General features: G+C 34.2%; 3 protein-coding genes across 3 annotated transcripts; 1 reads left to right on the plus strand and 2 right to left on the minus strand.

Moving 5' to 3' along the window:
• Nucleotides 1-8,660: 8,660 nt before the first annotated feature.
• LOC108917520 (chondroitin sulfate synthase 1) lies at nucleotides 8,661-44,814 on the minus strand. Its single transcript, XM_018724195.2, has 6 exons — nucleotides 44,256-44,814; nucleotides 41,983-42,465; nucleotides 41,296-41,614; nucleotides 14,926-15,066; nucleotides 9,264-9,444; nucleotides 8,661-8,671 (listed from the first exon to the last, which is right to left on the minus strand). Exons 2-6 carry the CDS (start codon nucleotides 42,399-42,401, stop codon nucleotides 8,661-8,663), a joined length of 1,071 nt encoding a protein of 356 aa, XP_018579711.1. The 5' UTR covers nucleotides 42,402-42,465; nucleotides 44,256-44,814.
• Nucleotides 44,815-45,790: 976 nt separating this feature from the next.
• On the plus strand, nucleotides 45,791-47,583 carry LOC108914120 (39S ribosomal protein L1, mitochondrial). The gene is made up of 6 exons (XM_018719876.1): nucleotides 45,791-46,006; nucleotides 46,062-46,254; nucleotides 46,306-46,519; nucleotides 46,568-46,969; nucleotides 47,216-47,313; nucleotides 47,365-47,583. Exons 1-6 carry the CDS (start codon nucleotides 45,988-45,990, stop codon nucleotides 47,498-47,500), a joined length of 1,062 nt encoding a protein of 353 aa, XP_018575392.1. The 5' UTR covers nucleotides 45,791-45,987; the 3' UTR covers nucleotides 47,501-47,583.
• A 1,872-nt stretch (nucleotides 47,584-49,455) lies between these two features.
• On the minus strand, nucleotides 49,456-54,419 carry LOC108914039 (aryl hydrocarbon receptor protein 1). Its single transcript, XM_018719768.1, has 8 exons — nucleotides 54,346-54,419; nucleotides 53,982-54,071; nucleotides 53,553-53,762; nucleotides 53,252-53,439; nucleotides 53,010-53,116; nucleotides 52,798-52,939; nucleotides 52,296-52,545; nucleotides 49,456-52,048 (listed from the first exon to the last, which is right to left on the minus strand). Exons 1-8 carry the CDS (start codon nucleotides 54,355-54,357, stop codon nucleotides 50,930-50,932), a joined length of 2,118 nt encoding a protein of 705 aa, XP_018575284.1. The 5' UTR covers nucleotides 54,358-54,419; the 3' UTR covers nucleotides 49,456-50,929.
• Nucleotides 54,420-72,089: the final 17,670 nt, after the last annotated feature.

The following is a 72,089-nucleotide window of genomic DNA, read 5'->3' on the forward strand; positions in this document are numbered from 1 at the left end:
AACAAATATTTTAAAAAATAAGTAGGCCTGGAAAGCTCATCAAGCTTTCCATCGAAAAAAAACACGCTCGCTCGGACGTAACAGTGACTCTAGGCTCCAGATTTATTATTTATTTAAATGAATCCGTTCCAGTGAATTATGATTGTGATGCGACATTAAAAAAGGCTTTATCATCGGGTGGTCTATATTTAGGATTGTTGGTGTGGGTGGCAACAATAAATATTCTATTTTTTTTCGTAAGACGTCAACGTGGTTGTTAATTACTGTTGTTAATTGTTTATTATTTGCGTCTACATGCTAATCTTGAACTGTGCTTTTTATTTCAAGGCGCAAAGAATTTACAGTTTGAAAAATAGGTCTTGGTCGAAATTTATAAAAGTTTTGTTTGTACTGCATTTTTATCATAAAATTTATCATCCATAGTTACATATTTATTATGTATTCCGAAGGCAAGGAGTAAATTTAAACAAGTAATATAATGTAATAAATTTGTTGGCAACAGCATTCATTTTTCTAAAAACTATCCTAGGAATTGGTGGGTGATTCTAAAATATAAAATATAATAAATGTATAGTTAATGAAAAAATAACACATTTAGTGGCTCTATTTCTACATCAAATAATAATCTATTGGGCTTTCAAATATTAATAAAAACATATTTTTTATGAAATGTTTGTATATTTTATATTTATTATAAATATAAACCTGTAAATATATTATTTTTTCAAATACACCTGAAACTTTTTGGTTGAAATAACACTACTATCATTGATTATTTGAATGATTGAAAACAGCTGAAAGTTATTTTCTACAAGATAATTAGTTATATGTAAGAAGCTTGACTGCCGTTACTTCAGCATGAAATAGAGACTTGTCCTACGGAAAAAATGTAAACAACTATTATTGTCAAACATTTAGTAAATTCCAAGACAACTGTTTTCCAGTTTAAATAAATAAAACAAAATGTATCGATTTTGTAGTACGAAGATGTTGTGCTTAAATTTAGCTCGAATTTTAGTAATTTTGAATCTCTTAAAACAGAAACTTAACATTTAACACCCTGTAGAATTAATAGATTGTATTTGAAGTCGCTTTTATAGCCGCCTACCTAGATGTTGGTGGTAGAAGAGTATAAATGGCATCATCAAACGAGAATTTTAGGAAAATGTTTGACTTGATCCAATCGAAATAAAATATGGGTAAGTTTAGTTATATGGCCTTTTTTCATTCCAAGGATCTGAAGAAAATAACGATCTTAGGATGTCAAAATATAAAAATTAAGGGTAAACAATTTAAAACACCCTATATATTGTTCTAAAACTATTTATTTGCAATTGTGAATTGAAAGCGATCCTTGATTGACTGCTGAATTATTGTATGCAGTTATTTTGCTACACTCTAGTAGTGCCCTGTGGAAAATAACCGCAGCATTTTGTAGGCACAAAATAAAAGTTAATGCGGTTACTTTTTCGTGTAAGTTGATGATATCGAGACAGATTTCAAGGCTAATTGATTCAGACAAGACCCTGAAGATTCCCACAACTTGTGGAATATAAATTAAGCTGTAATATTTATTTTATAAAAATTGACACACCAACTGATGATTAAACAAACCACAAAAATTTTATCTCATTATTTATTCTATTAATAATAAAAAATGAACGTGTTGCCTCATCCAGACATGATTTGTGTCATCTGTTATCGTATTTCTGAATAAAAAAAAGCTGTGGTTCAAGAGTAATTTTTGATAAAAATATTTCTGTTTGCATGACGACAATAAATAAATACTAAAAAAATGTAGCGCAAAGACTTGATTTTCGAGATACAGGGTGTTCGAAGATATTAGCGCTTATATTTTGGAAAGTAATACACAATATTCTGTTTTTATGGATAAGGGCAAAACGCATCGTGATTAATTAACATTTACAAAATTATTTCCAGCCTTCGGAAAGCATCATCGCATTTAATTGACAAACTTGGCGTGCACGCAAATTTAATTCTTACTAATACTCGGATCTGTCACCATCTTTTTATAGTACAAGTCCGTTTATTGTTACTTTCAATGTAAATATTATCGTAATTTTTCTACCTACTCTGTCTCTTACACCCACTCTTTACCCAACTGACATTTAATTATTGCTCAACCGTTTAGCTGAATGAAATAACCCACTAAAATATATACATTTACTGTACGTGCTGAAAATACGGTGGTGAAAATATTAATGGACCAGTGTGTAAGTAACTTATGGAACTATGTTTGATATAAGTCGTGATATATACAGAATTACGAAATAAGGATGTATCTCCGATCTAAGTCCCATTATTTACTGAATATTGCCAGAGGACAATGAGCTTAAGTTTGTATTAGGCAATAATTTTTCCACGTATACTTATTTGTTGAATTTCTCCTTGGCATTTGGAAAAAAGTACTTCAAAATTGCTGTGTATTGTTTTTTTTTTCACTACGGGAAATTTTTGTCTCAAAAGTGAAAAAGATACTTTTCAAATGTTTATAAGCCAAGCTTATAAACTTGGACTGGGAGTGATAACGAAAATTCCCTAAAATTTGGCGTCACCAATGTTAATGATTTGTTTATAATGGACAATGACAATCTTAGTTAGCCTATGCTCGAGATAATACGACCACTGGTCGGTTGAAATATTCAGTGTACCTAAATCAATTTTATTTGAACCACATCAAACTTATTTTTAATAATTTTTTCTTGTATTCTGACTCGTAACATTTGCAATGATCTAATAATATATGTACATATATATTTATTTTTAGCGGTTTAATATTAACTCAGCTAATCATAATTTTAGTTTTCACATTTACCAGGAACAAGGAAAGGAAATATACACACATAATATTTATTTATAAACTTTCATTTTATCTAACGATATTATATATTTATATTTACATTTCACAGAATTATGTTCAAACATTTTATTTCTTTATTGGTGCTATTTGTAATAAATTTTTATTTATACATTTCCTATGTAAAATAGAGATTTAACTTTATTAAATTAAACTTCTTTCAGTGTAAAAACAGAAGCATAGATCATTTATGTATGACTAACTATTGTGCTGGCTTTACTATTACAATTATAAATGTGGATATTAGTCAGAAATACTAGTATTTCCTATTAGAGCGTAGATGCTAATAAATGATTCATCATCAATTAGACAAATTGAATATTTTCGGTTCTAGATTTCCTACTACCGTTAAAAGTATTAAAACGATATACTGCAAAAAAAAAACAAGATTAATGAAAGATCAAAATGAGTTTGAAAATCATATCGAATTTAGATTCACACTTTAAATATACTTGTTTTATTTCAAATAGGGCATAAAGATGGTCTGAATTGATGGAAAAAAAAATTAATTGTGCCAGACTGCAGAAGAATTTTTTTTAGGCAAGTAATTTTCCAAATATTAATAATATTATTTTTTAAATATCTTGCATTTTCAACTCTAAAATAGTTAGAAAAAGATTTGTATCGGTGTAAGTATACAACCCGGTGGATTATAGTCTTTCCGATATCATTTGAAGAACCAAGAGGTTGGCAGTATGTACCAAGATCGGTCGCTGACGCAGCAATTGAGCATTGACATATTTGAAAAACTTGTTTCCATATTTATTTAGCCATACCCATATACAGGTCTGGTCAAACTATACGTGGTAGAAATGTATACGCCCAGTTGAAGAATGCGCGCGCGCGCGCAAACGGCATATAACATAGCCCGACTGGGCGACTGGGCAATAAATCTCAGTTGTTGACAACTGGTTGACAAATTGCCTAGCAGTGCAGTGCAGCAATGCGGAATTTGGTGTGATTCAGGTAATTTTAATTGATTAGAAGGTACCTACCTTCTATTAATCATTCATATTACAATTATTGCTAAAGGGAGAAATAATATTGATATTTTGTTTACTAATATTATTACAACATGGCATTTTTGGAGACCTTTTGAAACGGAACAAAACGAAATTTACCGTCAATATAATAAAATTGTTTGAGGATATAAATAATTAAAATATGTTGTTGGCCAGATGAACATATAATAGAAATTTTCTACACATTATATACAAACTATTATAATTTTTTACCTTTAGCAGAAAACTTTTTATGCCTATGGAACTTCGAAAGACTATACTATAAGTAATTAAATATTAGCCAGAAATAACGATTCCCTTAGCTCTTATTTTCGCTATGAACGTTAAATAATCACCGTTAACGATTGGCATGAAATAATATTCAGAGGGATTAATTATACACATCGTAAATTTAGCTCTAGATCAGCAGTCAATTAGCATATGCGAAAATTCGCACGTAATTGTGCGTGAATGTTCTTGTATTTAAAAATAAATTCGTTTTTATCGATTGCGCTTGAAAATAAAAGCGAACATATCGAGCAAAACGTGGGAGAGCCAGTGAGGCTTATATCGAGAGGAGGGTGGACCGTTTTGGCCATGCTTGAATTGGGGTCTCAGAAATTATGAGAGATGGAAAAAATTACAACATTTGCGGAAGCGAAAAATCAGCAACATTTCTTTTAGACAATATTTTTATCACAACGTTGAATATGAACGATTACAAACAATACAGAATATATCTCACATACTTAAAATACAAAATTTGTAGGTATCTAATTTCAATTCAAAAATTTTAAAAGAATGCATTCAAACTCAAATTCCTCTAAATGTTCAAAATTACTTTCTAGTTAATAAATAAATATGCGTTCGGTTGAAACAATTGAGAAGGATATGATGCGTCTGAGATAGCTGGGGTCTTCATCATATTTTAAAATAAATTCTCTGTGTATTTTCGATTAATCTTGATACGCGAATTTATGTATCTTTCGACTATAAAAATAAATATCTAGTAAACTGGGTGCTATTAGATGCAGTGGCAAGCGTATAATTAAATTTACGATATATTTTCGCACGGAACAGCTGCTATCGTAGGCTTCTATAAATAATCGCGCGGGAAATGAAACAATACATGTCTAATATGCGAAAACTATCAGTTCTTCTTTCAAATAACAGTAATTTAATTGCTGAAATAACTTCGATCCAACCAACCCTGCGCCCAGCGGCCGAAAGTCTAACGATATACTACCGATTCCTTAGACATTTTCATATTTAAAATTATACAAAATTTTCTCATACGTTGGAAACTTTACAAAGTTGATCAAAATCTACATCAAAATAATTGGAACATCTAGAACAAGACTGTGGTACAAGCACAAGAAATGTGTCCAGGCAACTGCAAGTTTCTCACAGTCTTGTGTGGAATGTATCTCATTAAAATCTTTTATACCCTTTTCACCATCAACCCGTGCAAGAATTGAATGATCCTGATTTACCTAACCGCGTGGATTTTTGTCAATGGTACATTAATATTTCGAGGCATGACTTAAATTTCCTAATGAATATACTTTTCACCGATGAAGCAAATTTTCCTAGAGTAGGTGCATTAAACCTTCATGGTTGGAAGAAAATACTCATGAAATATTTGTTTCAAGATGTTAACATAATTTCAGCTTAAACGTTTGTATGGGAATTGTAGGAAATACTCTAGTAGGTCCTTTTATTCTTCCACGCAGGCTTGGAGCGGTCGATTTGAACGAAAATCTTCCAACATTACTTGAGGATCGCTACACGTCAGGTGATATGGTATATGTTAAATTTAAGTTACCCGAATCGCTGGATTGGTCGTGGTCGTGATACCCCTGCTTGTTGGCCTGCACGTTCACCTGACCTAACGCCTATGGATTTCTTTTTGTGGGGACACATAAAAAGTATTGTTTATGCCACTCCTGTTGCCTCTTTAGAAGAACAACGCTTACGAATATTTCAGGCAGCAAATGACCTTCGCAATAACCAAGAACTGTTTGTGCGAGTGCGTTATAACTTCAACGGACGTATTAGGTTATGCTTGCAGCAAAATGGAAATTATTTCGAGAATATTCTTTAAATTTAATTTTGCATTTGTTGTTTTTCGTTTGTATTAAACTTTATTTCAGATAAATAACTTTATCTAATACATATCCCATAGTCATAAGTTATCAAACATTTTTCATTAATTAATAGCAAATTATTCTTAATTTTATTATTAAATTACCAGCTTATTGACAGGAAGTGTCAATTTATTAATATGATAAATAATAATTTATTTGTTATGACATCGGCCTACTTTATTTTTACAAATTTTCGCAATTACCTACCCCTTTAGTGAAGGATGACGCATCTAATTTTTTTACTAGAAAACTATCGGCTTTATCGAAAAATTACAAGAGGTAAAAAAGTTGCGCAATAAATCAGTCTTACCAATAAATATTTTTAAATAAACAATTTGCATCATATAAAAAATTTCTAATAAAATATTACAATGGGATTGACTGTTTCACCCTTTGTAAAATACGTCAATGATCGAACAAATATTGAAAAGTTGTCTCTTTATTAGTAGGATGGTCATACCAAGTTTCGTGTCTCTAGCATTCCCCATGTTAAAGAAAAAAATTAAAACGTGAATTTCAATTCCCTCTTTTAAGAGGGTATATCGCCTCAGGGGTGCAACTTTCATATAAGGTATTTTTACTTCAATCCTCTCATTGTTGGCTCTACATTCACTGGTGCCATTTTTGCTACTTCATTTGAAAACACCCTGTATACTAATGTGTTACAAAGAAAAATTATCTCGAAAAATAGAACCTTATTAAAATTTGCTATTATTTAATGACATTCCCTCGTATAAACGACAAACTAAAGTGACTGTTGCACTTCAGTCTCTTGATATACTCATACCACTATAAATATGACGAATTTTTTTATTAGAAAACCGCCACTCTTTCTATTTGTTAGGGCACGTTTTAAGTCACGTGACTTTTTACATTTGCGAACAGCCTGTAACTTTTTTATTTCTCGACTTAGAAGGGTGCGGTTTGGTTTTCAACGGTTAAAAAGATATGGAAGGGATTTGTTAGGGCGATTTGTTAGGGCACGTTTTAAGTCACGTGACTTTTTACATTTGCGAACAGCCTGTGTTTGTTGGAATCCTCGGACGAAATTCTAGAGGGACGCCAGAGTTAGTTTTTCGATATTTTCAACGGTTAAAAAGATATGGAAGGGATTTGTTAGGGCAGTAACTTTTTTATTTCTCGACTTAGAAGGGTGCGGTTTGGTTTGTTGGAATATTTGTTAAGGCACGTTTTAAGTCACCTGACTTTTTACATTTGCGAACAGCCTGTAACTTTTTTATTTCTCGACTTCTGACTTTTTACATTTGCGAACAGCCTGTAACTTTTTTATTTCTTGACTTGACTTAGAAGGGTGCGGTTTGGTTTGTTTTGGTTTGTTGGAATCCTCGGACGAAATTCTAGAGGGACGCCGGTTTGGTTTGTTGGAATCCTCGGACGAAATTCTAGAGGGACGCCAGAGTTTTAGGGCACGTTTTAAGTCACCTGACTTTTTACATTTGCGAACAGCCTGTTTGCGAACAGCCTGTAACTTTTTTATTTCTCGACTTAGAAGGGTGCGGTTTGGTTTTTCGATATGGAAGGGATTTGTTAGGGCACGTTTTAAGTCACGTGACTTTTTACATTTGCGAACAGCCCGTGACTTTTTACATTTGCGAACAGCCTGTAACTTTTTTATTTCTCGACTTAGAAGGGTGCGGTTTGGTTTGTTGGAATCCTCGGACGAAATTATTCTAGAGGGACGCCAGAGTTAGTTTTTCGAAATTCTAGAGGGACGCCAGAGTTAGTTTTTCGATATTTTCAAAGAAGGGTGCGGTTTGGTTTGTTGGAATCCTCGGACGAAATTCTAGAGGGACGCCAGAGTTAGTACTTAGAAGGGTGCGGTTTGGTTTGTTGGAATCCTCGGACGAAAATCTAGAGGGACGCCAGGTTTGTTGGAATCCTCGGACGAAATTCTAGAGGGACGCCAGAGTTAGTTTTTCGAAATTTTCAACGGTTAAAAAGATAAGGAGGGGATTTGTTAAGGCACGTTTTAAGTCACCTGACTAAGTCACGTGACTTTTTACATTTGCGAACAGCCTGTAACTTTTTTATTTCTCGACTTAGAAGGGTGGGATTTGTTAGGGCACGTTTTAAGTCACGTGACTTTTTACATTAGCGAACAGCCTGTAACTTTTTTATTTCTCGTTGTTAGGGCACGTTTTAAGTCACGTGACTTTTTACATTTGCGAACAGCCTGTAACTTTTTTATTTCTCGATTTAGAAGGGTGCGGTTTGGTTTGTTGGAATCCTCGGACGAAATTCTAGAGAGTTAGTTTTTTGATATTTTCAACGGTTAAAAAGATAGGGAGGGGATTTGTTAGGGCACGTTGGATTTGTTAGGGCACGTTTTAAGTCACGTGACTTTTTACATTTGCGAACAGCCTGTAACTTTTTTATTTCTCGACTTAGAAGGGTGCGGGACGCCAGAGTTAGTTTTTCGATATTTTCAACGGTTAAAAAGATATGGAAGGGAAGGGATTTGTTAGGGCACGTTTTAAGTCACGTGACTTTTTACATTTGCGAACAGCCTGTAACTTTTTTATTTCTCGACTTAGGGCACGTTTTAAGTCACGTGACTTTTTACATTTGCGAACAGCCTGTAACTTTTTTATTTCTTGACTTAGAAGGGTGCGGTTAGGATTTATCTAAGACATATAGATTGTTAAAGGAATAAAATCGCAATCTTTACAACTTCTTAATCAAATAAAAAAAATGTTGCCTATTTCCTGTACGGAAAATGTATTGTGCCGTTCGTTCCCCATACTGTTCCGGTATGTTCAACCTAATCACGCACACTTACCCTGTTTCAGTTTCCAGCTCGAGTCGTGTCAGTGCGTGTCATAAGCGTAGAAATTAGAAAGTCGGTTTTAGCGTCCGATTTTAAAACTGGGGTGTTCGTAAACCACCGAAATTACCGTTGAAAAGTGTAAAAAAGCGAAATTCGGGACAGAAAAACATTGAAATTGCAACGACGTTAAATATGCAGTCCGTAGGAAGATCTACGCATTTGATTTCAATTAAATTGATTGATTAAAGGTACAATCTCTTGGACGCACAGATGGCGATGTATTCGAAATAATGAAGCGATTGCCGTCGATAATGAGCCTTACCATGCCCGATAAATAGAAAAACCGCGAATTTGCCATACAAAGACACCTACCTGGACAAAAGTCATATAAAACACGCAAATTCAACTGGAAAGGTTGATATATATTGTTGCGAAAAACATACACTTACCCAAGACATTGGTGTCACCAAGATAGCCATCGGCTCCACGGTGTATAGGAAACAGCGGCAGGCCTTTCACGAGTTCGGCGAAATCTAGTCTACTGACACGGTATCCCAGTTCCTGCATAGACAGAGCGATGTCTCGGTGCAGCAGGATGCTCTCCTGCTGGTCGTTCTGAATTTTCAAACCCTGAAAAATTGTCACCTTGAGAAAGCAAGCTCGGGGAGTCAAGCGTAACGATTACTATGTTGATAGGTACTTAAAAAGTAGTGAGATATCCTGCATTTATATGAATCCACCCGAGACCCGAGTATAAAATTGAAGAAAGTATACAAAACTTTTTAACTGCAAAATATTTAAAAATACACCAGAAAGGTCAAAGCTTGTTTTCAAACCTGTAACCAATCATGTGTTATTGATTCTGTAAACAATATTTCTGTTAAGTGACAGCGGTCGCGAGCAAATTATCTTCCAATAAGTCTATCTTCAGCCGCCTAATTGCACTTTACGTTTACAACCTAACAAATGTGTCAAGATGCAAAGATCAAGGACTGTCACTGTTGGTCCGGCTCGTGCCTAAACGTAGTAAACACCACGGAAATGTTTATAAAACATTCTCATCCGGCACGTCCAATTAACACTTATCGAAAATAGAAAGCACATCCTCGAATCCGTTAGTGATTCCTAAAAATTGGAAAAATATACAGAGACGACCCAGTTTGCACGGCCCTGAGATATTTTCGCAGTTTTACTGTAGACACGTGCGCTTTTTTTTGCAAAGTATGTATCGGTCGATTAAGCGTTATGTACTTTCTAGTATACCACATATTCCAGAATAGCTTTTCCCGGCATTTTATTTTTAATGTCCTAAATCAGTAGGACACTTAATGACCGCAGTGTTTATGACGTTTTTTTGCACGATCAAATATTGATTATAGTTATTTTTATATCTAAAACTGGAAATGGTACTATTTCGTTCGAGAATGGAAGTTACTTTGCCAAGCTTAGCGTGGAAAAATATCCATTCGAGAACGCAAACTAATTTTGGACAACTTTTTAGGTCATTCTAATAATTGGTGTTTGTGGAGCTTTGAGAAGAGATGAACTACCAAAGATAATATAGCAAACAAAGATTCAATTACTATTATAAGAATTTCCGATAATACCACCATTAAACCACATGGTACTGTAGCGGAGATATACATATAAGATTCTATACAAAATAGAATTTCAATCGCAAATAAATTGTTACCATCTTCAGAAGAACCAACGGAACTTGCCAAAAGCACGACGCGTGCAGTAAACTTAAACAATTACAGTAGCAGCCTCATTGAACACCCAGAATTAAAAGCTGCAATAACTGACAGCACTGGATCTGGCATAAATTTAACTCGCTTCAATATCGGCACTTTCAATTTACATGTAGTGCAAAATAAATTGCAATCGTCCTGTTTATAATAACTGCTACTTAATAGAAATATTTCATGAACATTACATTTTGTTAATTTTTTTGAATGAATATTTATAGTAATTGAACAGTTATTACATTTAGTATTAATAAACACTCACTTTGTTAACTGAAAATTCAACGAAAACGTCGACTTTTGATAACAGGGGTCAAAAAAACACCGCTAAACTTTCAATTCAAATTTACAACTCAAAAAAAAAAACAGTATGGACGAACTTGAAATAGAAACGTCTCCTGAGAATATCCAGAATATCAGAGCGGTGCTTGATAAATTTTCATTGACTCCTGTTTATTTAAACCTGTCGATGATTCAAAAGTGAAAGCAGCGCGCCCAACCAAGTTTATCGCAAACCGGGGAATCATTCAATGACCGAAATAGTTAGACGTGTAGGCGCTGTTCGCTGATTGAAATTGTTCAGATACAATAAAATTCGTCCGATTTTAATATTTACGTGTTCAATCGACACCGCGCTAGGATCGAGTGGGCTTTAAAAAATAATAAATCGGTTCCGTCGTACTAAATACGTCTAGGGGAGATTAACCTGGCGAGAATTTAAGGTTTAACGGCCCAGAATGCGATTTATCCCGTAAACAATAGAACACGTTTTGTAACAAGTTTTATGTGGATTACATAATTCTGAATAAAATTGGACACTTACAAGGCTATAATTCAAGTGTTATTACGTATCGCGGACTTAAAACTCGATAACTTTCTACGAATATTTCAAATATTTCGTTAAACAAACAATTAAATGATTACTATGTAACAAAAAAAAAACGCGAGCAACGGTACGCTAGCATAAACTTCACATTTATACTCGAGATGTGAATAAAAAGATACCTTTGATTATTTTACTTTTGTTTTATATTTCAAACAGTAGTACAACAAAATTCCTAAGATTTTTTGTGTCTCTTAGAAAAATAAATGAATTGCTACATAATTTCCCACAACGTAATGTAAATATTATTTGTACGACATGAATTACAAACGTACGTGGCACTTTTAACCTTTTTTTTATTTATTACTATTACTGTTACATAGGCTGTTTGTATTAGCCCATCTACCACCCATATCACTTATCAGGTGTCAACTGTCATGTAAACAATGATCAAGCACGTGCTTATGCGAAACTATTGGTCCAAAGGGGTTGAAAGTCAATCTCCGACAGACACGCTTTCATATCGTATAATAGTTTTCATTCGTGCATATCATTCGCGGCTCAGTATTGTTGGTTTTATGTTGTTTTGAATTAATTTAAGATTCGCTCGATGAATTAGCTGAATAAGAAACAACAACTGTATCTTGTTTAGAATTCTACTCAAAGTCTATAGTATGGGCCTGCTGTAAGGATACAAAAAATTTAAATAAAATTTGGGACTCGTGGTGTTAAATGGGATGAGGTGAGCTCCATTTTCAATAGAAAGTATTATCTTTGAGATTTGAAGAAACGACTAATGACGTCATCATTATATTTTTTCCAGAAACATACACAAATTTTTTTTTCTGTTAAAAAGCTCTCTTTTTTCTAATAAACTTTTATTAGATAAATTTTTCTATTGTACTTCTCGTTTCAAAGTTATAAGCAATATCGTTCTAAAGAGTCTCAAAAGAAATGCCACCTAAAAATTACATTAGCTGTGGAAGGATCAAGTAGTCGTTGGAAAATAATTGAATGTTCGATTTGTATCCTTTATTTAAAATCCGTAAATCATGTGAACTGGTAAAACAACGAGAATTATGTTAATTTAGTTCTAAAGAAATGAAATGACACTCGCGCCCATCTCTCGTCCAAGTCGAAGAAAACGTTGGATGCAATTTTGAAGGTTCTGTGATAGAAATTACATTATTACTCACTGTTTGTGTTTTTAATCTCTATTTTAGTTATGTTACAAAAGTTTTGCAACTATAACTAATTTTTTAAATATAAAGTTTGCTTTATTATTTTTGTTTATGTTCCTTTATTATTCCGTACAAATGCTTTTATCTCAAGTATTACTAATTATATTAATCAAGTAAAGAAAATTTTATGTAACCCTAAATATTACTGGGTAATGATTACAATGTTTTTATAAACCATTAAATATATTAAAAGGATTTATCAACTGTATTTTTTAATACAATAAATATATCACAGCTTCCTAGTCTTTTTTTAATTAATCTAGTTTTTTAAAAACATTACAAAAAATCATCTGTTGTGGATAATTTATTGTTGATAACAATCTACATGGGATTTAGGAAAAATGTATATGTTTGAAACCTATTTCGTTTTTATCAAGTCTTTCAAATGTATTCCCTCCTTGCTGTCAGCTGATTGCGACGTTGCCACATTAATCCTCAAGTCGGACAGAAATGCAATTATTGGTTTCTGTTTCTAATTAATACAGCTGTACTATGTTCAAAACTTACAATAGTTTTACATCAAAATTAAGATAATACTGTGTTGTATCTATGGAAAAGTTTTGTTTCACAATTTCCACATTTTTTTCTCAGTTATGGGCAAAAAAAGAGCTGCACCGTCCATCACCATATAAACCTATATCAAAATGAACAACTTTGAACAACAATATCTTAAAATCTAGATTAAAAAAAAAATTCAAAAAAATATGACGCACAGAGGGAGCACTGGGTAATACACTATATACATTTCAAGTACATCTGTTCATTTGAGTAAACCCAATATACCTCCTTAATAAGCTTATATTAATTTTTTTATGAATATTTGTTTGTCAATTCTAAATCAGATAAACCTCCTTAAAAGAGATAATTAATGCAGCAAACTAAGTACAGTGCTTTTAAAAAATAGTATCAAAACTTGAAGTAATTTTAAAAAATTAAAGTAGAAGATATATTTCGATATATTTTTTAAATAGAAAAGGCAATAAAGAAATTATACCGCGAAGTCAATGATCATTTACAATTTGGGTTTTTTCCTGCATTTTACGCACCTGGTAAACTAAGCCCAATTAAATATAAAGAGCTACACCCAATATTCTCCGTATCTAAATCTGCTGGAAATCCCGTCGTATGTTGCCCAAATGCGATTATTCCAAGCATTCCAAATAGTACACTTTATTAATGAAACTAATCGTAGGGGAAACGCGACTAAAATTAGAAGTGATAGTTCGCGATTCCAGGGATTCGCGGGACAGAGAGAAATTTAATACACAGAACAGATGTTACTACAGATACGGATATGATAATGAATGTAAAAAAAGCCAGTCTGTAAACGTGAATTTATTTTTAGTACGGTACATACAACTCGCGAGATTTCCGAGAATATACAGGTTTGTGTATCATTTGTCAGGAGTTGCTTTGTGGAAAGTGAAAATGGACGTGACGGGGTATTTTTAAACTATTCGCACGCGCTTTCTTCATGCTTGCGAAACCCTTTTGAGATGGAAAGTTGGTCAAAAATGGACGAGATAATCCATAATAATAATAAGACCGAGATTACGTCAACAATTTGGTTTGCCGGCTGGTGGTTAATGATCGGTGTAATTTTTTACATTTCATTTAATCATTCTGCGATCGGATTATCTCCAGCAGTTTGTTACTATTCGCTGTAAACGAATCACTGCGGCCGATGACGTTAAATTGACATTTGTGCATTTGGTATTATACTTATCGAATTACTCGTATGTAACAGAAACAAAATGTTAAGGTTTCGGAACGCGATGCCTTCATTGTAATGGCTTTCAAGCAGATAGATGTTACAACCAACCAGTCGGCAAGAATACCCCTCCTATGATTCCTAATAAGATTACACAGTTTTTGAAACTAGAACGTCCTGAAACATATACAGGTCATTGATTCCGAAGAACATCGGCAACGTTACTGGCTAATACCGGAGTTAATGTATTAGCAATCAAGAGACATGGTGGGTGGAAATCAGCCACAATTGCAGAAAATTATGTTGTTGACAGTTCAAGTAACAAAAATAGTGGGAGCGGATAAAAGTATTTTTCGTAAGTGTAATACTAAATTGATAGTACCAGCAAAGCAATGTTGGTTAGCAGTTTGGCGTCTCGAAACTTGTCAAAAGGGGACTTAGATTTTGAATATTTCGAATTTTCATTAAATACTCGTCCCCTTTCGATTAACACACATCCCAGTAACTGTAACGACGCGAAGGTATGTCCCCTCATCGGTACAGATACCTCGCCGTCACTCAGAGTGTCATCGGAAATAAAAACTCACCAACCTTGACATATCTGTGCAGCCGATACATGTACTGCGGCTGCTTCACCGGGTGCATGGTGATGGCACGGTGGACTTCCTTCTGCTTCAGGTCCCCCGTGAAGGCGTTCTCCCCGCTCTGGTTGTGGTAGAGGATGACTTGCATCTGTATTGAATAAACGGCATTATTATTTAATAGAATCGGTCCAAGGATCCGTCTGCTACAATAACAATAAATCTAAAGTTAACCCAGTGGTACTAATAGGCTACGAATTGGTTGATTGGATAATCGACCTGTGCCCTGACAGACCAATTTATCGACTTACGAGTCGACTATAGTAAAAAAAAGGCTTTCCTTAAGGTAAATATTTAGTCACGGGCTTTTCGCTGAAACGGAATTTTGATAAAAACGAATGGAACTTTTTGGCAAACCATTACTGACAAACCGACTTTCGTCCGTACAAAGAACGTGCCGAAAAAGGTTCTGATCAACAGTTTCTACATTTACTACAATTTGAGCTATAAAATTAAGTCTGTTTTCAATGTGACGCTCAGGCAAATACCCCAAATTGTGAATTTTGTAGTCATAATATCCATTGGTCTTTAAAATTCGTTGAACGGCTGATTTATCCAAATTCAATTCCCGGCTAGACTGCTGTATAGAATTTCGTGGATTTTGTTCGAAATACTGCAACAGTCTAGCTGTATTAACATTGTTTCTTACTCTTCTGTCAATTATTTGATTTTTCCGAACCGAAAAAGCATCTTCATTTCGTCGCAAGGTCGCCTACAATCTTGTAAAAGTTCTATGATCAGGAATAAGGCGCTTTGGATACCTTTCTCGAAATAACTCTACAGCTCTTCTTGAATTTTTTTGTGACTCGAGGTAAATTACCAACATATCAACTTTTTCTGAATGAGAAAACAATTTGTAAGCACAAAAGTTATATGGTTGACGTTCGTATGGAGTAATGACAAAAATGTTGTGACATTTATGCACTTTAAACAACGAACATTCAATTATTTTCCAACAACTACTTGATCCTTCCACCGCTGTGATTTTTAGGTCGCATTTCTTTTGAGACTATTTATAGTCCAGGCGATATCTGTTTCGGTTTGGGTAAAACGCAAAGGATCGGAGATTTTTGCTTTAACGGCTTCTAAATAACATCAGAAATGATAATTTTTCTATGCAAATAAAAAAAAACGTGGGCTTACTTGTTATTGCAAAAAAGTATAAAAAAATAGCAAAAAAATTCATTTTTTTCTTGGATTTCTCGTCGACAACTTAGCAACTATTCGTTTTAGGCAAAAATGGAAGAGGGAACAAAGTTTTGTAATTAAATTTTGATCAAGATGGAATTAGTTGCAATTCGAAAAAATAATTATTGTTATTTCAAAAATCGGAAAAATCATTTAAAAAATTGTACACTTGTATAATACCTAGGATCTTCATACTTTTCCCAATTAAACTTCTTAGTGCATAGAATCATCACACCAAATTTCATCTAATTCAGTTCGATAGTTTTTACATAATACCTAATTGTTTAAATTTTTGCATTTTTGAACTCAGATCGGAGTAGCTGTGTGTTTGCTCCCCCCCCAACCACTGATACCTCATTGATTTCACGCGGTCTTGAATATCTTTGAGTGACATTTTAAATGGGACGCCCGTGATTGCAAATTTTGAAAATTTATATCTGGAAAGTACTCAGAATGACAAACCTATTAGTTCAAAAAACAGCCCTTATACCCTTATAGTTTTGCTGTAAATAAGGGTTAACTTTAACGGGCTATAACTCCGAAAATAATGAGTGGATCATCAGGTTATTTTTTAAAATACTCGTCTTTCCGAGTACTTTCAAACCATATTTTAAAATAAAAAAAAATTGAAAAAACATTAAATTATTGCATTTGTTTATAAGCGTGAAAATTGCGAAAATGTTTAAACAATCACCACGGCTCACCTAATCGTCCGATTTGAATTTTTCAAAAACCATTTTAAAGCTTGAGAGCTCTTCTTTTTGTGGTGAAATTTTCAAGTATTCAAAGGCTTTAGATTTTTAGAAATTTGATTTTGAAAATTTTTTAATTTAAAAAAAAATTAACAATTAGGTATTATGTAAAAACTATCGAACCGAATTGGATGAAATTTGGTGTGATGATTCTATGCACTAAGAAGTTTAATTGGGAAAAGTATGAAGATCCTAGGTATTATTCAAGTGTCTGAAAAAAATTGACAAATAAACTAGCATTTTTTGCAATTTTTTAAATGATTTTTCCGATTTTTGCAATAACTATAATTATTTTTTCGAATTGAAAGTAACTCCATCTTGATCAAAATTTAATTACAAAACTTTTTTTCCTCTTCCATTTTTGTGTAAAATGAATAGTTGCTAAGTTGTCGACGAGAAATCCAAGAAAATAATGAATTTTTTTGCTATTTTTTTATACTTTTTTGCAATAACAATTAAGCCCATGTTTTTTTTTATTTGCATAGAAATATTATCATTTCTGATGTTATTTAGAAGCAGTTAAAGCAAAAATCTCCGATCATATGCGTTTTACCCAACCGAAACAGATACCGCCTGGACTACTAGTATTTTTGTTCCAACCAAAACCTCTAGGTTAGTAATAACCATAGCAATTTTTTTGCGCTGCTTATTTTTGGCTACTGTACCTCGTCACATGTTTTTTCTCCTTGCAAAATTTTATAAACGCACGATTATATCACTATTAACATTTTGGCTAGCCCTGTACCATGCAGAACTGGTCATACACTTGTAAACATTATTAAAACCTTTACGTCCTGTTCAATAAATTCATATAATGAAAGCGACGACCTCGCTTTGAATTCATTACCGTTTGTAAAGTGGAAATGTTGTTTGTCAATGTAGTAGTTAATACTACGAGGCGAAATTGAAGATAATCGTGAGAAAAAGTCCACTACTATAATGACCTTCCATGTTGATAACGACACTTGAATTAGGATGTTTAGTATTACATGAATTGCTGAGGTAATCGCTGTACAGGGTCCAGTTCAAGCGAACGCGGCTCGATCTCTGCCCTGAAGCCTTAGAAATAGAAAATTAAGACTAGCCTACTAGAATAGAAAAAAATACTTATATATTTTAAGGTTAGGTGCTCCGTTTTCACCAAACTTTGTTCCTATTTTATACTTCGCATTTCATACATTAAAAAATTCATTTGTCTTTCAAAGCGGACACCCTGTAGATTTCCCATCGACCGAGAGGTACGTCAGTGGGTCTATTTTTGGCAAGTTGTACAAGATGATCTGTGCAAGCGATTCTAAATTCAGGTGTAAAAAATTCCATAAAAAAATTACAAGGTTGAAAAATGTGCGTCACATTTCTCGAACGATTGGAGTGCTGTTTTACAAGCTATCCAATTTATCAATTTGGATAGTTCCCGGCAGATGATTCTCGATAGGAGATAAGCTCTGTTTATTTGCTTAGCCAGCATAATGGGTGTTAAAAAGTTAGGAAGCGTTACAGTTTTTCGTAGCTAAAAAACTGAGACTGTCCAGATGCATTCGAGAGATAATTTGAAATATATACTTGGAATCAGTATTGTCGCTCAAATTTTGAAGGTAACTTTAGCAATTTTATTGTATTGGGAACAGTTACGGCCAACAAAAGAACGCAATTCTACAAATAACGATACATAAAAAGCTATGGATAAATGACAGAGACAAATTGCCTTTCCAGCAGCCTATTCTACTAGTTTTTGTGTATCCAGCGCTTGGGTGGTTTTTCAACGGTTCAACAGAGTGCAACACATTTTTTTACAGTTCAGTAAACTAATGGCTATGTTCACTGAACTACAACACATCTTTAGTATAGTTCCAGTTCAAAATTCCAGTTTCACTGCACTCGAAATGATGCTAACGTAGTTGTCGATATTTGCACTTAAAAAGTAACAAGTTTTATGGAAAATTTACTCCTTTTTTTAGTTCACCACAATAAGGACGACTTCTATTTCGTGCATGGTAAAAATAGCGTGGTTTCTAACCGCAAATAAGTGTTGCATATAATCGATATGGCGAAAAAAAATAATTACACCTATTATTTATACCTTCTTTCTAGCCCAAATTTGCAGACGTATTATTTTTTTTTATTGAGTTTTTTTCGAAAAAGTTGATAATTGTGATGAAAGATGATGTTAGAGATGCCAAAGTGCCATGCAAAGTGGACCACTTAAGCCTTAAGTATGTACAATCATATGGTGGTAAACACAGTAATAAATATTAAAAGTGACTCAAATGGGTTTTACCAATTATAAAGAGCAAAACAAAAAATTGAGACGACAAATGAGATCATAAGAGTTTTTTGAAGGTATAATCAAGTACTGTTTACTATTATTAATCGCCATTGACGGCACTCTGAGGGATTTTACACAGGATGTTTTTCGGAAGAGAAACATTTCAAGAAACCTTTGTTGTTTAAACTATTGTTTTTTCGAGATATTTCGAAGTAAATAAGATAACGGAAATGTAATAACATTTTACCACAAAGTTGTTGTAGATGGAATTATAAAAACATGTTTATTAAAGTGCATATCTAAGTCGTTACACACAAAAATGGGTAAATCTGTATGATAGGACGTTAAAAAGACCAACAAAACAAACAACTACATTGAGACTTAATATACATATTACAACCGGTTTGCCAGTTTTGTTTAATTGTTCAACATTTAGTATGTATATCGGTAGATCGTAGAATCGCGAGCTAAAAAAATAAGTTCGCGTCGAGATTTATTTTCGTAATTTTATCGGTAATGAGCAATGCTGAGTTTATTTGATTTTCTAGTTTTATGGACCAGCGCAAAATGCTGCATAAATCAGAATTAGTTCTTGATGCTTTGAAAAAAATTCGTATACCGGCTCATTCGAGAACGTCATATGATAATTTAGCTGATCGCCTTGAAGAAATAAACGTACAAATTACAATTAATTAACGTTACTTTGGTGACGATTCTGCGTTTGCACTTAAAATTCCATTTGCTTTATGAATTATTATAAGACAATGACTGTTGTAGTTTAACAGCGACTACGAAATAAAGGAAATAAATCACTGATAATATTCGATATTTGAGGCGAAAGGTTAAATTTCTATTTACAGACGTTTTTAAATGGAAACACAACCCAATTTTGTCGATAAACAGTTTGAAATTTCTGTTGTGAAATAGTATTTCAAAACGCGGGTATAAATTAAGTACAAGATTTATTGATTAAATCGTTCCAATTGAATTAAATTAACGCACTGACCTTATCTCGATCACGGTGAAGACACGTAATTAGACTTTGCTATAGGACACGAAAGTTGATAATATCACCGTTGACCAAGGATATACGTACAATACGTTGACGTAATGTTAAATAAATAAATTATTTGGATACGTCTGGAATCTTTGTTTAACGTAGCTATTTGTACGGATTAATACACCGCCCCTTCTCCCACACAAGTCGTGGTTAGAATTAAAAACTTAACAGTAAAAAAATCCCTGCATAAAACAAGTACAAGTAATTGGTAAAATAAAATAATGCGTCATTCTTTGGGCGAAGCAACTAAAAATTAAAGAATGGAACGTTATTCTGTACAGGGTGGTTTCAATTCTCCGAGAGATAGGGCCAATTGATTATTTTTTTAACATATTATTTTTTTATAGGTATTGTATTTTTACTTTAAAATTTTTCTTGTTTTTTTGTTACTTCAAGGTTCATTAATTTCATTTACAAGCAAGCCACTTAAAAAAATAATAATAAATACCTATCTATCGTGTGTCTAAGTTAGAATAATAAGAAATTGAGATATTTCTTTAAAGACTATATACGAGGCATATTCACAAAGTAAGAGTACTCAATTTTTTAAAAATCGAAAAGACTTATGAAAAATTTATATGTTCAGAAAGGTACATCAAAGCTATTTTGCAACCTCAATGCATTTTGTGACAAGGATGAGCTTTCTGATACCTTCCTCAAAAATACCGGGCTTCGGAATAGCGGCATTCATTTCAACACGCCACTACAACAACAGTTCTCAATTAACCGAGACAAATGAGCTCGCGTTCTGCTCTCAACACCTTGACTTTGAATGCTGTGTGCCAACTTTGTCGGAAACAAAAATCACAGGGCATTAGAATCTCAGTACTTTGTGGATATGCCTCGTAATTTAACAATTACAATGTTTTTCAACTGGCAATATTTAGATCGAGATTTTTTACGTATCTCTTGGGAAAATGAGAGAAACCACCCTGAAAATATCATCGTTACTCGAAATAAAATCACTTAAGGACTAAATGATATGAATATATTTACACTAGCGAGAGGTGTGGTTTTAGATAATGATCTACTATTTAATAACAACCAATGACAGTGGAATAATATTTTTGAACGAGATACATAACATAAATCTTAACAAATTCTAAAGAATTTAATTTTCTTTCGAAGTATAATTAGATTAATTATTTTAAAATACAAACCAGACCGAGATAGAGATCTAATAATGGATTTCTATTGACTAACGTCAATCAAAATTAGATTAGATTTGTATCTCAACAATTTCAACTAGATTACGTTCAAGATATACGGGGTGATACAACTTTAAATGAACGAACTTCTAGCGTTGACAGAACTTTTACGATAATGTCAAGATCGATGTTTAAGAAAAGGAAAAGGAAAAAGAGAAACATGACAAATTAACATTAACCTTTAAAGTTTTTTCATTTAAATTTGAACCACTCTGTATATCAAAGTGCCACCTTAATAACACTGTTTTCCTAAAATAACCTCCTCCTGTCATTGAGCACCTATTAATTACCCACATGTTAACACAATCCGACAGAATGTATTAAAAAAATACAGAGGAAAAAATTGTTTAGATAAAAACACGTTCAGGGCTTCCTTTTCTCAGACTAGAAGTAAATTAGTTTCGCGCGTTATAAACCTTGTATATTTGCAGTAGTAAGATTAAAAGACCTATTTTTTTGGCACAGCCAAGAGAATGCTAATTTAACGGCAATTTCCGTCCAGTTCCTAAATTTCTTAAAACCGAATATCAAACGTCAATATGCAAACTCTCCAATGAAGAACAGGCAATCATAGCGACCAGACAAATCGTCTTAGCCAGAAATAATTGACGTCTGGTCTTGTTAACAACTTAACATAATTATATCCAACGAAGTTCAACTCCCATAGCATGCAACTGTCGTTGAAATAAATGGCCTGCTCTCTTTTGAGGAGAAACAGGCCCAGAAACAGACCGGCCGAAAAGAACCATTAATGGGTGGTAATAAAAAGCGTCTTGCAGCACTTCTACCACTTGCAACTGGTTTTAATTGTTGTGAAGTCACCGAAATGCGCGACTGTGTCATCGAGTAAAGCATTAACGTCTTTCTCATTACACACCAGATACGCAAAACATTGTGGAAATTACTATGCAGGACATTGCATAGTTAACAGTACATAACCGCAAAAAAAAACAAACGTTTGAAATAGTACTAAAGCCCGATTCATGAATTTAACGCCAGTTTACGAAAATAAAAAAAAATGGTGTGAATATAATCTGTTGAGCATACTCTAAATTTACACGACCGTGCTTGCATATACATAGGTTTCTTAGCATTCATTAAAGTCGGTTTAACGACGTATGCGGAATACTAAGAGGCCTTATGCTTTCTTCTCGTTGCTCTCCCACTGCTTTCAAGTGCCAGTCAAGTGAATCGTGTGAAAAATCAGATTACCTGGGTACATGAGTCCTGTTGGTAGGGATCAAAGACTTAGAAATATAGGGTGGTTTTGTGAAGATTCATTACAAGTACGGAGAGTGTGTAGCTGAGATTGTGCGCAAATTACGTGTTTTTTTTCAAATTTGGTACACTTAATGTAGGGAAGAAATTACAACGGTTTTATTTGCGGTTCTCTAAAAATTAAAAAGTCTAAAGATCGTCTTGCGAAAGAGGTCTTTTGTTGTAAATCGATTAGATTGACCGTTTACGGAAAAAAAGCGAATTTAAAATCAGTTAATATTTACCAATTTGAACATCAGGCAAAAGAATGTAAAACAAAATGTTTTATAGGATTGTAACTATTACAAAAATATTGATTAAAACAATAAACACGCACACATAATCAATCAAGCTTTTTTTTAATCTTCGATAACATTTTTTAATTAACAGATTGCTATACCTCAAAAATTTGTAAGCGTCAAATCCTCAGCACCTTTTTTTTATAGCCGAAAGTTCGTTAACTTTTTAAGCAACAATTTGCGTTTTTCTATGCCTAAAATTAATTAATCTGGCACCGCATGATCTGCATATAAATTATTTTGATGTACGATGTAGTTATTTGGACATACATCTTCATAAAACCACTTAATCTAACGAACCGGATGACTTACGCGTTAATCACAGTTTTTTTCAGTTTATGACAAATTCCTTACAGTCTACAACGTTATTTTAACGTTTTTATAAGGAAAAATAGGAAATAGCCTAGTAATACCAAACATGATGCCAAACTTTGGGAATATTCAAGGCGATCTGGGCAAAAAAGTAAAACAAAAGGGTCCTAATTAGATTTAAAAAATAAACAAGTATCGCATCGCACACATCTGTTAAACGTGGCTGCAACCCGAAAAAAGAGGCAAGCACAATAAAACTACGGAAACAGTAGCTTCTTTGAAAAAACATTTAATCATATTCATGTGTTATTTTTTTTCTGTAGAGGATGACGCTAACGACGGTGACGTGAGGATGGGTTATCTCAATCGTTGGATAATTAAAAAAGAATGTCAGAATATTTTACATCCAATTCAAATTTTATCTGGATTTATAAAAGGAGAGTGGTGTTTTAAAATAAACATTTCGTGATATCGTTTGTTTACTTCCAAAATTTAGTATGGCGAGGACATATACGCAGCGAAGTGTTTATAATAAACATAAACTATGCATTAAGAAGTTCTGAAAGAAATTGTAACAGTTAAAACGATAGAAAATTAGTCGAAATAAAATATAGGTTTCTCTCAAAAATTGCCAACCTTTCGAATTGTTAATTTTTCTAAAATTAGTACTGAGGGCTTCGAACCCATAAAAAAACTGACGCAACAGAAAATGGAGCCATTCTAAGATCTTAATCGAGTTTTCGAAAAACGTTAAACTATTCCCACGTCGTGAGAAGGCAATCTCGCTGCATTATTAAAAAGAAATTGGTTACATCTACCAGGTACCGTTATTCGATGGATTACAATCGGTGCATTCGTTACACTATATAGGAGTCGGGACGGTATCATGACTCGAAAGATCTACGCAGGAATCTGTTCTACAAGGTGGATATACAAAGTGGTACATATTGAATGCTACTGACGATACATTAACGTTTGTTTGATTTTCAAGAACAATTTGCTAAACTGAACAAAGTTACAAATACTGTAATGAAGAATAAACATTAGAGTGACATTCGTATAACGAATAAAACCAGGAACAAAATAAATAACTAATAACTTTCGTCCGTCCAAAGAACGTGCCGAAAAAGGTTCTGGTCAACAGTTTCTACATTTACTACAATTTGAGCTATAAAATTAAGTCTGTTTTCAATGTGACGCTCAGGCAAATACACCAAATTGTGAATTTTGTAGTCATGATACCCATTGGTCTTTAAAATTCGTTGAACGGCTGAGTATCTTCAATTCTTTTTTGCGAGAATGAACAACTATTCACAGTTCCATATTTAACGTCGACGGAACAAAATAACTGTTAAAAGGCATCTCGCAGACTTTACACGGGATACCAATCGAAGGAGAAAAAAAAACAATATGCAAATTAGCCAATAAAGTGGCTACAGCGTCCTAAATCGTTTTCCAATTTGTTCCCGAGGTGGATGTACGCAACCGAAAGCTCTAAAGGGAAATGCAATCGTCGTCGTTTAATTTGCAGTTACTCGTTTTTATTACGTCTTAAGGATTTTATTGCCCGACAAGGAGGTCACTTGCATTCGTAACACTCGAGCCGAGCCGCTAAACCTCGTGATTTAATAGTTTCGTAGCGGATAACGAAACGTGAAACGGGTCTAGACCGTTTTTTACGGCTCGGTCTGGGTTGCCAAGTGAAAGACAATCGCTCCGCTTTGGAGGTCTAGGGTCTCTAACGCTTCAAGATATACCAGATGGACGTTGCTGACGAGCGCCCAGTTGTTCTGCTGTGCGATTTTTTGTATATTTTTGGAAAGTCACATGATAGTACTCACCATTACAGTCCATCTAACAAGTATTGACTTAAGAAAGGACGGTATTCCGATATTTGCCATTTTAAAATTTTGATATTTCCTTTTATTTTAGATTATTCTCAAAGAAGGAACATCATATTTGCGGCAAAAGGGCTGAGTTTTTGACAGGTTCAGTAACGAAATTTTAACGATTTTGCTGTCAGTATGAATTCTTGCAAACCAAACTTACAAAATATCCCACTACTTGGATGTAAGAGGGGGCAAGCTAATTTTTGCTGGAATACCTTCAGTACAACTCACATAACAAAAGTGTAGAGCCCTAGATCTGGGCGAGGTCCGGAACATTTTCAAAATTGCAAATTTGCTTAAAAAATTTAAAAAAATACATATTTTATCTGATTTTTTTACTTATATCTTGGAACCTATGCATTTTGGAAGAATATTGAAGAGGAAAAAAGTTTTAGAATTGAATTTTGCACAATATACTATAAGTTAAAACTGTTTAAATTTATTACCGATGTTGCAAAATAGTAATAATTAATGTAAAAGAGGCAAAATTATTAAATTAAGTCCAGTTTGTTGTCAATAGTGGGAAATTAGAGGGCAAATTTCAAAGAAAAACACCAAATTTTCTCAATTGTCGACGTTTCGTCACTTATCGTGACATCCTCAGGACACTATAAAATTTAATAATTTCAAAATTACATCACAATTTATAAATAACAAACTTAACATTAAAATATTAAAAAAGTGTGTCTAAAACATTACAATAAAATGAATACAGCAATATCTATATAAACATGAAAAAAAAAAATTACAAATACAGACACACTAACATTTTTTATATGTCACAAATTTAAAAACAAAAGTATTAAAATTACATTGTTTTTAAATTTGTGAGATATAAAAATTGTTAGTGTGTCTGTATTTGTATTTTTTTTTTTTTCATGTTTATATAGATATTGCTGTATTCATTTTATTGTAATGTTTTAGATACACTTTTTTAATATTTTAACGTTAAGTTTGTTATTTATAAATTGTGATGTAATTTTGAAATTATTAAATTTTATAGTGTCCTGAGGATGTCACGATAAGTAACGAAACGTCGACAATTGAGAAAATTTGGTGTTTTTCTTTGAAATTTGGCCTCTAATTTCCCACTATTGACAACAAACTGAATAAAAATAAGGCTACCAATATCATTAGTTATTAAATTAAGTATTTTGGGTATTTTTTTAAAAATATTTTAATTACTCCGAGGGCATTCTAATTCTAGTAAAAAAAACTTTATTAGAGTATAATAAAACAACACACCAAATTTCATTAAAATCGGTTATATAGTTTTCGCAAAAAAAAATTGTTGAAAAAAATTGTGAAAAAATTCAAGCGGTTTTTGAAAAATTACAATCGGTTAATTAGGACGGTCACCGTAAATTTTTAAACTTAACTCTTTTTTTTTAATTTTTAAACAATTAGATTACATTTATCAATTTGCAATTTAGTTTTTTCAAAAATTATAATTTTAAAATACTCGGAAAGACGCTTCTTTTTTTTTTAAAAAAAAAGTTAAATTCCGTTTATTGGTTCTCGAGATATAAGCGATAGGTTTATCGGCATTTACCGTTAATTTATAAACAATTTAGCAATAACCTTTGATCCAGTGGCCTCCCAAAATGGGAAGGTACGAAAAAAATTGCATATCTCGGCTTCTAATGGATCAATTTCGATGTATTTTTTATTCCGATGTCTCGCGAGCCAAGGAATTCGAATATCGTAATGCCAACTGTCTAATTTCTGCATATTTTGTTATAAACAAAATATATTATTTATGCATTAAATATACTGTATATTTTACCCTATGCTATTGCATTTTTTCAATGAAAAAAATTGTTTACGTATATATTTCAACACTCTGAATATGAATATATTTAGTTATAATTATTACAATTATTTAAATATTTTTTCTTTAAACAAATTAATTTTTTTATTTGGAAATTAATTTTTTTGTTAAATACAGATAAAATTAAGAAAAAATAGTACTTTGAAATTATAATTTTTGAAAACAACTAAGTTGCAAATTGATAAAGGTAAGCTAATTCTTTAAAAATAAAAAAGTGTTAATTTTAAAAATTGACTGTGGCTGTCCTAATCAACCGATTTAAAATTTTCAAAGACCATTCGAAAGGTTAAGCGGTCTTTTCTATGTGAAAAAATTTTCAAGTGTCTAGATGCTTTATTTGAGGCTGTACAACATTTTGAAAATTCTAAAATTTTTTTCAAAAAATGATTTTGTAAAAACTATCCAATCGATTTTAATGAAATTTGGGGTGTTGTTTTATTATATTAGAAGTTTTTTTTACCAAAATTAGAATGCCCTCGAAGCAATTAAAATATTTTTAAAAAATTATCAAAGAAACTTTTTTTTCATCAGTTATTGCTGTTTTGCAACATCGGTAATAACTTTTAAACATATTTAACCTACAGTATATTGTGCAAAATTCAATTCTAAAACTTTTTTGCTCTTCAATATTCTTCCAAACTGCATAGGTTCCAAGATATATGTAAAAAACTGAGACAAAATAGGTATTTATGTAATTTTGAAAATGTTCCGGACCTCACCCAGATCTAGGGATCTACACTTTTATTATGTAAGTTACACTGAAGGTAATCCAGAAAAAAATTGCTTGCCCCCTCTCCATCCACCTCAAAACAGATCCGCCCTTGTCTATAAACTTATTTAACATCCTTTACATTAACTGCGTGTTAGTTTGCTAGCGATATTGTCCCATAATTTGCTAAAACTGTGGTCTTAACTCTAGCTATCTTTTCAAAGTCACTTTACCACATATCCGGATGTTATCAAAAACATTTCGGTACGAGATTAAAAAAAGAACACATTCGTCAAACGACAACAAAGTAATTTATGTATTCTGTCCTGTCCGATATCTGATAATTTTAATAAGTCGCTGTCTAAAAACCATCTCTCTCTTTTCTGGAGACCCTTCACAAGACCCAAGAATTCCCCGAAATGTCGACAAGATCAAAAGATCGAACCTGACCACACAGAAAGCATATGCAGACGAACTGTTATTCTTGCCAAAGTTTACAGAATATTTATTCTGTAAACTTTGTTCTTGCTATCGTCCCAAATCCTATCAACGATATCACCGCCACCATGATTTATTACCTACCTCTTGTTTATTTATCCAGTTTAAACATTTCTCGTGTAAGTGATAACCGCCTTGTTATGTAGGTAAGTGCGCTCATTATCGGGATGCATCAAATTGTATTAGTTGTAAGTCTGTTCCGAACGAAAATATAAACAGTCGTTAATGAATCGGAAACGAGGGAAAACACGTTGCGAAATTCACTTGGCAAAAGTACCCGTAGAGAATCTAATAGAAAAGAGACCTTGGTCTCCAAGGTTCCGACAGGATTGTCTCGTCCGTGCTAACAATTAACTCAGAGCTAGACAATGTATGTAAAATGAAAGTAAATTATGTTTAATATAATCTAGAAATGAATAGATACCGTAAAATTTACTAAGAGAATCTCTTACATCCATTAGACAACTTGTAACTCAATGGACTGACGCTATATCGTTACAAAGAATGTGTTCTGTCTGCGGATGACGTCAGCAGGGAACTACAAACTTTCGTTTTGACACAAATGGTAGTTATATGATGTTATAAACATACAATTTTAGTTAATCGTTATACGTAATATGTAAAACGTTTACAAATGACATGAATTTAACATTTACACAGCATTTAAAAAGCCAGTTTAGGTCTGCATTAACTCTATAACCTCAAATATTTTGTCAAGTTTGGAGTTCGAAGAAAACTTACTTACTTTGCATAATAAAATGACTGATGTGAAGAGGGTCACAACAGCTCTGAATTATTAGAAAAGTGACAGAAAGTTACAACACTTAAAACCATTTCATAAGACCATATTATATTCACACCACGAATCTGCTGTCATTAGTCATTTTGAGTGACAGGCGACAGAACAGACAACCTTTGTTCGCGAAAATTGACCATATTTTATAAATATCTGTATAACTTTCCAAATTTAGCATAAGTTTTGAAACAGAATCGTGACTAACGTCACGTTTTCCATAACAATTTCTTATGAAAACAATTTGCCGACTAATTTGGTAAGGAATTAGAGTTTACTAACATTTCATTGCACGATAAACACGAAAAGGGAGAAACAATATTTTTCCATGCCCACCGGATACCATCAAAAAGATTTACTGCTATCTAAATGGGATTGTCGTTAAGACAAACTTTATGTCTTGGTAATAAAACTGCCCCAAGAGATACCAGACAATTATATCATTGATGTTTATTCCCTTTAAGAGAAACGAAGTTAATGGACGGTTATTAAAAAAAAAGTAATCGGTTACGATACATTTAAGCCGTCTTTGCATATGAGCCGTCTCGATTTCGATGAATTATTTTAAGCTCGATTGTTTCCAAGAACAAAATTACTCGGATAAAGCGAAATTTATTGCTGATAAATCATTAATGAGGTCAGGAGGTTGGCAAAATTGTAAATAATACTAAGTACTTATTGTGAATATGCAAAGCGTAACGAAAAACGAACGGAAATTTTTCTGTAAACATATTTTGTTCTTTAACTACGTTTGTTTCGTTTAAAAAGTCGATCTCGGTGCATGAAAGTCTTGTAAGGAGCGTGAGAAAATTGTAACGTTTTTTTTATCGGTTTACACAAAAAAATAAAATACGAACGTTATGAACTCAATTACAGTAACTTTTATTTCTCGAAACGAGCATTTTCTTTTTTATGTTATACATATTTATTTCTTTCTCCGATATATCTTTCTTTATTACTAGTTTTCGGTCTATTAACGTAAAATAACAAACTTTGGATGTGTGCAATTCGGTTTATATTTTACGATTTCGCGTAAATATAGTTGGGTAATTCAAGCTTTTTCAGAATCTGCACGAAATGATTATCGATCAACTGAGATTTTTGCTGGAATACCTTCAGTAGAACTCTGATCTGGGCGGGGTCCGGAACATTTTTAAAATTGCAAAAATGTTTGCTTGCCCGCTCTTTCATCCACCTCAAAACAGATCCGCCCTAGTCTAGTTCTTGAATGTACCCTTCCTTGACAAAATCAACAAAATTCTAAAACAGATTAATATTTCAACAAAAAAAAATTATATTTTGATTCGAAACCGCATTGTAATTGAAATAATAAAATGTGTTGCTTGTACACCTTTCAAACAACAGATAAACGTACCATTCATCCGTGGTGGCCAGCTAAATGTCCAGATTCAAACCACTTAAAAAAAATCTTAAAAGCTTGGATTTACTTGACGCAACACAATTTTTAAAATTTTTTTATTCATTTCAGTGTAAATTTTTGTATAAAAAAAATTGTTCCTGGTTGTTTTTTGTTTCAAATATAACAAACATTTGGCTAAATATAAGATACAGATGAAAAAATTTGGTATACTCGTGCACCAAAGTCGATGACTGGGCATATTTGTAGAAAAAGAGGATGAATGAATGGTCACCTGATTTTTATATTATGCGTTTCAATGCAATCGCAAAGAATCATTTGTCACAGAATTCGCTACGTCAGGGAAAACGAACGACTACAACAATTCAAAGACAATAAGTACGTTCTATAAATACCAAGCTGTTAAGTATTTGATGTAAATTTTTTTAAATCACTTACGCGCCGGTTTGTAGGTGACTTGAATTTTATTGACCAATATATTCCTATAAATAACTGTGCACTTGCAGGTCCCGGCGACGAATGCAATCAGTTACGTTTTTCGGGAGTGTGAGTCACAGAGAATACATTATTTGTTAAAAAGTATATTATTCTATTAATCAGAGAATCATTAACGGAATTGCCCATCCGCAATGGCGACAATAAAAATATTTAAGGCCGAAACGGAATGACTACAATTGCGTTCTGATCGAATACGCGCCCTACATCACAGCATAACCATCCACGCGATTTATTTGGTAAATTGGACAGGATGTTCCCCGCCCATCGCCAAATAGGTTGTTCTCAAATCACAAAAGCACCGAGATAAGCGGTATTGGTATAAATGATTACAAAATGCAGTCTTCCGGAACAATTTCAAAATTACGTTCTGCTAATTGTGTAAAGTTATAATAGGCTATTGATTGATTATAAAATTTTATAACGAACTATGACGGTCAAGATATTTTATTACATGAATCATTCAAATGGTCATTTTAGATTAAAAAAAACCGCACCCCTTTCAGTTTTTTAAGGAGGTATATCGGGTTTACTCAAATGCACAGATGTATTTGAAATTTATATAGCGTATTACCCAGTGCTCCCTCTGTGCGTCATATTTTTTTGAAATTTTGTTGTTGTTCATTTTAACATAGGTTTATATGGCGAAGATGGACGGTGCGGCTCATTTTTTGACCATTACTGAGAAAAAATGTAGAAATTGTGAAACAAAACTTTTCTATAGATAGTACACAGTATTTTATTTTTGACGTAAAACCAATGTAGGTTTTGAACATACCTAGTACTTCTGTATTAATTAGAAACAGAAACCAATAATTGCATTTCTGTCTGACTTGAGGATTAATGTGGCAACGTCGCAATCAGTTGACAGCAAGGAGGGAATACATTTGAAAGACTTGATAAAAACGAAATTGATTTCAAACATATACATTTTTCCTAAATCCCATGTACATTATTATCAACAATAAATTATACACAACAGATGATTTTTTGTAATGTTTTTAAAAAACTAGATTAATTAAAAAAGACTAGGAAGCTGTGATATATTTATTGGAATAAAAAATACAGTTGATAAATCCTTTTAATATATTTAATGGTTTATAAAAACATCGTAACAATTACCCAGCAATATTTAGGGTTACATAAAGTTTTCGTTACTTGATTAATATAATTAGTAATACTTGAGATAAAAGCATTTGTACGGAATAACAAAGGAACATAACTATTTCTCAGCAAACTTTATATCTAAAAAATTAGTTATAGTTGCAAAACTTTTGTAACATTACTCAAATAAAGATTAAAAACACGAACAGTGTGTAATAATGTAATTTCTATCACAGAACCTTCAAAATTGCATCCAACATTTTCTTTGACTTGGACGAGAGATGGGCGCGAGTGTCAATTCATTTATTTAGAACTAAATTAACATAATTCTCGTTGTTTTACCAGTTCACATGATTTAAGGATTTTAAATAAAGGATACAAATCTTCGCGAGGATAATACGATATATTTGCTACATATAATAATTATATTGTTATAGTTTACACACAATACATTTTTGTACGCGTACGCATCTTTACCCGAATTTGACGCGCAATATCTCCGATGTCCGAGGTCTGTAGGTTCGCAGTGTGTACAATTGCTAGTCAATTATTAGCGCTGTGGCCACATCTACATAGTATTTATGCGTTCATTAAATAAAATTTAAAACTACTTAAATATGATATTTTTATGTTGTTAATTAGTCAATATGTATGATATGTGCATATGAGTAGATTTCTTTGCTATATAGATAATGTTTATCGCAAATAATTTCGATGGAACTTAATTTTTTCAAATTGGCAGCGGGCTTTAGTACCGTAAGAAAAGCACAAAAATTTGAAAAAAAGTAAAAAATTCGATTTTTTAATTTCTTTTACTTTTATGCCTCTAGTTTTTTTTTGAGTAAAGATAGGTATTGCAAAATTAGTCGAAAAAGAAAAAAATAAATAAAAAAATCATATTTTTTGTTTTTTTTTAATTGTTTATTAACGATTTTTTTGCATAAAATTTTTCTTTTACATTTTTTAAATAAGTCATTTCGATGGGAAATTCAATTCTCTACAAAATTTTCGTGCTATAGGTATTTAAAAAAACTGCAAATGGGCATTTTCCCCCCTATCTTCAGTTTCAACCCTCTAATTTAATAGCACCCCGCGTATTTTTAATTACCCTTCGAACAAGTCATGTGATAAAAATTCTTGAACGTCTTATTTCCTTCCTTTTTTGCAAAAATGAGAATTAAAACGTATAAGGATAAACACGACGAAAATCAAAAAAATTGGCCAAGTTTGAGTAGCCATATATCAGTCAATTTTCATCCAAAAATACTTTACAACCTCTCTTTTTGAAGGAAATCTTATCTACTTTTTTATGAAGCCTGTACCTATACTTACTCAAAAAAACTAAAGGCAAGTAAAAAAAATTTAAAAAATCGAATTTTTTGCTTTTTTCAAATAGTTTATTAACGATTTTTTGCATAACATTTTTCTTTTAAATTTTTTTAATAAGCTATTTCGATGAGAAATTTAATTCTCTAAATAATTTTTCCTATGAACTATAGCGAAATTTTGCTTCGTTTTCGAGCTAAAATTAATTTCCACCCTCTAATTCTCCGAGGTTTTTTCATCTAAAATAACCCTTTGAACGACAAAATTGCTTGAACGTCATAGTTCATTTTAACCCTATTTTATTGGATATAATCAATAGCCTATAAGGTCATCGACGTTTTCAGAGCCACCCCACTCTCCTGATTTGGTAACAATAGATTCTTCAGAGATTATATGAGAAATAAGGTTTATTTTACAATTAATCTCTTGAAAATACGTAAGACGGAACTAAAATACCTCTTAAGCAGATCTAATGTGTCAAATCTGGAGAACGAGGTGGCAACTTCCCATTTTTCGGAAAATTGAATAATACCTGAAATAAAAGCATTTCTCAAAGCTAACTAAGAGTGAGAGTACATCACATCATCGAAAATATGTCTAAAGAATATACGCAACTCTTTTTTTATGCAATTTCTTCCAGGTATTCATAAATTTTTATGTACAGTTTCCATCACCCATTCTAATAATACAACACGACATAAGTCACTTATGAATATTGAAATGAGTCGATTTATATGTTGGTTGCAAAATGTCACAAGTTTTCAAGGTCCCCAGCTAAGGTAACCTTAAAAAAATTTAAGGACCATCCTGAAATAAGAAGATTCAAGCTCTTGGATCTTACTCTAGCAGCAATCATGTAACTGATGGACCAAATTTAAGCCTCATTTACAGCCGCTTCGCTTGCAATATTATTTTTAAGGTATTACAAGTTTATATCGTAACATCTACATAAATTTTGCGTCAGCTACTTAGCGCTCGAGGTCGTCGCTAGTAAATCGGACAGCCTTCAACTTTAAATTAATCTAACCCGATACCCCGTATCGAAATTGATTATCAAACTGCCCACCGATCGTCGTTTGTTTATCGCTTGCTTTTAATATAATTAAGCCAACGGAGAACGTTTATCGCGCTCGGCGGGAACTTTTTACTCTCGTGAAAGGATATAAAGCGACCAGTATAACCAGAAAGGTAACTGTACAGGCGATGGTATAAAAATACCCATCCGTAACAGGTCTGTGAAGTTTCCTTATTTGTTGGGTCACGGCGGACCAGTTGCGCGCATTGAGAATTTGTGTCATTTTGTTAATATAGTTCTTATTTTAATAACGCATTCGAGTTTTTGATATTTCTTACAAAAGAAAGTTGCAGTTAGTCTATTAAAGAGATATCGATGAAGTAGTTGCAACAAATAATGTAATAAAAAAAAATGAACGTGTGTGGCACCCCTTATATGAAATTGTAGTGGATGGTCAGCTTTATTTTGGCCAGAATTATAATAAATTTTAAAATTGTGGAGAGCTGAAAATTAACTATGGGCATAAGTGCCGTTAAGGGGGTATTCGAGGGCAGGGGAGAGGGGGGGATGTGCCCAATTTGTAATATAGAAAATAATAGGAGTAATAAATACACAGCGCCGGAAAAAAAGTTCCATAACCTCACTGAAATCGAATCTAACATCATATTTTGTCGTATTTCTCGAATCAGTTCGTGTTTTGACCCTAAAAGCCAAAGCACTCCTCTAGAGTGGTTTTCAAGGTTTCTATGTGACTTGAGTAATCAATGACTGGAAAAACATTCGAATTAGCGATCTCATTTCAATGTTTTTCAATCACAAACCACTCAAGTCGGTTTAAAATCTGAAAACCGCTTTAGAGGAGTTTCTTGAGGTTAGGTCATAACATTAATACTTTTTAATTATCGATAAAAAAATGCTCGGTTTCCTCACTTATATGTCTTTGTTGTGTACATAATTAAGCTTCTACGAATACATCAATTTTTTATCACGTCGTGTCAAACTCTAGTACGTCCCTGGAATGTACGATTTACTCACGGACCTCAGAAAAAACATAATTTTATGCTTATAACTTCTATTTAGTCTTAAAAAAAAGAACGGGATAAAAAAATTTTGCCAAATCAACAAACTTTTCTAGAAAATAATGTATCGATTACAAAGATTACATTAATTTGCATTTAATCTCACAACAGTTAAAATCGGATGCAAAAGGAAATCACATTAAGCGTAACTTGAAGTTATTTACGCAAAAAAATAAAACAGTAAGAACAGTTAATTGACTGTAATTGTTTACTTCATTTGAAACACATGTAACAATCAGGAATTGAACTAGATTTCAGTGCAAAAGGAAAATGAAGCTTGAAAAAAAAACAATAAAAATGTTTTTCCTGTTAGCTACCTTAAGATTCTACATTTATTTATTTTAGATATTCTGCAAAGAATGGCATGCAATTCAAAATTCTAGCTACGCCCATGATAACTTTGCTTTTGCAAAAATGGCGCGTTCTTCACTTGTTATTTTTTTAAATAAAATTTGAGTAGTTTTAACGGCATATTTTGTTTGTAAAAGACTCTTGATGATATCGATTTTCGTCACAATTTGAATAGAGGCGTCATAAAATATCTCTTATCTACCTAGGTATATTTACACTTCATTAGTTTATTTATCTTTACGAATAAGATTTTTATAACAAGAAACGACTGGTGCCTGTAACAAATTGTCCCGGTGATCCTTCTGCATTTCATTTCCAAAAGGTTGTGGACATTTAGAAAAAACTTTTTGGTTAAGTATTCTATGTACTGCTGCTGTAGATGCACCAGATTGATTGGCAACTCGTCCAGTACTTGAACCGGCCAATAACAACTAGTAACTGCTGAACGCGAACTTGTGAGGCGAGGAATTACACTGCCAGTATCTAAAACACGAAGGGACGCCACAAGTGAGCTAGCTTGTGGTAAACGGATGTTTATCGTAGCATATAAACACTTACTTCCTAAAGACCTGCATTTTGCTTACCGATAAATTAATTTTAACAATGTTTTGAATTGAAAAAAAATATATTGTAATTTTTTTGCTCTTTAGGGATACATTTGGCTTAATTTACCGCATGTAGGGGCTCTGCAAACGACTTCGCAGGTTCAAAAGTTGGGTGAAATCCGAAATACACGACTTGCAATAAGATAAAACATAATATAAACAAAATATTGCGGGGAAAAATTCTAACTGGTATCAACAACTATACGTCTACACTACAAATAAGCCAAAAAAAAAAACAAAAATAGTGCCGCCACCGTCCTGGTATTCCGCATAAGCTATTTTGACAAGCCTAAGCTAGTGCAGCTGGATATCGCGCACAGACCAACGAAAAAAGACGTTAAAATAAACCTGCCACCAATTTTATGGACGGGCATAAAATAAAACAGTCAATTTATTTATTATTTCCGAATTAAACGATAATTTGCGTCAGTTGGATAATTTATGGTTATGAAAATAGCATCCTCCATGTTATTATGACAGAAAAAAAAAAGTTATAGTATAGTAATTACATAGAATTATTGTCTGGTCTAACTTGTATTTATACGAAATTCCAGAGGCAATAACAGTAATTCGTTTTGCCAGTACAAACATAATGGGTACGTATTGTATTATAATTGTTTACGTTAATTTAAAAAAAGGGAACGATAGACATTTATGTGGAAAAAATATTATAAAAACATTTGCGTGCGAAGCAATTAACATAATTTTTTGTTTTTAAACTTAAATGGTAATAGGTTTCTTAATTCATTTCCAGGAAAATACTAAATTACTGCTTCGTTTTTTCGATATTGATACTGGATAAAACAAAGCTCGGTACAAATTTAGGGGCGAGTCACCCCTAAATTTGTACCGCGATAATAATACTTTAGTTGGCAGCGGTTGCTCCTAACCTTAAAATCAAGGACCCACTTTTGTTTGCTTTGGTTATTCAACGCGTTTTCGAGTATCGAAAGTAAATACTTAAACAATAAAATACCGACAATGACTTGTATTTTCAAAGCCACCTTGTCACATTCTAGAATCAGTACTTACATCGCAGATACGATCTAAAAAAAAACTAGTCATCCTAAAAATGAGAAACCTTTTTTACGAAACTTATCCAAATCCCTGAAGAACCCCGTACACGTAATATTACCTGTATTTATCTGATCGGAGATGCTGACTCACCAGTTTTCAAGCGAACAACGAAGTCAAGGCACTTGCCTTATCTAACAAAAAATCGATTTTACGATAAAATATTCGAGTTGGCCGCATCCGTCAACAATACGTCACTGGCTACCGTCTGACGCTGTATCAGGTGACAAGAACCTGGGTTCCTTTACACGTATCGTTTTCTATTTACACACACAATTTGCCGTTCATTAAAAAGCGAGTCTATTAGAAGGAAAACAACGACATTAGCTCTCTAATAATACGTTTATGTCAGCAGGAACGAATGTAGTAACACTGCGTTTTGTGCAATCGATAGTTTCAATTCAATGCGGATGCTTGACGATTTAAAGTAGTAATAGACCGCCCCTTTTACCCGAGAGCTATCAGATCTCTGACGATCGTAATATACATATACGATAAAGATCGAAATTTACGTTAAAAAACAAACTATTTTAAGTTCTGCTGATAGCTATCTCTGTTGTTACGCGAATATGCAATTAAATTATATCACATAGTTGATACGGTACTAAATATACACTTATCTGAAGGACTTAATCTTCTAATCGCTTAATCGCGAATAATCACGTTGGCCATGAGTCGATAGACCTCTATATCTCGTTGTAAAAATATGTTACACGATGATTACACTCAACTAGCAATTTTTTCAAGTTGATGGATATTGGTTGATCAAATATATGATTTAAAGAAAATGTATGCGTAAAATCATACATGAACTCGTAGTCGTAGATTAAATTAAAAAAACATGTCAAAAGATGTTTAAGATACTTATATGAGGAATATCTGGTGTATAAAAACTGATCGTGTATAGAAACCCTTAATGAACTGTCAAATATGCTGTTACGAATTACGTATTTGAAGTCATCTATTTTGTTCTACAGAAAAATCGCAAATATTATGTAGAATAAGAATCAGAGTATGCCTATTTCAAAAAACCATTGGTAAATTCAAGGGAACAACAAACGTACAAAAAGAACGAAAAATGACCCGTTTTTCGACATAATTTTCCCTGTAACAATGAAAGTAAGCTCTAAATAAAAAAAGTCATTCTTAATTTTTTGTTTAATTGACGATTTTCTGTAAAGTTACAACAACTGCGAATCAAAATGAATTTTGCATGAAGAATGGGCGATAAATATCAGAAAACCATATGTATATTTAAAGCAATTTTTAAAATAAGTAAATATTTATAATAGACTAGAGCGGACCTGTCGAAATTGATGAAAAAAAAGGCAAAATAATCAAGTATTTTGGATAATTTTTTTAAAACATTTCAATTGTTCCGAGGACATTCTAATTTTGGTGAAAAAAACTTTAGAGTATAATAAAACAACACACTAAATTTCATTAAAATCGGTTGGATAGTTTTTGCAAAATAATTTTTAACTTACAGTATATTGTATAAAATTCAAATCTAAAACTTTTTTCCTCTTCAATATCCTTCCAAAATGCATAAGTTCCAAGATATAAGTAATAAACACAGATAAAATAGGTATTTTTTAAAATATTTTAAACATTTTTGCAATTTTGAAAATGTTCCGGATCTCGCCCCACACATTTTTTTATAGATACTTGTCATAATAAACAATGATCAATACTAAAAATACCCATTTTTACACTGTCATAATTTTTTTAAAATTTTTCAATATTTTACTCTATTAACAATTATTTATGGCCCAGGGAATTTTCTATGTAATCGACAAAATCTTGCAAGAAAATGAACCATAAATGTAAGCCGACCCTGTGCATCTTGTGCACGTGCGTTGTTGTGTGCCTCACGTTGCACAGAGATCTCGGTTTTTAGTGAACGTGTGGTGTGGTGGTTTTGGTGACAGACACATGCATGGAAACAACTTTGAACAATTTTTGTCGAACATATCGTCTATTGGTAAGTAATTCGTTTATTCATTTAATTTTTGTGTCACTTTTAAACGAGATTTGAATAAACGTCGGCATTTTCGAACACAAAATGTAAACCGCCAAAACCGCCGCCCTGTATAGTGAACTAAGAACAAATTCTGCGCTAAAAATGGCACGTGCTGTTTGCAGAATACGATCGCTTTTCAGGAAAGTCTGTTACATTCCTGGTCAGTTACTCTAGAGCGTGTAAGTGTATTGAACAAGGCGAACAAAAAGACCTCACGAGTAAACAACCAGGCCAAACACCGAGGAGAATACAGAACAGCACACACATTTATAAATTGACATGGTTACTTGGAATTCCTTGTGTGTACCGTCGTATTATCTTTCCGATTTAGCCGGTGTTTACTTGGGCAAATATACGCTAAAAGCCACATCATCCTCTTCAAGGTATCGCAGATTCAACAGAATGGCGTGCATTCCCGAAAATTTTATCAGGCGTCGATTGTGATAAAAATGACATGGCTGATTAAATTCCGACAATGAGTTTTCTTCACAAATAAAAAAACAATAGGTTCCAGTCCCAGGTTACTTTGTTATTTTAATTAGAAAAGTGTTGATTGGACAAATATTTGACGACAGTTATCTTTTGTAGTTTTTGAACACGAGTATTTCCAGACCCGTTATCTTTTTTTTAAGCAATATTGGCGATGCAACAACCAAATTGCACAGCATACCTTCAGCATGCTCTATCATCTCCCAAAAAATTAATTACCTGTTCGTCTATTACATTGAATTTTCGACATGTCATTATCATTCTCGCAATTCATTTTTGGTGTATCGTTAACGAACAGCTTTCTCTTTTTTATGAGGAGATCGGTTGGCTTGCAATTTTGTTGCGCAGGTACCGTTTTCTTTCATTAATTACGTGTTATACAGGGTGATACTCGAAAAACGTATATTCTATTATTAGCTTTTGTATGTTTACTTTAACCATAACTTTTACAATTTTTTTGCATCATTTAGAATAATTTTTTGCTAATTACGAAAAATGAGATACAGTTTAAACGTTGATTTTTACAATCTTTCTTTTTCTAATTTATCATCATTGAAATTTCAGTTTTGAGCATATACAGAGAGTGAGAAACAAGGCTTTTTCATTCGAAATTTAACTGAGATACACAATTCAAAAGCGCGACAAATAATTGGAAACAGTTTAAAAATTAAGACAAAAAAAACAAAAACCTGACAAATTCCGTTTATCAGCAATGATTCTCAGCTAGATTATTATAAGAGATCGAAAGTTTGACAAAATTCTACCCTAATTTCAAATATTTAGTAGATATATCTTTTATAGATTTTGAGATAGTCGAGAAAATAGAAACTGGGCATTTTCCTTCTTTTTCACAACGCAATAAATATTTATTTGATCAATTTTAAGTCTATTACATACTAATCATCATTCATGGGAGAAAATTTCTCATTCAGAATATCTCGAAATCCCTTCTATCACCTGAAACAGTTGAGAAAAATGTTCAATTCCGTTACTTCCGATCCGACATTTTCAAGCAGAAATCGTGTGCACCTCAGGGGTCTATTTTGGGCCCGCTTTTATTCGTAACGTTCATTAATGACATAACATAACGAATATTGATGGAACGCATTGTTTGTAATACGCTGTCGACTTAAAACTGTTTACCGAAATTAAATTTGACTACGACCGTTCCAAAGGAAGCTCTGAACGCGTCCACCACAAACCCTCTTACCACCGGAAGGACCTGGGTGAAAAATACACCACCCCCGTCGAAAAAAACCCTCAAACCAAGACCACATGCATTACTACACCTCTCTTGCCTTACTATCGAAGTCACTCGCCTCATAGGACCACGTGCAGGATATCCCGGCGAACCTCCTCACGCATCTGCCCAGCTCCACGTCCTCGTGGGTGGTGTACAGGTGCTCCAGACAGTCTTCCACGTGGGGCGCTATCCTCTTCAGCGTCTCCCTGCTGAAGATCACGCCCGGCCCGCCCATGCAGAAGTTCTCGTCGGTCTCCAGGGACAGCAGGCCGAACTCCTCGCTGTTCCCCCGCCCCGTTTGCCCTATGAACCATGGTTTTTTGCTGTCGACGGAGCGGAGAAGGTCCTCCAGTCTGTCGGGCCGGATGTAGACGTCGTCGTCGGCTCTCAGGAACCTAAGGGGTCGAATTTCTCGTGTTTAGGGGGTCTTGTGGTGCTCCTTGACGGGTACAAGCCGCTCAACATCTGGTTGCAATGAACGCGTTTGAGTAAACAGTGACGGTTTGTTAGAAAGTGATCGAAATGTCGTTAAAAACACATTAGATGTTCTAAAATAGTGGAAAACCAACCAACCAACTTTTTGAATAAATTGAAGAATTTCGTGAATTTATTAACAAATCAACAGCTTTAAGAAGTTTCTCTGGAAAGCACATTCGATTTCAGAAAAATTACTTTAACAGAGCAGTAAAATATGACTCTAAGAGCAAACAGTATCGGCGCCACCAGATGTTAAGTCCCTTGTACGTCGGGAATCAATACTAACCATTCGTACTGGTCGACGTAGTGGTCGTGCATGTGCTTCAGCATCATGAAGGACTTCTTCTGCGGCGGATACCCGTCGTCGACGCCGTCCAGCGGCACCAGGGGCACGTGCTCGCTATACGAGAACTCCGAACTGTAGAACATCACCTTGCCCGGCACCTCCCTGCCCCACGTGTCGTAAACAGCCTTGGCGCGCGAGTCCAGGTACTTAGCCGCCGTCATCACGCCGACGAAGAGGAGGTTCTTGTTGGAGGCCCGGGCGTCCTCCTCGCGGATCAGCTGGACGGGAGTGATGTGTTTTCTTTCGCGAGAGTAGCACATGTCGAAGGTGGCCAGCTTGGTGGAGGTGAACAGGTGCGACGTGAAGATCCCTATGAGAATGCCTAGGATGAGCTTCAGCAGGCGTTTTCTCCTTGCCATTATCGTCAGTTGGCAGTCCTGGAGGCCGTCGCTGCGCGATCCATCACTTCATCGCGTTCGGAACCTGCGCAAAACCGACACCGGACTTGCTAGAAAAACGTTTATAGGATCGCGTCTATGAGCAAGGTAACTATAATATGTCGCGCCCTCTTCCACACAAATCTTAAAGAGGAAGCGTACTGTGAAGGGCGTAGGGCCAGGAAAGTGTCATTTTTTTTTTATTGAATCGCCTCGTTCTATACATTAAAATTGTTATTAAAATTAACTTCTATTAATAACTTTTACTTTTTAAGATTAAATTGAAAATTTGTACGGACTTTTATCCTATCCTTGTAAATTTTTTTGTGTAATTGTGACCAAAAAAAAACAGGAATGGAGCAAAAAAGGCAATTGTACTTTTTCATTAAATCAAATGTATTGTGTTTTGAACCTAGTGTTTCTTTTTATACTCTTTTCGCTCTTGATTTATTTTGGTGTACGAAATGTTGTATCCTCCTTAAATGTGAAGCTAACTTTTTAAATTTTTCTGAAGCGTTGAACTAACTTTTCCAAAACCACCTTTGGCCAGCGATTCGAATGTTTCTGCTTAACTTTTATTGGCCAAATCAGTTTTGCAATTAAGGTTTTTTAACACCATCTTTTTATTCACTTTTCCTTGGCATCAAACATGTTGTTTCAGTTGACAATAATGAAAACGACGCATTCTGAAGGTAGGTAATAAACGTTTTAAACTTTTAATTCTTACTATTGATTTCCTCTGTTTTATTTTCTGAATAGTTATTTGATATAATTTCTTAAAGTAGGTTAAGTTTTATAGGCCAGGAATTACAGAGTTGGACGCGACTTTTTGTTTCGGCAAGTTGAATTTATCACTATTGATGTTAAATATTATGTATAATATCATATTAGTTTTCACAGTCATAAAAATAGGGGGAAGATTGTTTACAGGCTGGTGAATTGCATAATTTTTACGTAAATTCACGTTTTTCGCTTATAATTTTTTTCCGTTCATTTCCACGAGAAAACAGTAAATTACTTTTTTTTCGTCTTCAAAATACCTACAAAACTAGCCCTCGAGCGTCAAAAAATATTGATTAGATCAAAAGTTATAAACAGAAGAAGTTTCAATATCTCGAAAATCGAACGGCAAATCAAAATTTTATGATAGCGGTGGTTTAAAATAGAAAAGTAATTTTGATTTCTATTTGCAATTTACAAACGAGGTGCCATAAATTGCACTGCACCTCGATCATAAATCATCTTTTATGTGACGATTGACACTTGCAACTTAGGACATTGCCAGTCGCTCGACGGCTTGTTGGCTTTTTTTCTCTAAATATTGTTCTTGAGAGATATGACTGCTAGTCACCTATCACTATAATCTCGACCCGTTTCGGATCCCTGATAAAAATCAAGGTTAGTACGGCTTAATACGGACATATTTTTATGTTGCTTGAAAAAAAAATGCCAAATAAAAACGTCTATAAGTATAATATTAACAACGCTTTGTTGTAATGCTTCTATTCTCGATTGTACCAAATTTCCGTAGAATCAATGTTAATGTCCTCAGATATATTTAGAAATAGGTGAATTTTTGTTTAAATTTTCACGTCCTGTATCTCCAAAACTATCGAGTTGCTGACTCACGTTTATATGTATAACCTTTTTGGTTTGAAATCAATGTATTTTCTTCACGCGCAAATTACATATTAGAAATATTTCATCGCGTCAAAATCAATTCGATGTTACCAGCCCTACATTTTAGTTAATCCACAGTTCACACCCTTCCACTTGCCTCTGTGTTCAAAACAATGCAGATAATAATTGAAAAATTTTCGCTTCTGTGCGACTTACATCAAACTACTAGGCACTAGTTGTACTAGGCACGCTTGAAAACTAAGACTAGCGGTAAGAATTCTCGGTTCATTTGAACTACTTCGAGTGTGAAGCGTTTTTTTGAAGCTAATGCAATTATTCCGACCGCGTTGAAAAAAAAAAAACAGTCCTCTGCCAAACCACCGACTGAACCGCAGCAGATATCCTCCGTGTTTGTTTTCTAGCAAGTCCGGTGCCAATCCCTCACACAGAACACTACGAAACCGAGCCCCGCGTATCTCGCCGAGGTTTATCTCTGAACCGGGGTCAAGAGATCGACTGAATGAAGCAGTCTCGCGGATTCACACGCGGAGGACGTTATCACTTTCTCCACGCACCTAGATAACGACGTGACGTCCTACGGCGCCTGTAATAGTGCACCAGGTGCCGAGATGAATGGGCGTCCCGCGAACTGTGTCTCTCGGTCGACGTTTCGGCACTTATATGTCATCCTTGACCTCTCGCGTCGGCTTTCGGAACGTGGTGCACGGTCCGCAACGCGTTGGAGCCCGTTCTCGGTCGGTGGCCCCGTCGAACTAGCTGGCGCAGGCGATGCAACGAACCGACTAAGCCGGGGCGGGTAGACGAGGTCGTGGCGGTTTCGGCTTGAGGTAGTTGGGCGGGCGTCTGGCGTTTTGGGTGTCTGCCGGAGCGGATAATGGGGATGTGTCTGGGTCCGCGGGCCGGCAGACGGACGTCTGGGGGCTCGACGTCGCGGCAAATTCGGCTTGGCTATACAGGGTGAACCAATGTTCCGCGTATACGAGCTACCACAGGGCAGATTTAATGATAACTTACCTTTGCACAATGCTTTTCAAAATTATTTGAAAAAAAACATTTTCTTTGTCAATTTTGATGACCCAAAGCAGTACACGGAATGTTGGGACACTCTGTATATCAAATTTGAATCGTGTTGTGTACAGGATGGTTCACCTTAAGCCAACTCATGGCAGAATATCAAATCTAACAAAATTCACCTCGGGTCTATTCCACAAACTCGAGTTGAATTGAATTTTGTTACGAAACTGTCGAAAAAAATTATAAAAATCACTACGTCACTGAATTTTTCGAACTTTCCATGAATTTCAAATATTTCGAGAAAAAACTACACTATTACAAAGCACTATTTAACGTCTCGCCTCTATGAAGGTTAAATTTCCATGGCTTTGTCCAATAAATTAACAACTAATAATTTAAAAACATAAATTTACAGTTTAGAGGCTATTTTAATTTCTTGTATGTATGTATTTGCATTATAAAAGCATTGATTTTATCTTACAGGTTCAGTATTAACGATTAGATGCTCTGAAAGTACTTTGTCCTTTTCTAATTGTAACAGATAAAAAGACAAAGAAATATATTTAGAGCATCATAATGAACTTGCCTTTGGTACAGTTGATGCGAATAATAAAGGATAGTAGCATCCAGTTCAGTAATTTGTGGTAGCATCAACTCAGGCAGAATGAAAATCGCCGCAAATAACAATTAGACAACCAGCCTTACAAAATAGGACCAATGAATACAAGCCTAACTTATATAAACAGAGACAAAAACAGTTTAGAACTGTCTCGCTTTCTTTCTAATTGTCAAGCTGTTGCATCTCAATGATGTTCTCCACACCACACTCCGCAGAGTAGCTTTCAGTGGTGCAAACCAGGTTAGGAGTTAGGTTATGTTCTAACAAATGTTACTACAGCTTTAATCTGTTGTAATGTCCTTCTTAACCGCAGGTACACATTCCGAAATGTCTTATAAACCCCGTGCGATTTCTCTGTTTTGTTTAAGGTATACTTACTTGTAAAAACTTAGTTCCTCCTAAATATAACCTCAACAAACTAGCCTTGGAGTCATGCAAAGTCTTACAAGTTCGATTTTACGCAGCAAGGAAGGGCACAAGGGAGAGAAAGAAGAAAGCCAAAGTGAAGGTGGAAATAGAGAAAGTTGGATTCATCCCTCACAACCAAAGAGACAAAGACAAGTAAGTGTAACGTTTTATAGAAACATGACGATCATATTTCGTGTCTTTCAGGCTGCTTGCTAATCGAGAACAGAGGAAATTCGATGATTCCTGGAAAAAGGACCCAGTCGATAATGTTTACGTGGCTAAATATTTTAAGTGGGTCGTGTATCCGTTTGTTGAAGCGGTGGAATGTCACAGGGAAACTCACCACCCCGAAATGTACAATAAACCGAACGCCAACCTCTACGCCACTGTAGAACTAAATATGCAAGGAGAGAAAAAAGTAAGTGTAAACGTTTCGCTGTTACGTTTCTTAACTTGTAAATTCTAGACTCGTTTTGTGGACAATTTCACGAGAATCGTGAGCATACCCCACAAATTTGATCACGGCGAACAGCGAATGATCATCGCGTTCGCCAAGAGCCCCGAAGCACAGCAAGAGGCGGCCGAAGCGGGAGCAGAGCTTTCCGGCGGGGTAGATTTGATTAAGCAGATCCAAAACGGGGAGGTTTCTTTGCAGAATTTCCAGTATATAGTGGCGCATCCTGAAATTTTGCCTGAACTAGTTGTGTTAAGGGGTTTGATGAAGCGGCGGTTTCCGAGCCCCAGACTGGGGACCCTAGACGTAAACTTGGGAGAAACCGTGAATAAATTCGTTAACGGGGTCGTTTACAGCGCCATTAAAGACGAATACGAGAAGGATTTCGGTATTGTTGAAACCATAATTGGGACGGTGAGTAGGAATTGTTTTTTGCGTGTGTTATTGATTGGCCGATACAGGTTTTATATGCAATACAGCAATATAATTTGGAAAAACTGGAAACGGGAAAAGCTTTTCGATTTTTTTTTTAATTAAAAATGATTTTGTGACTTTCAGAAATTAATTATTGTAACGTCATGTAAAAAATGCAAAAAATATCAGCGAAAACATTTGTATTGGTCGATTCCTAGCGCAAACTAATTATTGGAGATATTTTAGTTAAATATGGACGCAAAGCATTTGGAGGAAAATTTTGGGGCCCTCGTTAGGGACATCTATATGATGAAACCGAAAAGGGAGGGACATTTCATATCGAGGTAGAAACGTACGTTTTTTATTCTTTTCGGTAACCGTATTTGCATTTTTAGATGTCTCTTGTGGAGCCCGCCGTCACCGGAAAAGTTAAAAGTAGATTACAGTTTGTATCTCGATACTGGAGACGCTAAGGAAGAAGCGGCAGACGAGGAAGCGGAAGAGGAAACTGGAGAAAGAGTTACTTTATAAGATCAATATTTTGAGAATGTAGTTTAATGTTTATAGAATATTCTGTTATTTAATAAAGATTACAAAGAAAAATTACAAAATTACCCATTGTTATTTATTTCCGCTATACATGGTGGCGTAACTTTTATTTTTTAGAAAAGCGTCTCGAAAATATAGTTTCCACACCACTGCTTTTTTGTACTGACGTGAAATCACAGTAAATGATGTAGGTCCCCGTTAAAACTCCTCGTATCAAATTACAAAAAACGTATCTCGGAGATATGCCCGAAAATCGTTTTCATTTTTTTAACTTCAACACCCTGTATCCCGAAAGCAAAGCGTTAAGAGCAACATTGCCTATTATCCCCATTAATTTTCATTTTAGAATCTAGTGGTAAAGTTTGACTCATTCTTTAACGGACACCCTGTATACAAGGTTATTTTAAATGGAACACCCTATATATAATTGCACTATCGACAAGATAAATTAAAAATAATACAAAAATGTTACGACTTACCTGTACCTAGATCTAACCGTTTTCGAGATAATCGGCATTTTATAAAAACTTTGACAGAAGCAAGCGTTTCGAAAATTTCTTATATCTTTCTTCGTTCTGGAAGCTTTCACTTGCTTTTCGGAACACACAAATATTGCACTACACTATCAAAATCACCTGAAGGTTACACTGTGTCCTATTTTTTACGTTACATGTTGAAAACTTGAAAACTGAAAACTTTTTAGATTCAAATAGAACACCCTGTTTATTTTTTGCACCATATTATTACATATTTCAATTCGTCTTATGAATAGTCCGGTTTTTTATTATTTGCACGAATAACTTTGCAACTACAAATACTAAAAGCTAAATCGAGCAAAACTTTTAATTATTACATATATGTCATTCTATTTTCACATACCTAGGTATAACTTATCAACTTATTTTCCAAGTTTCTCTATATTTAGAAACTATTATTTTGATTAAAAATGTTACGAATTGATTGCTCGAATGAACAAAATTAAATTGTTGATTTAGGGATCATTTCGTACGTATCTTAATCTATTTGAGTGAAATTAAAAACATAAAAATGTCGTTTTAAACATTGGAGAATCGTATGTGGCGCCATCTACTCCATAGAAGTCAAAGTACTCTGGAAGAAACATATGACAGTTATCTATTATATCTAGTGTTGCCCTTTCTGGTGAATAGATGGCGCTCAATGATAAATTCGAACTAAGAAAACTTCATTGACTAATCGAGATAAAGCATCAAAATATTGTTAGAAATATATTGAAAACGTCTAAATCATGATCCTTTCGTTTTTGTACCCACTTTGATGTATTTTATTGTATCCTAAAGTCGTTTTGAACTACTTTTAAACTTTCTGAAGTTGTTTCGGTATAAATTGTGATGTACGTATTCTACAGCTGTTTTTTATTCCAAAGCTGATTTGACGAATTTTCTAATTTGTGATACCTCGAATTTGTTTTTTTTTTTCAATATGAAACTGTTTTGATGTATTTCGAAGGATTTTGTAGATAGTTTTCGAAATATTTCAACGTATTTAAATGTTTTCTTAGATATTGCTAGACATTTTGCGGTATTTAAAAGTTTCTAACGAAAATGTCGAAGTTTTTAACGTCTTTCGAAAGTATTTCTAGGAATTCTCAATGTATTTCAAATACTTCAACATATTTATGTTTTTCCAGGTATTTTTTTACACACATTTCAAATTTCGTTATACATTTAAAATGTCTGTGGCGCCACCTATAAACATAGAAACAATTTATTTGTATCTAAAATGAGTGGATAGTGGTGGTTTCTGCTAAACAAAATATTATATCCAAACACCAAACAACTGAATATTACTGTAATATAATTTTTATTTTATATTTATTCCTTATACATTTTTCATACACTGTATTCAGTATTTTTTTACACTTTTATTTTCACAATAATCTTTTAATCTATGGAAAGTCTGATACAATGTTTCAGTTATACGAAAAAAATAAACAATACGCCCTAAACGCGAAATAATAAAATAAACAAACTCTGTCAAAGAAAATATAAATTGCATTTAAATTCATAATACGCCTAGATTACAACTCAGATCGGCTATACATCCTTTTTATAAATAATATAATGTACAACATATACAAATAACCAGTTGAATGACTAGCATGGTTTCACTGCGTAAAAATGTAAAAAATAAATAACAAAACATAGGTAGGTACTAATGAACATTTCCTTCAAAGCATCAAAATATGCCTCAACTAAAAATATATCAAAAATAATACATATAACTTCTCTCATATATATAATATTTTTACATTTAAATGTTCCGTTGGAATGACAGCTTTCTGTTCACGTAATGGAATCATATGAAGCACTTATTTCTAAAATTATCATAATTATTGAGAGGTTTTTAGAAACAGTAATATCACAACATATTTGCTGTCTTATATTTCACATGATAGGAAAGTTCCTAGATGGACGATCTAGGAACTTTATTCGTGGTCAATTAAAAGCGCCATCTATGATTTGCGACGTAAAATGTAACTTACTATGGTTTGTTCCTGCACCAATTTTTAAATTCAAAACTTAGCTTGTATGGCATAGTAGCGTGATTTTTATGAATACACATTTAAATTAATTTCAAAGGCACCATTTTACGTTTGTATTGTGAGTGTTATAGTAATATTTATTAATATTTTAACCTCTGGTCTATTTAAAATACAGAAATATGAAAAAAATTACATTTTGGTTAGACTAGTTTGTTATAAGAATTAAACAAACTGCACATATTTTATTTAATGTTAGTTCTTTGGTTCCGATGTTATTGAAAACTAGTAAAATAAAAATAAGTGTTAAAATCGTTGAATATAATTAAGATTGGTAACTCATGATATTGGAGAAGACCACTACTCTGCGGACTATATGCTCCATCCAGAATTGATTACACCTCCAAGACATAAACTGGTTTTGGATTTATAAGTTCTTACTAGTATGTCATAATTGTGTCTAACGACGAACGATTTAGCTATTTGGGTGTCTATTTACCGAGAATTTTTGATTATAAGTGAGATATAACCTACAAATATTAAGCTGTGATATTTAATATGACAGTTATGTCTAACCAACACTAAAATTGCAAAAGGCGAACAAGTTTTAGATTATGCTTTCTTCATAATTCTGTATTTCAACTCATCCGTTCATCATATCCTTACCGAGCTACCAATCAGGCCATCTAAGCCCAACACTACCCAGCTGGTCATCCCAACGAGACGTCTAACCAATTAGTTCCCTAAATTCGAAGACATTGACAACAAAAACACAATGCAGGAAGATATGTTTCTGTATAATATCAGTGAAATATTAAATTATGTGCAATTTATTAAAAGTATTTATAACTATGTACAACCGGCCCGTCGGCCAGCAGATAACACGTTCATCATAGAACCATCACCACCCTGGAGTTGTGGTGACTGTGGTGGCTGGAGTGGTGCTGGTGCGGACTGTCCGGGTCACTGTTCTGCACCACGTTCTCCGGCTTGCTTTCCTCACCGTTCCACTTGCACATGTCCGGGTTGCTGATCTCCGCGAGGCTCTTCAGAGCGTCGCAACCTTCGTTCTGGGGTACCGAGGCCAGCGAGTACTCGGCGGCCCCCGAAGGCGATCTGTTTGTCGACGGTGGGGAGGTGTGTATGTGGTTGGATCCCCACATCAGCACCGTCTGCCTCGGCATCTCCGTAACCGTCGTCGCCACCGGGGAAAAGTGCTGTGGGGTTGCTGAGTTCTGACCCATGTGGTGCGTGGGGCTCTCGGATTGGTGGATCAGGGATGTGTCGGCTTTGATCTCCTCCATCTTCGGTGTTATCAATCCCGTGTTCACCGGAGAAGAGGAGTGATTGGACGCGAGTCCGTCCACGGAAGGGTGCTTGGAGAGTTTCCCACAATCTTTATGTCCCAGTTCCAGCTGCGTGCTCATAACTTGTATAGGTTGTATGATCCCCGAAGACGGACTCACAGAGTAGGGCCAGGACACGTCCAAACACTTGGTGGAGTTGGGAACGACGTACCCCCTCGAACTATCCATATAAGTGGGGTACTTCGCTGTGGTGGTGTCCACGACCTGCTGGCAAGGGTAAATCTTGTCGTCCACAGGCATCACCGTGGCTCTGTACGTGGTGTGGTGACTAGCCGTGGTAGCTGCAGGGTCGTAGGTGGGTACGGCGGTCCTGGAGGACATGTCCAAGAAGCCGTTGCCGACGTAGGGAGTCGTCGCCGGGGTGTGGTGGTAATCCGGGTAGTATGAGCTCAGTGGTCGGTACTGATGGAACAGGTTCTCGGTTGACGTCAAATAACGGTTGTCCAGCGCTGTAGGCGTTGGGTACAACCCGTGCTGGAAATTGGAATGGCTCATGTACGACAGGCTGTGGTCGGGGGTGGCGGTGGGGTAGGGAGTGGTGTACATGTTGTAGGCCGTGCAGCCGTCGGGGGTGATGTAGTCCACCGTGGGCATGGGGCTGACTACGGCGGTGGTGACTGTGGCATTGGACGGGGGGGTAACCTAGAAATGCAGTCATCGTTAGTAAAATACGATCTAGACAAATAAAAAGTTAGTAGGTCTGCTCCAGCAAGGTGCTGCAAATGTTGGAAATTTCTACAGAACACAAAATCTACTCCTTTTCAATATGGTTGACTGGTTCAAGGTCAAAATCATGTATTCCCTCAATTTATCAAAAAGTGTACGTCTCTACTGTGGTTATGCCAAGAAATAACTACCCTCTATGTACATATATCCTCCCTGCACTAACCTGACCACTAGAGGATCCGTGCGATAGTTTGCGTTTCGTCCGACAGGTGGACAAGAAGTCCCTCAGCTGGGTCTTGTATCTCCTGTTGACTCTGGACGGCGTGGTTGATATGCTGTGTTGCGTCACGTTGGGCGTGGTAGACAGCAGCTGGTCGTTTTCGGAGAAGTAGTTGTTTGGAAGACCGGCATCCAAGTAGCTGACTTTGAAGTCCATGGTGCGCTTGCCGAGGAGATCGCGACCTTCCTCCTCCCTAAAAACAACGTCATAAGCATTCGTTTCAACGTTTTAAAGACTCAAATGAACGCTATTTGTTATATTTAACACTTATTTAGTTTCATTGTATCAGTTAACTGGAATAGAATCATCTACAAGGCCAAAGGAGATTCTTGGACAGAGTCAATCAAAACAGCTCTTAAAGGGATCAGCAACAGTATAGGTGATCCACAACACATGATTGGTCGTTGTGGGGAAGGATGGTGACTACTCCACTGTATATACTTACATCAGGGGACGGTGCGTGCTGATGACGAAGTCTGGTTTGGAATTTTTATATACTAATCTAGAGCTGGTTTGTAGCCACTGCCACTGTCCATCCTTGGTCTGAAACCTGTAGGCTATCATCCCCGATGCACCAGTTTTTAATACTGAAAAGAACAAAAGAAATTAAGCAACATAAAACAAATTTCTTCAACAAAAGAAAGAAACTGTACTTACATTCCTGATGAGCACTGGCTACATAAGCTAAATCGTCGTAGTGAACCAAATCATAACCACCCATACTAGCTAGTTCAGAATCCGAATAACCTAATAACATTTTACCTCTGCAAAAGAAGACTGCCATCAGAACTGACACAATTTGAAGACATAATAGTATATGGAAAGCTAAAAATTGTAATTAATGATTTGAAAAAAGGTGCAATGGATTAAGATCTGTACTGCCTGAAGGCCACCCTTACCGTTGATCCATAGAAACTAACGCTAAATCTAATTTGTGTTTGCTCTTGAACATGACTTCCTTCTGGGGTATCTCCAGCAGGGAAGGGGGTCCAAAAGGCGTGCAAATCGCGAAGAGACCCAGGGGCGGTTCTTCCGACTTGCGGTTCTGACCGTGGAGCACCTTGACACGACCGCGGATGTCTAAACGCTGAAAAATCACAGTCGTGGGGTATTCAACAGCATTAAATGTTAATCTCTAGTAAAGTACGACTCCCGGATCGAGTCGGAGGGAACATCCCACTTCTGATGCGGTGAACTTACCAAGAAACCGGAAGTATTGTCTAGAAGACATCGGAAGCGCACTGTGAAGCTCCTTTCCAGCAAGTGGCAGTTCTCCGGTAGGAGAACGTCCTGGAGGCCCATGTTGGCGGACTCTGGCGGAAGAAACGAGTTCCACATCAGCTGCCGCTGCAGTTCCTCCCTGTCCTCCGAATGGACCAGCTCGTAGACAGATTGGTGGACGATGTCTGACTGAAAAACAAAGGTTGTCAAGTATTTTCCAGCTGGAAAAATAATTATACGGCGCCACGAAAAAAAAAGACTACTGAATTGCAACAGGACTACAGACAGACCTCGCATTCTCTTAGAAACTACTCTGCGGACTAACGGTCCGATCAGCATTGAGATGCGGTCGTTTTTTATTGAGTTAAAGGAGTTTTAGCGTTTTTTCTCTTAAATTAATGGACTTACCTGGTGAAACCCTAAATAACCTTCTATACTGTGTGTGGCGAAGAATACTTCTCCTTCACAGGTCAGTATCATGAGGAATCCGTTTAGTGCCTAGAGAAATACAAAAATTATGTAATCATGTTGTAAACGGTGTTGTTTTTATTATTTCGGTCGGTATGTACAGGGTGTATCAAGCTCGATAGTATGGGACTATTGTGAGGATACAAAAAAATTTAAATAACTTTGGATTGAAAATTGAGCTTACCAAATCAAATTTACACTTGTTATTCATACAAAATCACCCTGTAGACATATTACCGTTAGTTATTACTGCAATTAGCCTTAAAACGTTTTTTTCTACATAATTTTTTACGATTATGGTTACCTGGAGAAACATCTCGCCGTCCAAAGGAGTGTGGTCGAAAGCGGTGAGATCTCTCTGTCGGTGAAGACCGGCTGCATCGTCCTTATCTTTGTGCATAACCACTGGAACAACAACAACAACAATTAGGTCAAAAATGCCGAGCCTGCAACACTCATAATAAATTAATTGCTCGGCCACGCGTCTCGATGCATGCTTTTGCATACACAGAGAGAACAGTCTAACGATTAAAAACAGGAAATTATGTTTTAAGATCTCTTTCATAGTATCACTGTCTAATAATCTGGCCTAAGGACTTTAAGCCTATAGAACCAAAAGTCCATAGTACAAAACCACCGCGGTCTGCAGCTGCAGCGTTTTGTCTACATTCGCCGTGCGTCAGTAACATATCTTCTAATCCGCGATTACTGTAGTTATGAGAAATTGCTATAAAATACTAACTAAGAACAGAAATATTCGATTACAAACTTTTACCAATACCTAGACTGATGCTGAAGCAACTGTTATATGCGGAACCGGTGACAATTAAGGAATAACCAATTTATCTCGAGCAGACATACTGTTGAAACGAAAAACACGCATTCACAAATTAATAAAAGAACTATCAGTCGTGTGACACAATCTGCGTAATTTTGTGTGTCGAATTAAACGAACATATTTCTCCGCGTGGAGCGTACCGTTTTCTATTTTGTGTAAATAATTTTTTTTACCACGACCGTACAGCGTTATGAAAATGGGAACGCCATATTCATTAATCCTTAATTAATGTGTGTGTGCCTGGTGGAACAAATCGGCTGGCGTGAAAAAATGCAAACACAACATTGTCTTAGGTCAGTCGTAAATAAACAAGAGTAAATATCAACGAGTCCGAGCTTAACGGGGTACTTTTCTAGTTAAATATATGAAATGTAGATGTAGTGATACTTGTTTTATCTAATTTTTACTATAATTGTTCCCATACTTTCACAATAATTAGCGGTATTAAAATTTTAATGATATAAGATTATCATCGCATTTAAAATCTAGCCGTATCGTTAATGAGGAGAGCAGTTGTTTGCGAAAAAGAACTAAAAGTGTACAGGACACTTAGACAGCCAGTATAAAAGTGTACAACTGTTTTAAACACTTTTTGGTATTTTGAAATACACAAATTTTGAGAAGGATACCTACGAATCTGGTTATATATTTTTTAGATATTGAACCTTTTTATTCAATACTTATAAGACATACAGTGTTAAAAGTGTATATTTTCTTTGACGAAAACCAACAAGGAATGGCTGAAGCACTACCAAAAGTGTAAGCGCACGCCAAAGTGTACTTTTGCACTTTTAGGTACTAGCATACTTTGTTTTGGGAGAAGCTAAGTTGTCTTGAATGTCTTATTTAATGAACAGAGTTTCCAAAATATAAAAAAATTGTAACAATTACAGCAGTCTGTATAAAAGCACACTTTTAAAGTTTTGTACACTTTTAGAAAATATTAAGAAAATGTTGGAAAGTGCCTTTAATGAATAGGCGGTTGTGGCACATTAAAAGTGTAAAAATGTGCACTAACGCCAAAAGTGTACGATAAAGTACACTTTTGTGTACACTTTTTGACAGTTAACAGTACAGTTTTAGAAAGGCATTTAATGAATGAAAGTTTTTAAAGCATCATTAGAAACAAAAGAACTAAAGATTCCAAAAGCGTATAGTGTACTTTCTGTAGATTCCAAAAGTGCTCAGTAAAACTCACTTTGGACACTTTTAACATCTCGTAACTGTCGCACACTTCTGACAGCGGCTACTTTATGAATCAAATTTAAATATTTCGAACTTCAATTTCTTCGGCTGAGTGTCGCTGAAGTGTGCATAATAGTGCACTTTTGTGTACACTTTTTGACGGTTAACAGTAGAGGTACCATTAATAAATAAACGCTTTTAAGACATCACTAGAAATAAAAAAGCTAAAGATTTCAAGAACGTGCACATTTTTAACTTTCTGTGGGTGTCAAAAGTGTTTAGTAAAATTGCACATTCGGACACTTTTTACATCTCATAAGTACACTATCGCACACTTTTGACAGTGGATACCTTATGGATCAAATTTAAATATTTTGAAATTCAATTTTTTCGCCTGTGTCGCTAATGCGTGCACTTTTGTGTACACTTTTTGACAATTAACTGTAGAATTTTAGAAGGTGTTTTTAATAAATAAAGCCTTTTAAATCATTACTATAGAAATAAAAAGCTAGAGATTTCAAAAGAGTGCGAAAAAGCACACTTTTAACTTTCTGTTGGTGTCAAAAGTGTTCAGTAAAAGTGCGCTTTTCGGACACTTTTGACAGCGGCTACCTAACGGATCAAATTTAAGTATTCCGAGTTTGAATTTGTTTTCGGACGTACCCGGTACGCGACGCGCGACCAAAAACGGAACGACCAACTGTTTAATTTATTAAATTAATATGCAGAGTTTAAAATAAAGGACTCGTAAACCATTTGCCGGAGCAAAAAAGAAGCGTATTAATTAAAATATTCCGCGGCGAACTCGGAGTACTTTTAATTGGAGCCAATTTCAATTCATCGCAGGAAATATGATGGCACGGTGGGGACTTAAGCGGTTGAATAATTTACTGAATTTTATTATCAGATTCATTTATGCTGTCTGCGTACAGTAGCCCTGAAATATTATATAAAAGCCGTAATAAAAACATTAAATTATCTGAATCGTAAAAGTTAAATTGAATACCCCATTAAAGTATATCTGCATAGGCATATTATGCAGTCGTCGGTTTTTCTCTATTTAATATTCATTGCTTTTTCTGCTGACAGATGTGCGAGTTACTTCAAAATACGGCCTTACAAATGACATAACGTAGCCTGAAAGGCATAACAATTTAATGCTGTTCTAGGATTTGTAACGACGGTGCGCCTGTTTATAATCGAACTTTAAAATATTCAGAGTCGTAAGCGGAACTCGGTACTGTCTCGACATTGTTTGTTCGTTTATTTCGTATCCGTAAAGACGGAATAACAAGCGGTTCATTAAAAGTAGAGATGTTTTGAATAAAATATTTTTTTGCCGATCGACATAAGTAGTTTTAGTGACAGCTGTCAGGCACTAAAATGTCAAATTGAGGAAAAAAAGTGTTAGAATTCCAAATACATTGTAGCGCGAATATTAATTCCTCCGTACCAAGTAGGCGCTTTAAACATCGAAATAGCAACTCCCTGACGAACTCACGACCCAACCGGCGGTGCCTTATTGAGTCGTCTGCCCCAACGCGGCTAATAACCGCGGCACGCGGAAAATCGCACGCCGTGCGTCAAAACCGAAGTCACGATGATGCTGCAACTTGTCATATTTAACTCGCCTATTGAATAGACGCCTAATGGGCGCGTGATTGTTTCGTGGCAGGTGTTATAGAGCTCTTTGCCGGTGCAAGAGGCGCCCCTTTCGTACGTAGCGCCCATTTGGTCCCATCGGACGCCGCGTAATCGGAGCTAATGCTCACCGGACGCCTTATCGATTAATCTGGGCCTGTATAATTGAATACTCGGCTTTGCGACCCGAGTTTGGGTATGAGAGGGGTGTTTATAGATTCGCCACAAGTCGAAATCGGGGTTATTTTCAATTTTCATGCTGGAAAATATAGAGTGGGTCCGCGAAATGCTAAGATTGTCGGCCTTGGGCGGTTCACTCTTTAGATACTACCCATACGACCTGGCAACTGCAAACCTCGATACTACAGGAAATTCGGTAGAAGTGAATAGAATCAAACTCGATAGGATAGAAAAAATACAATTCATCAATGTGGAACATAAGAAAGAACTGACCTTTTCGAGATCTTTCCCGAATTCGACACCTCGCTTCGACACGCCCATTTCTTGGGTCCAGAAGTTTCTGTTCTTATCTTACTGGCGGCCTGAATATCGGGACGCTTTGGCATAACTATGCCATGTTAATAGTTGTCTAATGGACTGAATTTACATTTATATAAATAATTATGTGACTTACAAGTAACCCTAGCCTTCCTCTAGCGACCCCCTGTAGCAAATACGAGACGGATTAGTCGATATCATTTAATCTACTCTTATAGCTTGGAAAATCCGTCAAAAAACCAACTCTCTTATCGAATTACTATCAATTTACAATTTAAATTAATTCTACTTTGGAACCTCTACGCTCTTCTCGTGATTTCGCGCGTTATTAAAAATATGGGTTTCTCTGTTCTGGCCCAAACTACGCTGGCGCCTCCCGGATGCAACAGATGACTGTCACATGACCCCGAATCTAAGTGAACTTGTTCAAAAAAATATTGCTAAATTTCTCCGAAGGACGACGCTACAACCTCAAGAGAGCCCTCAACTTTCGATAATTGGTGTCGACTGAAATATTTTACTTTTTGGCCCATCTGTTCCGAGAACTAGTAAATAAATTACTACGCGTTCCGGCTTTTGTTACAGTATTTTTGATCGATTCCACTGCTTCTGTCACCCTGTATGTAGGATATGGGGAAACCGATGAGAAAACTTCCATTTTTACCCCGTTCCAGCAAGGAGCTACCAAGAAACGATCCATTTATTATTCCACATATTTATGTATTATTCAATACCGCCAGACGATGATTTTCTTCACGGAACAGCAAAGATTGAAAGGGCGATTGCGATTACCAGTGAATACGAAACGAAATGGTAATAATGCATGGTAATTTCTCTGAGTAATTGACAGGTAATCACAGCTAATCGGCGACGATTTGGATCTTTCTGAGTACCGCTCAAATAGACGCAAAAATGCTAAGAAAGCCTCGTATACGAGGCATAACAGAAGAGCAGTGTTAAGGGAGGAAGTGCTGTGGACATCTTACTAGAAGCTGCCCATGTCAGAAGATTGGAGCAGTCCATTTAGCTTAGTTCAATGATTCGTCTTGTAAGATAATATTGTGATGCAAAAGTATAACAATGGCAACCTTTACCCCTCAAGAATATTGTAACATGATAAATGTTCCGGGGGAAGTGGTTTTATAAACCATCTACAGAACAAGAAATTGCCTAAATATTGTGCGAAGTTTTGAGATATTTACCATAGCGCCATATTTACCATAGTTTCCCATGCATTATCTACAAAGCACGATGTACGCGGCCTATATGATTATTAATTATTATCTGGAGCGTGGATATTGTATCTGGCTGATATGTAAATGGGAATAATTGTAAATATATCGCGTCTAACGAGCGTAATAAGTCTTCCGATCGGATCATTGAATTTATACGGCTCGTAAGGTAATTAATATTTAATTTGTTTTGAACTTCGCGTAAGTAAGTGTAACGTTATGCCGTAGATTGAAATAATTGTATAGTTTTCTGCATCTTAAGATGCTCACGTCTGTACACGCCTAGTTATTGAGTCATATACAGGGTGTATCAAATGCATGGTTCGATTCCGTAAGAAAAACCTTGTTGAAATTGGCGATATCTTAATTTTATGAATAATATCGGATTGAAGCTTTAACAGAGTACTCCCTCTTGCTTCTGTAAATGTATTAGAAAGAGAATTTTACGGAAAATTAAAGATTTTGTTCTGTTTTTACCATCTCGAAAATTGAAAAAGTTAAGTATAAGGTGCTATTACTGCTTGTGCTGTAAACAGATTCTAACGAAATATAATATAAAAATATGTTGATAGAATCTAATTGAATGCGAATTTTTATATACTAAGTCTCAAAATAGCTTTATATCTCGAAAATTATAAACATCAGATTACTAGATAGATTAGAACTTCTTGTTGCTGTAAACACATTTTAAAAGGAGTAACATAAAAATATGTTGATGGAATGTAATCCAATGTGACTGTGTTTTGTTTTTCCCCGTAACTATAAATATGTTGACAGAATCTAATCTGGAGCGATTTTTTTCTATTGGGTATAATGGCTTTGTATCTCGAAAACTATAAACGAGAAATATCAGCTATTACAAATATTTTGGTACTCCTGTAAATAGATTGCATGTAGAACCTCATAAAAATTTGTTGATATAATTGATCCATAGGATTTTTTTCTTATCCATAATGGCTAATAATATCTCGAAAATTCTAGACATCAGGTGTTACTGCTTACAGATATATTCCTGATTCTATAAACACGTTTTAATGGAAATGACAAAAATCCGTTAATAAAGCGTATTCCAATGCGACTGTGTTTTGTTGTTACTTGTGTCTATAATGGCTTTATATCTCGAAAATTATAAACATCAGGTGTTGTTAGATAATATCCTGCTTCTGTAAACACATTTCAAAGGAAGTAACATAATAATACGTTGATATCTTGACAGAATTTAATCTGTAGTGGTTTTCTCCTATGTTTGCCCAATTAATGGCTTTTTATCTCGAAAACGATAAAAGATAAATATCAGCTGTTACAGATATCTTGCTATTTCTGTAAATATATTGCAAGTAGAACCTCACAAAAACTGATTGCTTTAATTGATCCGATAGAATTTTTTTTGTTCTTATCCTTATAATGGCTTTATATCTCGAAAACTGTAAACATCAGGCGCTACTGCTTACAGATATATTCCCGATTCTATAAACACATTTTAATGGAAATGACAAAAACAAAGCGTATTCCAATGCGATTGTGTTTTGTTTTTACTCATATATATAATGGCTTTATATCTCGAAAATTATAAACATCAGGTGTTGTTAGATAATATCCTGCTTCTGTAAACACATTTCAAAGGAAGTAACATAATAATACGTTGATATCTTGACAGAATTTAATCTGTAGTGGTTTTCTTCTATTTTTGCCTAATTAATGGCTTTGTATCTCGAAAACGATAAAAGATAAATATCAGCTGTTACAGATATCTTGCTATTTCTGTAAATATATTGCAAGTAGAACCTCACAAAAACTGATTGCTTTAATTGATCCGATAGAATTTTTTTATTCTTATCCTTATAATGGCTTTATATCTCGAAAAATGTAAACATCAGGCGCTACTGCTTACAGATATATTCCCGATTCTATAAACACATTTTAATGGAAATGACAAAAACAAAGCGTATTCCAATGCGATTGTGTTTTGTTTTTACTCATATATATAATGGCTTTATATCTCGAAAATTATAAACATCAGGTGTTGTTAGATAATATCCTGCTTCTGTAAACACATTTCAAAGGAAGTAACATAATAATACGTTGATATCTTGACAGAATTTAATCTGTAGTGGTTTTCTTCTATTTTTGCCTAATTAATGGCTTTGTATCTCGAAAACGATAAAAGATAAATATCAGCTGTTACAGATATCTTGCTATTTCTGTANTAATGGCTGCATATAGCATAGCCATATAATGGCTATAATGGCTGCATATCTCGAAAATTTTAAGTGTTATGACATGACATATCTTTCTGCTCTTACAAAACTTCAAATATGTAAGATATGTTGACAGAATCCAATCTGTAGCGATTTTCTTCTATTTTTACCCAAATAATGGCTTTATATCTCGAAAACTATAAAAGATAAGTATCAGCTGTTGCCAGATATCTTGTTACTTCTGTAATATAGATTGTAAGTAGAACCTTATAAAAATTTATTGATAAATTGATTCAATAGGATTTTCTTTTATTCTTATCCTTATAATGGCTATATATCTCAAAAACTGTAAACATCATCAGGTGTTACTGTTGACGGATATATTCCTGATTCTGCAAACGTTAATGGAAAGGAGAAAAATATGCTAATAGAGCATATTCCAATGTGATTTTGTTTTGTTTTTGCTTGTACCTATAATGGCTTTATATCTCGAAAATTGTAAAAGATAAATACTAGAAATAATGCAAAATATGTTGAGAGAAAGCAATTTTCTTCTATTTTACCTTAACAACGACTTTATATCTCGCAAACAGTACCAAGTGCACTATAAATCAGCGAAAGGTTTATCTTTTACTGTTGGAAAGATACAGAGTGTTGTATTTAAAGAAGCACGTGCATTTTTTTACAACGCTATGCGTATCTCATAGCAACGGTTTGACTTTTGGAGGCGTTCAGGTGGAAGCATCGCCTCCGACCCCTCGGGAAGGCCGCCGGCGCCGCCAGTGGCGGGCATATTTATTTGATCAATACTTCGGGCTTCCCGCCGAGCCTCGCCAGACTAGCGGTCTGCCCCAGCCTGATCAATATACAAAAACACTATATAATTTAGTGTTCGCCGGCCCAATCTTTACATACCTGCCCGGGACCGCTCCCCATGAATCTATAACTATGTTCTATATATTTAATACCGATTATTTGCTTTATTTCTGCGGCCAATAAATATGTCCGCGCTCACGGGCACCGGCTCTAATAAATATTTCATAATTGTGATCGTAAACCAGGCCGTCAGGGGAGGCCAAGAATTTATTAACTTATGAAAATATCCGATGTTTCAACACCGCTTTTTTTTCCGCTGGCGCTCTTGATTTATTTTTTATTAGGTCGTGGGCTGTTTACCTTCTCGCTTCGCGGCGGGTTTTTTATTGGTCGGCGAGCGCATTCGTATCGTAAATTTTTCCGTGAGAGGAATAACGAAACGTGTAATGAGCGTCGCGTATGCCTTGGAAACCGATTGCTACGATGTGACCGACGGCCGTCGGCGAGTTTGAGTCGTACGGTGTGCCCCAGGGTTCCGTTTCGGGGCCCAAGCACTTTTCGCCGTTCTATTAACGAATTAAGTTGCCAGTTGTCGAACTTTTGATTGCTTTTGACAGTAAAGCAATCGAACAATTGAATATCTCGGTTATTCTTTTGTTTCTTAATATTAATTAATTATTTTTTTAATTCAAGCAAGGAACATATCAAAGAAAGCTGTGACTAGCCTTAATAAGTATAATCAGTCTTTGTTCCAGTATTAGTGACATGAAGATATCTTCTCTGATTTTTAAGATATGAAATAAAGAAATGCGATATATTTGTACGGGAAATCCATAAAATATTCTCATTCTCGTTTCTAGCCTTCATTAGAAGCAAAATAAGAGCTTAGCAAACAGGGATTTGTACAGAAGTATGCTACTATCTTATACAGGGTGTCTCATAATTAGTGTCCAATAGTTTACCTCTTGATTCTATTGCCAAAAATAAGAATACCCCCTAAATGGGGTCTCAAAAAATTCATTTTTTTTTAATATTTCCGAAATAGGTTGAAGGAAAATTATGAATTTTGACATCGTGAACGCTCATTAAAAGTCGAAATAGATCACGTAAAATTTTTCAAAAATTTTAGTCAGGGGCTTGTCAAATGGGAGGGGGGGTTCGCGGCTAAAATTTGCCCCAATTTTTTTGCTTGTCAAAATTTCCAAATTCAGATGCTAACAGATGATGGACCCTCATTTTCTCTACAAAAAGGTAATTACTCTTTATTTGTTTCGATAAAATGTTCTATTTACGAGAAAAACGAATCTAAGCATTTCATCACATACATTAATAAAATTGAACAATCTTAGAAAAGTTTGTTATGGGCGTCCTAAGCAGGGGGGGCGAAGGCTCGGGTACAATTTTTTTTACATGTTGATATTTTCAAGTTTAAACAGTAAAATTTGATAGATCTGAGTTTTCTATTAAAAATGGTAATGTTGTTTTATATCGAAAAAGTAATCCGTTTTCGAAAAAAATCGGTTTATATATATTTAAATTGAGTGGAGGTAGAAGTCGTTAGTATGAAGTTAAAATCAAAATAAAATGATTGTCTTGATTTTTGAGAAAAAAAAGTCGGTATTAAAATTAAGGACCTGACGGAAAAAAAAATTAAACGTATTTCTTTTGCAATTTACTTTATTTATGTATTAACAGTATATTCTGGGAATGTGAACGATTTTAGAAGCCTAAATTTAAAAAAAAAATTCATTTACTTTTGAATAAAATTTTTCAATTTTATAAAAATCGCCTTTTTTCAAAATATTTCAAAAACTAACAAAGTTATAAAAAAATATTGAATAAGAAACTGTAGGCTTTTTCTTGCTGACTTACGAAATTTGACTGAGTTATCACCGTTAGATGCTCAAAACTAAGCTCCTAGACTGCCTTTCCTGAGCCGTTTTAGCTTACAAATCTAAAAAACGAAGGGCTCAAATAAATTGCAAATCAAAGTGCTTTAAATTCCCTACAAAATGATTTTTTAAGTAAATTTATAACTTTAAAATTACAAAAGTAATTACCATCATCTTCGTGTATTTTCGAGCACTTGTGAACTGATTTGAGTAAGTATTTTAATAATATACATACACACACGTATCTGAGTTCACAATAAAATAAAAAAATATTAAGAATAAATTCAACAAAATTAAAAAAAAATTAATTATATTATCATACTAACATATAATTTTTAGGAAATTTTTCTATAAAGGGTAGGGTTTCTTATGAGGGTTAGATTTTCCGTAAGGGTTTTTTGGGTGGCTGAAAAGTTGCAATATATCATAGATCATTTGAAAAACAATAAAAAGTTCAACATATGCATACCATTAAAACATCTCAAGCTTTCAATAATATTTTTATGTTTATTTTATTATAAGGGATTGTTTTTAAGGGTTGCAACTCTGTAATGAGTCGTAAGCTTTCTAATGAATAACAAAAGAGATGCAATACATTGTGAATGCACCAAAAGAATATTTTAAAATGTTAAAAACTTTTTTTTTCTATTTTTTGTCCATGGAAGGGTAGTTTTTAAGGATTTGTAAGGGTTGAGAAGTAATTAAATTTCATAAATTATATTAAAAAACATGACAAGGAACTTTATCCAACTTATTTGGACATGAATTGAACCTTTAAAATACGTAAATCTGCGATTTTCGCATTTTTTTCGTATAAGGGTAGTTTTCACCTCCAAATAGTAAAAGCACACATCTAGACAATGTAACTTTTGAAGTGGAGGGTCAGATGAGTTTGTATGCAAATTTTCAGGAAAATCCATGCTATCCGAAAAAATTGGGAGCTTTTACCTTATTTTCTCCTTCAGTGNGCAGGGGGGGCGAAGGCTCGGGTACAATTTTTTTTTACATGTTGCTATTTTCAAGTTTAAACAGTAAAATTTGATAGATCTGAGTTTTCTATTAAAAATGGTAATGTTGTTTTATATCGAAAAAGTAATCCGTTTTCGAGAAAAATCGGTTTATATATGTTTAAATTGAGTGGAGGTAGAAGTCGTTAGTATGAAGTTAAAATCAAAATAAAATGATTGTCTTGATTTTTGAGAAAAAAAAGCGGTATTAAAATTAATGACTTGACGGAAAAAAAATTAAACGTATTTCTTTTGCAATTTACTTCATTTATGTATTAACAGTATATTCTGGGAATGTGAACGATTTTAGAAGCCTAAATTTAAAAAAAAAAATCATTTACTTTTGAATAAAATTTTTAAATTTTATAAAAATCGCCTTTTTTCAAAATATTTCAAAAACTAACAAAGTTATAAAAAAAATATTGAATAAGAAACTGTAGGCTTTTTCTTGCTGACTTACAAAATTTGACTGAGTTATCACCGTTAGATGCTCAAAACTAAGCTCCTAGACTGCCTTTCCTGAGCCCTTTTAGCTTACATATCTAAAAAACGAAGGGCTCAAATAAATTGCAAATCACAGAACTTAAAGTGCTTTAAATTCCCTACAAAATGATTTTTTAAGTAAATTTATTACTTTAAAATTACAAAAGTAATTACCATCATCTTTGTGTATTTTGGAGCACTTGTGAACTGATTTGAGTAAGTATTTTAATAATATATATACACACGTATCTGAGTTCACAATAAAATAAAAAAATATTAAGAATAAATTCAACAAAATTAAAAAAAAAATAATTATATTATCATACTAACATATAATTTTTAGGAAATTTTTCTATAAAGGGTAGGGTTTTTTATGAGGGGTAGATTTTTCGTAAGGGTTTTTTGGGTGGCTGAAAAGTTGCAATATATCATAGATCATTTGAAAACCAATAAAAAGTTCAACATATGCATACCATTAAAACATCTCAAGCTTTCAATAATATTGTTTTGTTTATTTTATAATAAGGGATTGTTTTTAAGGGTTGCAACTTTGTAATGAGTCGTAAGCTTTCTAATGAATAACAAAAGAAATGCAATACACTGTGAATGCACCAAAAGAATATTTTAAAATGTTAAAAACTTTTTTTTTTCTATTTTTTGACCATGGAAGGGTAGTTTTTAAGGATTTGTAAGGGTCGAAAAGTAATTAAATTTCATAAATTATATTAAAAAACATGACAAGGAACTTTATCCAACTTATTTGAACCTAAATTGAATCTTTAAAATACGTAAATCTGCGATTTTCGCATTTTTTTTCGTATAAGGGTAGTTTTCACCTCCAAATAGTAAAAGCACACATCTAGACAATGTAACTTTTGAAGTGGAGGGTCAGATGAGTTTGTATGCAAATTTTTAGGAAAATCCATGCTATCCGAAAAAATTGGGAGCTTTTACCTTATTTTCACATTCAGTGACTGGACTACTAGTATTTTTTGACTATTGTTAAAGCAAAATTTAACTTTCTTCATTCACAGTTGTTGTAACTTTATAGAAAATCGTCAAATAAACAACAAATAAAGAATGACTTTTTTTGATTTGGGGCTTACTTTCAATGTTACAGAAAAAAATATGTCGAAAAACTTTTTGTATGTTTGTTATTCCCTTGAATTTAGCAATGGTTTAGGACTAATATTCCACATTGGATTACAATTATATTATTCATATTGTTGTTGTTGGAATTATCTTCAATATGTTTAATCCTCAAAGGTCCACAGACAACACGTTTTTAAGGACAGGTTTTTTATTTCAACTATTGCCCATAAACAACGCACGAAACGGCCCGTGTACACATCCTTGTCGTAGACCGAATTCGATGGATCTTATTACAGAACAATAATAACTCATTTCGCTGTAACGTCTCAGTATCGTATTTATTGAATAAAATAGCTGTCCCATACGTAAATAAACAATACAAAACAGTAATTAATTACGTTGCAAAGCAGTTAAAATTTCTCCCGGCTGAGTCGTCGAGGTAATTGAAAAATAGGAAATTTCAATGACAGAGTTGACATTTTTCAGCGATCGGTATCAGTGATGAGTCACGACAGTGCAGCGAGATCGAAAGCGAAGGTGGAGTTCGTCCGTAGGTACGTGAAAACCAGTGGCGTAGGGCATTCGTACTCGTTTCGTAAATATTTATAAGTCATAAAAATGTTTTGGGTCTTTTGAGCGAGGGAAGGAGTATTAAGATAAATAGTAACAATTACACGGTTATTGCGTTTTCAACTACGTTTATTTATATAGTTCAACAGAAAAAAATCACGTCATTTTCACGTGTTGGCTTAACATCAAAAATCAATTATTTTGGAATGGCGCGTGATTTTCAGAGGTTGTCACGATTATAATTAAAATAAAGTAATTAACGTAATCTAATACTTAAATTGTCTTGTTTATTTAAATATCTTACAATGATTTTAATGCTAGTTATGGATTTACATGGAAGTTTTCGCTGATTACCAGTAACATGAGGTAAATTACGAGAAATTACATATTTTATCAGTAATTTTTGTTTACAACGACGCTAGTTAACAATGGTTTACATTATTTTAGACATAATTAACGTAAGAAAATTGGTACAACTGTAGCTTGGAATACCACTTTGCAAAGTGCGACGTCATTTGACATAAAACAATGACATTTAACTCGTTTTCTAAATGTTCGAAGTGACTTTCTGGAACACTTTGAACAGTTACGTGTAAAACTTAACTCATTGTCTGACAAACACAAAATAAACTGACACTAAATTGTATTTATATCCACATTTGTTTGGTGTTACTAACTTTATAACGATTAATCTCAATACGACTATCATTACCTGACTTTTACAATGATTGATTTAAGTGTCGTTGCATGTGGACTTTTACAACGAAAATAATTTACCAAGTCTTATGCACCTGTAGAAAAGTTAACTCTTACTCAAGTTAAACAAATTGTTTTCTTACCTTACTATTTTAAATTTGATAGACACGAAGTAAAGGAACTTTTTTGTATGGAAGATGAGAAGCGAACGAAAATATTGTGAACATCACTTCTCGAAATGTCGGGAAAATATACAGGGTGGGTCATTAGTGTGAGAAAGTAAATAACTCCCCTGTTACTCATAATATAGAAAAAAAGTTTATATAAAAGTTGTACAGAATCAAAATAACTAAAGGAAAAAATTAATCTAAAACACACAGGGCGATGAGTAAAAACGGGACATTTCAAATATTAAATTTTTTTAATGGAACACCCTGTATATTTTTAAGTATATGGATTTCTGAGAAAATTCTGTATATGGCAATATAAACAGTTTAACATTTTAGTGCGAGGTTGCCAAGATATGTAGAAAATTCTTCGGATTTTGGAAAAACAAGACCTCGAAGAAGTTGTATTAACTTTCAACTTGGAGCAAAAATATTTGACACAGTTATAGGCAAATGTTAGGCAAAGGCTCCTATATTAGCTAATATCGATAATTTTATACAGGGCATTCTTTATAATAATAATCATTTTAAGAAACTTGATTTTCTAAAATTTTTCAAATGGGACACCCTGTTTTTTATTGTTCTATTTTATTCACATATCGGTTCACTTCAACTTTNCAGTTGTTGTAACTTTATAGAAAATCGTCAAATAAACAACAAATAAAGAATGACTTTTTTTGATTTGGGGCTTACTTTCAATGTTACAGAAAAAAATATGTCGAAAAACTTTTTGTATGTTTGTTATTCCCTTGAATTTAGCAATGGTTTAGGACTAATATTCCACATTGGATTACAATTATATTATTCATATTGTTGTTGTTGGAATTATCTTCAATATGTTTAATCCTCAAAGGTCCACAGACAACACGTTTTTAAGGACAGGTTTTTTATTTCAACTATTGCCCATAAACAACGCACGAAACGGCCCGTGTACACATCCTTGTCGTAGACCGAATTCGATGGATCTTATTACAGAACAATAATAACTCATTTCGCTGTAACGTCTCAGTATCGTATTTATTGAATAAAATAGCTGTCCCATACGTAAATAAACAATACAAAACAGTAATTAATTACGTTGCAAAGCAGTTAAAATTTCTCCCGGCTGAGTCGCCGAGGTAATTGAAAAATAGGAAATTTCAATGACAGAGTTGACATTTTTCAGCGATCGGTATCAGTGATGAGTCACGACAGTGCAGCGAGATCGAAAGCGAAGGTGGAGTTCGTCCGTAGGTACGTGAAAACCAGTGGCGTAGGGCATTCGTACTCGTTTCGTAAATATTTATAAGTCATAAAAATGTTTTGGGTCTTTTGAGCGAGGGAAGGAGTATTAAGATAAATAGTAACAATTACACGGTTATTGCGTTTTCAACTACGTTTATTTATATAGTTCAACAGAAAAAAATCACGTCATTTTCACGTGTTGGCTTAACATCAAAAATCAATTATTTTGGAATGGCGCGTGATTTTCAGAGGTTGTCACGATTATAATTAAAATAAAGTAATTAACGTAATCTAATACTTAAATTGTCTTGTTTATTTAAATATCTTACAATGATTTTAATGCTAGTTATGGATTTACATGGAAGTTTTCGCTGATTACCAGTAACATGAGGTAAATTACGAGAAATTACATATTTTATCAGTAATTTTTGTTTACAACGACGCTAGTTAACAATGGTTTACATTATTTTAGACATAATTAACGTAAGAAAATTGGTACAACTGTAGCTTGGAATACCACTTTGCAAAGTGCGACGTCATTTGACATAAAACAATGACATTTAACTCGTTTTCTAAATGTTCGAAGTGACTTTCTGGAACACTTTGAACAGTTACGTGTAAAACTTAACTCATTGTCTGACAAACACAAAATAAACTGACACTAAATTGTATTTATATCCACATTTGTTTGGTGTTACTAACTTTATAACGATTAATCTCAATACGACTATCATTACCTGACTTTTACAATGATTGATTTAAGTGTCGTTGCATGTGGACTTTTACAACGAAAATAATTTACCAAGTCTTATGCACCTGTAGAAAAGTTAACTCTTACTCAAGTTAAACAAATTGTTTTCTTACCTTACTATTTTAAATTTGATAGACACGAAGTAAAGGAACTTTTTTGTATGGAAGATGAGAAGCGAACGAAAATATTGTGAACATCACTTCTCGAAATGTCGGGAAAATATACAGGGTGGGTCATTAGTGTGAGAAAGTAAATAACTCCCCTGTTACTCATAATATAGAAAAAAAGTTTATATAAAAGTTGTACAGAATCAAAATAACTAAAGGAAAAAATTAATCTAAAACACACAGGGCGATGAGTAAAAACGGGACATTTCAAATATTAAATTTTTTTAATGGAACACCCTGTATATTTTTAAGTATATGGATTTCTGAGAAAATTCTGTATATGGCAATATAAACAGTTTAACATTTTAGTGCGAGGTTGCCAAGATATGTAGAAAATTCTTCGGATTTTGGAAAAACAAGACCTCGAAGAAGTTGTATTAACTTTCAACTTGGAGCAAAAATATTTGACACAGTTATAGGCAAATGTTAGGCAAAGGCTCCTATATTAGCTAATATCGATAATTTTATACAGGGCATTCTTTATAATAATAATCATTTTAAGAAACTTGATTTTCTAAAATTTTTCAAATGGGACACCCTGTTTTTTATTGTTCTATTTTATTCACATATCGGTTCACTTCAACTTTTATTGTCAGAGCGATAAAATAAGTCGTAGAAATCCGTGCGATAATCTTCTCTATCGCACGGATTTCTATGACTTACTTTATCGCTCTCACGTAACGACCGATGAACCATGGGGACTTTCCGATCCTGTATATAGAATTTTATCAGAAATCCAGATGTTTAAAAATATATAGGGTGTTCCTTTTAAAAAATGTAATATTTGGCGTGTCCCGTTTTTACTCATCGCCCTGTGTGTTTCAAATTAATTTTGGCCTTTAGGTTTTTTGATTCTGTAAAACTTTTATATAAACTTTTTTTCTGTATTATGAAAAACAAGGGAGCCCGAACACCTCGAGGACCAATTAACGCTAAATTAAAAATATTAATTAAAACTAAGCAGCCGTAGGGCTTCCGTGACCCGCGAGAATTAAGGGATCTGATACGAGCGCGGCGACCGTTCATGGGCCTATGACAGCCCATTCATAATGCCGACTTCATTATTTGAAGATTATGCTAAATATCTCGCGTTTGGGGAATTACAGATAAGAATTTGCATTTCCCCGATAAGGACTGACCATTAGGCTTTTACATTAGCCCAATAGTACGCCCACTTTCTTAATCGATCACCCGATGAGGTCACCGATGTGACCTCTGGCCGTAATAATACGTCTTTCGGCGATTTTATCGCGCTGGTTTTTGGGCAGTTCGATTGTTTAATTACAGGGCACCAGATGGAGCCACTTCTTGTCTACCGTTCAATGCTCTGCATTAATTATATGTCAAGCATACGAGCATTATTTCCGGTATCCCACAAGGGCCACGTTTTGGTCCATTCTTCTTTTCGTTGTACATAAATTACTTTGTTTTCTAACAATAATACATATTTTGACGATTTTATAGTGCTAGTTGTTGGGCAGTTCTATTGTGATGAGGTGGATCCACTTTTTGTCTGCCTGGGACTTTTTTTTATTGACTTCTAAATTACTTGGCGATAATTTTGAACTATTTCCGGAACAATATTGGCATC

The sequence above is a fragment of the Anoplophora glabripennis genome, unplaced genomic scaffold (assembly GCF_000390285.2).
Source record: "Anoplophora glabripennis isolate ALB-LARVAE unplaced genomic scaffold, Agla_2.0 scaffold1, whole genome shotgun sequence".
Taxonomy (NCBI): Eukaryota; Metazoa; Arthropoda; class Insecta; order Coleoptera; family Cerambycidae; genus Anoplophora; species Anoplophora glabripennis.

What these genes read in the sequence shown, in the direction of transcription:
- LOC108917520 (XM_018724195.2), bottom strand. Translation starts at nt 42,401, where the DNA reads ATGGCAAGGAGAAAACGCCTGCTGAAGCTCATCCTAGGCATTCTCATA. An exon ending in CCTGCACGTGGTCCTATGAG is followed by an intron (nt 15,067 to 41,295) that starts GCGAGTGACTTC and finishes TATTCAATACAG; the next exon opens with ATGCAAGTCATCCTCTACCA. An exon ending in GGCTGCACAGATATGTCAAG is followed by an intron (nt 9,445 to 14,925) that starts GTTGGTGAGTTT and finishes ACAATTTTTCAG; the next exon opens with GGTTTGAAAATTCAGAACGA.
- LOC108914120 (XM_018719876.1), top strand. An exon ending in ATATGCAAGGAGAGAAAAAA is followed by an intron (nt 46,520 to 46,567) that starts GTAAGTGTAAAC and finishes TGTAAATTCTAG; the next exon opens with ACTCGTTTTGTGGACAATTT. An exon ending in TTGAAACCATAATTGGGACG is followed by an intron (nt 46,970 to 47,215) that starts GTGAGTAGGAAT and finishes GAGATATTTTAG; the next exon opens with TTAAATATGGACGCAAAGCA.
- LOC108914039 (XM_018719768.1), bottom strand. An exon ending in TTAGTTTCTATGGATCAACG is followed by an intron (nt 53,117 to 53,251) that starts GTAAGGGTGGCC and finishes CTTCTTTTGCAG; the next exon opens with AGGTAAAATGTTATTAGGTT. An exon ending in ACGGATCCTCTAGTGGTCAG is followed by an intron (nt 52,049 to 52,295) that starts GTTAGTGCAGGG and finishes CTGCATTTCTAG; the next exon opens with GTTACCCCCCCGTCCAATGC.